This window comes from Capra hircus, chromosome 20 (genome assembly GCF_001704415.2).
Source record: "Capra hircus breed San Clemente chromosome 20, ASM170441v1, whole genome shotgun sequence".
NCBI classification, from domain to species: Eukaryota; Metazoa; Chordata; class Mammalia; order Artiodactyla; family Bovidae; genus Capra; species Capra hircus.
The window spans coordinates 58,424,871-58,494,410 of record NC_030827.1 but is presented as its reverse complement, the minus strand read 5'-3'; the positions used below and the strand labels follow the sequence as shown (position 1 = coordinate 58,494,410).

The 69,540-nt window shown below is 45.3% G+C and overlaps 1 protein-coding gene and 1 long non-coding RNA gene across 3 annotated transcripts; both read left to right on the top strand.

Moving 5' to 3' along the window:
* Positions 14,294–29,740, top strand: LOC108638413. The gene is made up of 4 exons (XR_001919805.1): positions 14,294–14,479; positions 15,833–16,026; positions 16,472–16,641; positions 29,670–29,740. It is a non-coding gene; the product is annotated as an uncharacterized LOC108638413 (long non-coding RNA).
* OTULIN (OTU deubiquitinase with linear linkage specificity) lies at positions 35,088–68,358 on the top strand. 2 transcript variants are annotated; one of them, XM_018065666.1, is made up of 7 exons: positions 35,089–35,413; positions 43,963–44,039; positions 49,568–49,662; positions 52,060–52,203; positions 58,539–58,664; positions 61,558–61,827; positions 66,298–68,150. In XM_018065666.1, the coding sequence occupies exons 1-7, from the start codon at positions 35,262–35,264 to the stop codon at positions 66,490–66,492; spliced, it is 1,059 nt and encodes a 352-aa protein (XP_017921155.1). In that variant the 5' UTR covers positions 35,089–35,261; the 3' UTR covers positions 66,493–68,150. The 2 variants fall into 2 exon arrangements, with proteins under 2 accessions (XP_017921156.1, XP_017921155.1); XM_018065667.1 differs by lacking the exon at positions 58,539–58,664 and having other exon boundaries at positions 35,088–35,413; positions 66,298–68,358.

The window sequence follows — 69,540 nt, the reverse complement described above, 5'->3', positions numbered from 1 at the left end:
ACCCACTCCAGTATTCTCGTCTGGAGAATCCCCACGGACAGAGGAGCCTGGCGGGCTACAGTCCATGCAGTCACACAGAGTCTGACATGACTGAAGCAACTTAACATGGCACAGGCAGCTTATAACTTGTCACGTTATCAGCCCATGATGTTTATCCTTAACCGTGCTGGGGGATGGGGCAGGGTGGGAAAAGGATTCTTTAAATAGAGGGGCAAGACCAAATTGTGAAAACATTTAAATATGATAATAATGAAAGTAAAAAATAAGACTCTTTAGTAGTTACTGTGTTTGGGGGCAAACATCAAACCAGAAGATTTTAGGGGACGAGGTATTGGGTGTTTTTGTTTTTAATTCAGTTGTATGATGAATGTAACAAACTAATTAGAAGGAACTACATATAAATTAGCACCATTTTTAAATGCTAGATCCCTGGGTCAGAAAGATCCCCTGGAGAAGGAAATGGCAAGCCACTCCAGTATTCTTGCCTGGGAAATCCCATGGACAGAGGAGCCTGATGGGCTACAGTCCATGGGGTCACAGAAGAGTCAGACATGACTTAGAGGTTAAACAACAACAGCTTATTTAAACATGGGATGTGTTCTAAGAAGCATTCCTGAAGTACAGAAATATTGTTTCCACTGAAATAGCCTTTTTGTAAACAAAGAATATTTCTTGCTTCTAACTTATAAAACCTCAGATGGAACATCTAGATAGAACCAAATACAGGTTGGTAGTTAAAACTAAGAGTATAGTGTTTTACTGTTCTGTTTTGCTCACCCTTGAGTTTGAAAAGGTAGAGTGAAGGTCAAACCAATAATGCTAGGGGGCTTCATGGACAGCATACAACTTGACTCCATTGCTCCTTAGCATACATCAACACGTCTATATGGACAAACCCAAAAGCTTGAGACTTCGCTGGCCCCATGTTTTGTTATCAGCATCATCCCCAAAGACAGAATCTGGGAAACAACTGGGGAACCACCGCATGTACCTGCCAGTCTCAGCTTGTGTCCACCTCTCAGCATGTCCACGGACTTCCTGTGGGTGCTGGCCTCTCTGTTGGACCGGCTGTGTGGGAAGGGCCCCGGGGCTAGGTGATGAGGAGTTGGTGCAAACTGACAACGGGGTGAAAACCTAAAAAGCTGCACAAATATTCTGGAACTTTCAGTGTGTGAATCTAAGTAGACACATTTATGACTTACTTGAAGATTCCCTGGAGGAGGAGATGGCAACCCACTCCAGTATTCTTGCCTGGAAAATCCCATGGACAGAGGAACCTGGCAGGCTACAATCCATGGGGTCGCAAGAGTTGGACATGACTGAGCACACACACTATATATACCACACTATAAATAAAAACAAGGATGAAGTGATATTTGGTGAAAATGTTATATTCATATCTTATAGCTAAATAAGAAAGATAAATATGTGTTTCTCTCTCATCAGGAGCTAGCCTTAGGTGTAATTAAGCATGATTAAAGGAAAAGCTCAGCACTGGTGTATATTTGACCTATGTTTAATACATTAGTCATAAAATGGTAAACGAGAAATTAACTTTCCCACCTGGTTTATATTTCACGGGGTAAAAGTGGACACTTCAGTCTGCTTGTGAGACCAGGTGTGTTATTAGCTGCGTTTTTGGTTGTCCCTCCTGAGTCCCCGTCTTCATGCAAGCACACTGAAGACACTCCATGCACTGAACAGGAAGAGGAAATGTCACACGATTCTCTTTTTAAAGCAGGAAGTAAAGTGCCTTTTCCCCTTTGAACATTGTGGCAGAGCAGTGCTTGCGAAGCTATCTGTGGTGAGTGTGGTGATGGACCCGGTTTTTGAATTTCCCATTCTTGGCAGATGGGCACTCTTGTAAAAGTAAAATGTTGCACTGAGATCGGATTGCTATAAGAGTTTCTCAACACGTGCTCTCAGTTCCTGTACACATTCTTGAAGACAAGCAGAAAGAGCTTGCAATGTGGCACTCGTCTATAGAGTGCACTGAAACAGGAGTTTCAGGCAAGAATCAATGTATTCTGATGTTATTTCTCTGGGAGTTTGGGATTTTGCCAGCATGAGAGGGTGGTGCTTTTGTTTTGTTTTGCTGTTGGGCCAACCAAGGCCACTGTGTGGAGTTGTCCGGTGTGTGTCTTGCTCAGGACGCCTGACTGAAGAGGTGCGTGGGGGCTGGGGTTTCTCTTCTGAGTTATGACCCTCTGCTTGGCAGAGCTCCTTGGATCAGTCATCAGACAGTCCCAGTTACATTTGCTGCTTTCTGAGAAGGCTTCCATGGGTTTCTACCTTCTCTCAGCAGAAATTAGCAAGAACCTCCTTTTGATTTCAGTCCTTTTTTTTTCTGATTTCAGTTCTTTATGCTTAACAAGAATCTTCACATTTATTTCTTTACTGGATTTCAAGCTCCTGTGGGAAGGAGTGTAGGTCTTACATCACCATGACTAGACCAGTGCTCACATACTAGCAAATGAATTCCAAATCACAAGTTGATAATGAAAGCCATATGCAGCTGTTAATCTTCTTAAAGAAGCAAAGAATCATAGAGTGATGATTTCCTTCCTTCCTTCCTTTTTTATTGATCCCAAACTTGAAGAGACCAAGTTTTTAGATGGAGTCTTGGGGAGAGAAGCTTCCTGAATTTAGTGATACCTCAACATATTCATCAAGTCAGAGTGACCTATGAAATGGCCACAATAGACATAAGAGGTCAAATCAAGTATGGCTAACATTTTATCTGAAGTGAGGTTAAAATTAACCAATGACATCTAGTTCATTGAGAAACAGGTTCTTAAACAAATATGGCTCATGAAAGAACATTATTTATTGGGGTCACGGACTCCTAAGAGCGAGCAGAACCTTAAGATGTCCGGAGAACACACGTCCCATGTTCCCTCTGCTGTAGAAGAGGCCTGACCCCAGCCTGGACTCCGCAGAGCCTCCAGGCAGGTCCTAGGTAGAGGCAGCGGGGTAGGGTGGGGCTGGTGTGGCAAACAGGCACAAGGGCATAGCAGCCTGAATCCACAAAGCCATGGCAGGTACGCCGGAGCCCCGCTCGGGTGTTTATCAAAGTCAGAAGCTGAAGGACTAACCCCTCGGTGTGCATGACTGAAATCAGGAAAAATGAAGGCCTGGAAACTTATCACCGGCACAGAGCAAATAACTTCTGGTGGCAAACAGGATAGGAGAGAGTTCTCAAACATCAGGTGGCTTGTAAGGTCTCTTCTCCACTGGAAACATCCATTTTGCGCCTTGGTTACTGAGGGTCTTCATGCATCTGAAAGACACTGTGCTCAGCCTTCACAGGCCCCGTGGATGGCGGGCTAATGAGGGCACAGGTTCGATGTCTGTAATAGGGAAGAGATTTGAGCACAGCCGTGAATTTCAATTCTGTGTGGGGTTTTAGTGAGAATGACAAAGGTTTATGAGCTTCAGTTGCTGTTTTATGATTAATATGAAATACTGCCCAAGCCTCAGTCAGTCTTGCCAGAAATGCAAGAAATATGTTTCTAACATATTTTGGGTTCTGTTCCAGCTGTTTGGTGGTAAGGACAGAAAACCACTTAAGTCAGTTTGATAAGGAGAATTCCACAGACCAACAGGGCAGGAAGTACAGCCAGACCTCCTGGAAGGCGCGCCTGGGGCCTGAGAGCCAAGAATGAAAGTTTCCAGCTGCATCTCTCGCGAGTCACGGAGAGTTGGTCTCATCGCTCCAGATTTCCCGCCTCTGTAAGTAATTCTCTCTTTCCCTTCTTCTCTTTGTCTCTCTTCACCTCTGTCTCCCGATCTCCACCCTTTGGGCACACAAGGTTGCTCCTGCCACTGAGGGAAGCTGCAGCTTAGTTCATGAGTTAAAAAAGCCCGAGAAGTAGAATCTGATTGGCTCAACCTGCGATGGCCGATGAACCACGTGCATGGCTCTAACCAATCATCTGTGACCTGGGTAGGGGGCCCAGGTGCCTGCAGCATAGATTTGAGGTTTCCTGGGAATTTGGTGTGATCAGGGCATGCCTCAAGCTATTAAATACACATGGGGTTTTTCACAGCTCAGGTGCACAGAAGAATCGGCATTCAGAGCACCTGGTAATTAAGGTTGGTAACAATTAGCATCTCACTAACAGAAATGTTAACGAGCTCTTTGGAGAATAAAGACAAATGTGGTGGTATCAAAGGCTAGGGTGACAATCGCACAAGGTTGGCCTCATGAGGCAGTTTTCTCACTGGTTGGAGGGAAGATAGGAAAAAAAGTTACAGATGTCCAGAGTAATCCTTTCACCGGCAGGTTTGTTGCTATTGATCTGTCTAGATAAATAGCTGAGAAGACACACACGTGCTGCTTTAGAAACATGACCTCACGTCTTCTGAGCTTTTCTGCAGCGTTCTGATGGAGAGAGATTTACCGTTCTTTGTCCTCTAAACCTCACCTATGTGCATTTTCAGCCGAACTTTTGACCTGCGGTTGGCTAGCTCTGTAAAGTCCTCTGGCTCCAGTACTTGAATTCCACGCTGTAAAGGGTGAATTTGACATTGTCTGCTTCCTCCAGGTTCCATGACGACTTCCTTAATTTGTTGTTCTCTTTGTGTCCTGGATAGTAAATTCTTACAGGCAGTGGAAATTGGCTTCTGCACTCTTAAGCATAAGCACCAAGGTTAACTCTGATTGCCTGGCACCCCACGCACAGAATTCCCAACAGCTCTACCACAGGTTAATGTTTACTGTAACGAGATATTGTTTTCCCGATGCTTCTTTAAAAAAAAAAAATTTGTTGTTTATGGTTGACTGGGTGGGTCTCCATAGCAGTGCACAGGCTCTTTGTTGCTGCATGCGGGCTTCCTCTAGTTGGGGAGAACACAGACTTCTCACTGCAGTGCTTTTCTTGTGGAGCACGGGCTCTGGAGCCCACAGGCTTCAGTCGTTGCAGCACATGCGCTCAGTACTTGTGGCATGGGGGCTTAGTAGCTGCAGCACATGAGCTCAGTACTTGTGGCATGGGGGCCTAGTAGCTGCAGCACATGAGCTCAGTACTTGCAGCACGGGGGCCTAGTAGCTGCAGCACATGAGCTCAGTACTTGCGGCATGGGGGCTTAGTAGCTGCAGCACAATGGCTCATTTACAACATGTGGGATCTTCCCAGACCAGGGATCGAACCCATGTCCCCTGCACTGGCAGGAGGATTCTTAACCACTAGACCACCAGGGAAGGTCTCCCCTCCCACCGCCCCCACCTCTCATTGTTTCTACAGGATATTTGTTAAGATACAACCTGGAGCCAGGGGACAGCGCAGAGAACCCAGGACCACAGAAGGGTAAACCTGGTGGTTGTTCTCATTGGGTCAGATCACGTTTGTGGCTTCCTAGACATTAAGTAAATAACAACAATGGGAAATCTTTGAAGAGCCTCATGGTGAATATCAGAAAAGATAGCTTGGTGTAGTGAGTGAATATCCACTAGATCTATTTCCGGACCAACCTGTGCTGGAGGCATTAAACTTATCTACATTTCACAGGTTAACAAAACAACTAAACTAAGCCAAGGTAAGTTGGGCTTAAAAACAGAGAGAATGAAGAGGAAATAGTTTCTATAAGCTTACTCCTTAGAAGAAAAGTTATGACCAACCTAGATAGCATATTCAAAACCAGAGACATTACTTTGCCGACTAAGGTCCATCTAGTCAAGGCTATGGTTTTTCCAGTAGTCATGTATGGATGTGAGAGTTGGACTGTGAAGAAGGCTGAGCACCAAAGAATTGATGCTTTTGAACTGTGTTGTTGGAGAAGACTCTTGAGAGTCCCTTGGACTGCAGGGAGATCCAACCAGTCCATTCTGAAGGAGATCAACCCTGGGATTTCTTTGGAAGGAATGATGCTAAAGCTGAAACTCCAGTACTTTGGCCACCTCATGCGAAGAGTTGACTCACTGGAAAAGACTGATGCTGGGAGGGATTGGGGGCAAGAGGAGAAGGGGACGACCAAGGATGAGATGGCTGGATGGCATCACTGACTCGATGAACACAAGTCTGAGTGAACTCCAGGAGTTGGTGATGGACAGGGAAGCCTGGCGTGCTGCGATTCATGGGGTTGCAAAGAGTTGGACATGACTGAGCGACTGAACTGAACTGAACTGAACGATTGGCAAGACCTAACGGAATGGGTGAATGTGTTGAAGAATGCTGTAAAATTCACAATAACAAGAGCAGTCAGACTTAAAGCTTCATTTTAATAACCTCAGACACCAAGTTGAATATCCATGTGGGAAGAAGCAAGCATCCTATAAGACAGATACTGTTGGTGCTAAACCCATAGTTACTTACCCAGCTCAGGAAGAAGTAAATACATATGGTGACATGATTTGAAATAGTTCCAAGCCGTCTCCCTTACTTTCCTCTTCAATCATCCCCAGATGATGAGATTTTCAAAGTCAGCTACTGTGCTGAACAAAGAGCAATGATGAAACATTGTAACCAAAAGCATTTTCAATGAGTGAAGCAAAATAGGCTTCTTCAAATATGACCTGGAAAGGAGTCTCTCAACATAAAACCATGTAATAACTTCTATACATTTCAGGAATATAAGCAAAGACATGGAATGAGGGATAGCTACCTCAATAAGTGTAGCAATGCTTCAGAGCTGCTATTTGTAGGCTGATGGCCCTAAGAAGACACAGTCGTCAGTGCCATGGTATCCTAACAGGGACCAGGGAGTTCAGCATCATCCATGCGGCAGACCAGAAACCTGTCAAGTCCTTGTCACAGAGAGAATCAGTATCACACTGAATTACTGACTTTGTGATTAATGATCCACTGTCTGACAGCCACTTGTCTTTACAGGAGCATTCTGTTTCTCAGCAGCCAGCCACACGTGTGGTCCCTCCATGAAACTGCAGGCAAACTCAGTTCCATGCCCCTCACAGCAACTCTTTGGCCTCAGAGAGAGAATTTTATGAATCTCTTACCAAGGACTTTTCAGATCAAGGTCAAGCTATGGATCTTTCAGATTATGCCTTCAAGACACCCAGCATCCAAAGTGACTGTTCAGGAGACCCAGAGGTCACATCTATATAACTATATAACCGTTCAGGATAAAACCAACATTTTTTCAAAAGGAGGATAGGGGAGTAAAGATGTTCAATGACCTAGCAACCCGATGTTCAACATCCAAAAAAATTACTAGACATGCCAAAAACCAGGAAATAAGACCACATAACCAGAGAAAGAAAACTAATCAATAGAAAAAGGCCCAGCAATGACAGAGATGGTGTAATTAAGATGCAAAGACATGGAAATAACTATTACAAATATGTGCAACATGTTTAAGGATCTTAAATAATAGGAATATAGTCAGGAGAGACGGTGAAAACATAAAGAACCAAATGGAACTTCTAAAAATGAAAATTAAGATATCTGAAGTGGAAAAATACACTGGATGGGACTAACTGCAGCTTTCTGCTAAGTCACTTCAGTCGTGCCCGACTCTGTGCGACCCCATAGACGACAGCCCACCAGGCACCCCCGTCCCTGGGATTCTCCAGGCAAGAACACTGGAGTTGGTTGCCATTTCCTTCTCCAGTGCATAAAAGTGAAAAGTGAAAGTGAAGTCACTCGTTCGTGTCTGACTCTTCGTGACCCCATGGACTGTAGCCCACCAGGCTCCTCCGTCCATGGGATTTTCCAGGCAAGAGTACTGGAGTGGGGTGCCATCAGTACAACTTGAAGATGTAGCAATGCAAACGACACAATCTGAAACATAAAACAGATAAATAAGATCTCAGTGATCTGGGAATAGTATCAAGTGGTTCATTACATGTTAATTAGAGTCCAAGAAAAGTCTCTGTTGGCAGGAGAGGGAGACAAAAAGATATATGAAGAAATAATGGCTGAAAAACTGCCAAATTTAATTTTAAAAATACCCAAAAAACTATGAACTCACAAATCTAAGAACCTTAAGCAACCCCAGGAAGCATAAACACACATGCACACACACATCAGAGCACATCAAAATTGAGTTTCAGAAAGACAGTGATAAAGAGAAAAATCTTAAAATCAGCCAGAGGAAAAAGGCACATGGGGTACAGGGGAATAAAGAGAAGAATAAGAGCTGCTGCTGCTGCTGCTGCTAAGTTGTTTCAGTTGTGTCCAACTGTGCGACCCCATAGACGGCAGCCCACCAGGCTCCCCCGTCCCTGGGATTCTCCAGGCAAGAACACTGGAGTGAGTTGCCATTTCCTTCTCCAATGCATGAAAGTGAAAGTGAAGTCACTCAGTCATGTTGGACTCTTAGCAACCCCATGGACTGCAGCCTACCAGGCTCCTCCGTCCATGGGATTTTCCAGGCAAGAGTACTGGAGTGGGGTACCATTGCCTTCTCCAAGAATGAGAGCAGATTCCATAAGTGATACAAGTCATAAGACAACAGTTCAGCATCTTTAAATTGTAGAGTAAAAAAATACTGTCAACAGAGACTTCTGTATCCAGCAAGCATGTTCTTTAAAAGTTTTACCTTAAGGTGAAATAAAGACTTACTAAGACAAACAAAAGCTGAGAGGCTTTACCATTTAGCACCACTGTGTAAGTGATGTTAAAGAATATTCTTTAGATAGAAGAAAAATAAAACCAGATGGGAACTTGGATCTGTACAAAGGAATGAGAAGTACAAGAAATGGAAAATATATGGGTAAATACAAAAGTGCTTCTGTTTTAAAGTTTCCTCTGAGAGTAATTAACTAAAGCAAAAATAGCAAACACATTGGGTTCATAGCTTATGCAAAAACGAAATGTATAATAATGACAGCGCAAAGAATGAAAGCGGAAATGGAATTATACTGTTATAAGGGAAATGGGAGGATATATAACATTCAACATAATGGGCTAGATGCAGCACAAGCTGGAATCAAGATCGCCAAAAGAAATACCAATAGCCTCAGATATGCAGATGATACCACTCTTATGTCAGAAAGCAAAGAGGAATTGAAGAGCCTCTTGATGAAAGTGAAAGAGGAGAGGGAAAAAGATGGCTTAAAACTCAACATTCAGAAAACTAAGATCATGGCGTCCAGTCCCATCACTTCCTGGCAAATAGATGGAGAAACAATGGAAACCGTGACAGACTTTCTTTTCTTGGGCTCCAAAATCACTGCAGATGGTGACTGCAGCCATGAAATTAAAAGATGGTTGTTCCTTGGAAGAAAAGCTATGACCAACATAGACAGCATATTAAAAAGCAGAGACATCACTTTGCCAACAAAGGTCCGTCTAGTCAAGGCTATGCTTTTTCCGGTAGTCATGTATGAATGTGAGAGTTGGGCCATAAAGAAAGCTGAGCACCAAAGAATGATGCTTTTGAACTGTGGTGTTGGAGAAGACTCTTGAGAGTCCTTTGGACTGTGAGGAGATCCAACCAGTCAGTCTTAAAGGAAATCAACCCTGAATATTCACTGGAGGGACTGATGCTGAAACTGAAGCTCCAATACTTCGGCCACCTCATGAGAAGAGCCAGCTCAATGGAAAAGACCCTGATGCTGGGAAAGATTGACAGCAGGAGAGAAGGGGATGACAGAGGATGAGATGGTTGGGTGGCATCGCCGATGCAATGGACATAAACTTGGGTAAGCTCCAGAAGTTGGTGAAGGACAGGGAAGCCTGCTGTGCTGCAATCCATTTGATTGGGAAGAGTCAGACATGACTTGGCAACTGAACAACATATATTAATTATTATGGGTTGGGGTTTGTTTTTTTTTTTTTAATATATAAAGGCTCTAAAGGAACCACCAGAAAGAAACCACATTAATACATTTGGAAAAAAGATATTATAAACATAATAAATGTTGCTGGGTGATATGAAATTATACAGCATGTTTAAACCTCAAAGAAGAGTAGAGGCAGGTGGGATGTCATTAAAGAAAAGAAGAATACTGATGAAATTCTGTGTACCACAAAAGAATAGCTGCCTTGCAGATGAGCTTATAGCTGAAGAAAATCACTGAAGAAAAAGGGGTTAAGTAAAGAATCATCATGGAATGTAAATGGGAAGATTTTGCTTTTTAAAATATTTGAACTCAAGATCCATCTCCCAACTTCTCAGAATGACCGGGGCTCCTGTGTGTGACTGCTCAGAGTGATGCAGTTTCCTTGGAAAGAGAAGTAATTCAGTAATAAAAACACCTTTCATGAAAACAAGTCATATGATTTATTACACAAATTGTCTTAGTATATCATGCATGTGTAATTATTCACAAGTGTTAGATAAGAAGTTAACAGAGGCAAGTGACTTGTCTAAGATCTCATGTTGAGTGAGTGCCTGGAACATAACAATCCTTGGTATTCTGGTCAATTGCTCACAAAAATGTAAAAATAAAGGTAAGCATAACTGCCATAATATATGGCAGTGTTGAAAAGAAGAAAAGCAGAGGAGAAATGTCACTGTTAGGAAACTTTTACAGGATTTTGGTAGCCTTTTGTAAGCTACCTTTGAAAAGATGGCACACATAGGGAGCTGTCCCCGGTGCTGAACATATTTGTCATGAGGTGAATAGGTCAGAGGATTGCTGTAGGTTTTAGTTACTAAGTTGTGTCCGACTCTTTGTGATCCCATGGACTGTAGCCTGCAAGGTGCCTCTGTCCATGGGGTTCTCCAGGCAAGAATCCTGGAGTGGGTTGCCAATTCCTTCTCAGGGGGATCTTCCCAACCCAGGGACTGAACATTTGTCTCTTGCACTGGCAGGTGGATTCTTTACTACTGAGCCTCCAGGCAAGCGAGGTCAAAGGATGGTCTTCACCAATTTTGATATATATTTTCTTCTGAAATTCTATTACCAATAATAATACTAACAATAATTTTATAATTTTTTCCCTTTATAAACATTGTAAGGACTATTTTTAAAATTATAGCTTTGTTGTTATTTAAGGCAAATTTAATGTACAAAGTGTTTAATTCAGTAGAGTTTAGTGTAGTCACAAAGTTGTGGAATTATCACCACTATCTAATTCTAGAATATTTTTATTACTGCCAAATAACCCTCACAAAACCCCTCTCTTAAGCCTCTGGAAACCAGGAATTTACTTCTTGTCTGTAAGATTTGCATATCCTAGAATTTTTGAAAAATGGAATTATACAAAATGTGGCCATTTGTAATTGACTTTTCACATAGCATACTGTTTTTGAGGACTCTCCATGTTGTGTATGCATCAATACTTCATTGCTTTTATTGACAAACAATAATCTATTGTTATGAATACACCACATTCTATTAATCAGTTCATGAACATTTAATTTATTTCTCCTCTTTAGCTATGCTGCTGTGAACATCTATGTACAAGTTTTTTGGGTGGATATACGTTTTCAGTTCTCTTGCAAATATTCCTAGAAATGGACTTGCTGGGTTATATGATCTTTTTAATATTTTATCAAGTGCTTTTTCAAAGTAGTTGCTCTATTTTACATTCCCACACAGCAGTGTAGAAGTATTCCAGATTTTCCACATCCTTATCAACAATTGTTATTGTCTGTTTTAAATTTTAGTCACCTAATTGATGTGAAATTATATCTCATTGTGGTTGACTTGCATTTCTGTAAAGATTTATGACACTGAACATCTCTTTTTCATGTACTTATTGGACATTTGTAATCTTCTTTGGAGAAATGGCCATTTGAATCTTTTACATAGTTTTTTTTAAAAGTTGGGTGGTTTTACTTTTTATGTTGAGATGAAAAAGTTGTAATAAATATATCCTGGATACAAATACCTTGTCAAATACATTATTTGGAAATATTTCCTCTCACACCGTGGGTTGCCTTTTCACTTTCTTGATAGTGTAAATGACGATTTTCAACACAGTGATCTTTCTGATTCCCCCCCAATCTTTCCCTCAGCAATTCTCAAGGGTTTGTTAATAGAACTTAATAAAATTCCAAGACTTAAAACATAACATCTTAACACTCCTAGAAGAGAATGTAGGCAAACATTTTCTGCATAAATTGTAGAAATGTTTTCTCAGATCAGTCTCCCAAGCCAATAGAAATAAAAGCAAAATTAAACAAATGTGACCTAATCAAATTTATAAGCTTTTGCACAGCAAAGGAAACCATAAACAAAAATATAACCTACAGACTGGGAAAAATGCAACCAACAAGCAATTAATTTCTAAAATATGCAAGCAACTATACAACTCAGTAACAACAACAGCAACAAAAACAACCCAATAAAAAAATTGGCAGGAAATCTAAACAGACAATTCTGCAAAGAAGACGCAGATGGCCAACAGGCACATGAAAAGATGTTTAACATCACTAATTATTAGATAAGTGGAAATTGAAACTACAATGAGATATCACCTCACACCAGTCAGAATTAGCCATCATTTTAGAAGTCTAAAAATAATTTCTGGAGAGGATATGGAGAAAAGGGAAGCCTTCTACACCATTGTTGGGAATGTAAATTGGTGTAGACACTATGGAAATCAGTATGGAGTTTCCTTTAAAAGCTAAAAAATTTAATTACCATATGATCCAGTAACCCCATTCTTGGGCATAAATCTGGAAAAGAGGAAAAGTCTAATTTGAAAAGATAAATGCACCCCAATGTTCACAGCAGCACTATTTACAATAACCAAGACATGGAAGCAACCTAAGTGTCCACCAACAGAAGAACAGATAAAGATGAATGGAAAAAGAAAACCCAATGGAATATTACTCAGCCAGAAAAAGAAAATAATGCCATTTGCAGCAGTATCGATGGACCTAGAAATTATTGTATTAAGTGAGCAAGCCCAACAGAGAAAGACAAATATCAGTCAGTTCAGTTCAGTCGCTCAGTCGTGTCCAACTCTTTGTGACCCAATGGACTGCAGCACGCCAGGCCTCCCTGTCTGTCACCAACTCCTGGAGTTTACTCAAACTCATGTCCATTGAGTCGGTGATGCCATCCAACCATGTCATCATCTGTCGTCCCCTTCTTCTCCTGCCTTCAATCTTTCCCAGCATCAGGGTCTTTTCAAATGACTCAGTTCTTCGCCAAAGTACTGGAGTTTCAGCTTCAACATCAGTCCTTCCAATGAATATTCAGGACTGATCTCCTTTAGGACGGACTGGTTGGGTCTCCTTGCAGTCCAAGGGACTCTCAAGAGTCTTCTCCAACACCACAGTTCAAAAGCATCAATTCTTCGGCGCTCAGCTTTCTTAATAGTTCAACTCTCACATCCATACATGACTACCAGAAAAATCATAGTCTTGACTAGATGGACCTTTGCTGGCAAAGTAATGTCTCTGCTTTTGAATATGCTATCTAGGTTGGTCATAACTTTTCTTCCAAGGAGTAAGCGTCTTTTAATTTCATGGCTGCGATCACCATCTGCAGTGATTTTGGAGCCCCCCCCCAAAATAAAGTCAGCCACTGTTTCCATTGTTTATCCATGTATTTGCCATGAAGTGATGGGGACCAGATGCCATGATCTTAGTTTTCTGAATGTTGAGCTTTGGATGGATGTTGAGGATGGATGAAACTGTGACTGTCACATCAATAATAGTGAATAAAAACAGCCATCTGAATTTTAAAAGAATGAGTTGGATGGAAGCATGGAAAATGGAATGAGATGGAGGAGAGACAGCAGAGGCAGGGAGATCAATGACTGGCCTTAATGACCAGTTGGATATAGGAGGCAAGGATGAGATAGGAATTTAATAATACTGGGATTTTTCTGATAACTTATATAAAATTGCATATTTTATCATTCACTATCTCTTTACTTCTGCTTTGTTTCCCAGAGAGCTTGCTACTCACACTCTCTGTCTTTCTCTCTCTCTCTCACACACACACACCTGCATATTTTAGCTATAGTCCATTTCACCAACACAAACAAGATTCATAAGGGAAGGGACTTCGCTGTGTTTACTGTTATGTCCCCAGTGCATATCACCAAAACACCTTTGAAAGGATGAATTAAACAGCTAACTTAAAGAGAACAAATGGATTGCAATATCATCAAGAAAGATAGGAAATATGAAGCAATGGTGAGACTTCTGATAGACACAGTTTGAGGCATGACAGTTTTGAGGTGGAATACTTGGTCTGGAACTTGGGAGGGAAGATGGGGCTGTAGACTGATATTTGGAGATCATGGGTGCTTGTTGTTGTTCAGTCGCTAAGTCATATCTAACTCTGCGACTCCATGGGCTGCGGCATGCCAGGCTCCCTTGTCCTTCACCATCTCCCAGAGTTTGCTCAGATTCATGTCCATTGAGTTGGTGATGCTATCTAATCAACTCCTCCTCTGCCACCCTCCTTTTGCCGCAGATCTTTCCCAGCATCAGGCTCTTCTCCAATGAGCTGGCTGTCTCTTCGCATGGGTGCTTGGGTATCAGTAAAAGAACAAATTTCTAATCAAGGAGACATGATGTACTTTGTGTGGGTCTCAGAGTTTTGTGTGACTTCTGGCCATCAGAACCATCATCTTAATTCTCTGCCTCTGGTTCACGGAATTTGCAGGTAATGCTTTATAAGCTGCTGATGCCTTTGGGAATGCTGCCCCCATGGCTACACCATCCTGGTTATCCCTGTTTATTCTGTCAATGACTCCAGTTTGTTTTGGAGGTGACAACTTATATACCTATTTTTCAATCCTTTGGAAGTTTTAATATTGTCAGCTGAGCATGCCTGCTCTTCTATAAGCCACTTGAAATAACCACTCTGCTCCCTAAATACAGAACACACACAAACACACACATGTGCATGACAAGTCACGTGATAAACCTTGACTCTAACAATGAATACAACAGGAATAAGTAACTTTGAAAACTCATAAAAGATTCAATAGCAATGAAGATGTTCCACAGTTCAGTATTTAAGACTATGGTAGGCGATTGTGACTCAATCTTACTATTGAGTGTCAAGTAGTAGAGCTCATATATTTTTGTTCTTTAAAATAGCAAGAGCATAGTGGCCTTGTAATAAGCATAAGCCATGTCATCTTGCAAGGCACTGTCCAATGTCACTTCAATTAAAAATTACCTGGACAGGATAAAACAGCTCTCAATTTGACTGCCATTCTGAATATATCTTGAGTTCTCACACTTTTTTCACAGCCATCTGATAAATTTCACATTTCATGAGAAAAACTATAGTATAACTCACTCCACTGGTTTTTAAACAAGTCTGAAGGATAGAATGTAGTAACCAGTATTAACAGTTGGGTATGGAGGATGTCAAACATAACATATGCTAAAGGCTAAGACTCCTCTGTTCATATTGAATGAATTATACTATTTGGTTATTAAATATTTTCATTGTGCTTAGTCACTCAGTCGTGTCTGACTCTTTGCAACCCCATGGATGTAGCCTGCCAGGCTCCTCTGTCCATGGGGATTCTCCAGGCAAGAATACTGGAGTGGGTTGTCAAGCTCTCCTCTAGGGGATCGTCCCAACCCAGGGATCAAACCCAAGGTCTCCTGCATTGCAGGCAGATTCTTTACCATCTGAGCCACCAGGGAAGCCCTGGTAGAATATTTTTAATACACTTCATTTGCAATGGATCACAGACTCAATAGCCACAAGTTTAAGCAAATTCCGGGAGATAGTGAAGGACAGGGAAGCCTGGTGTGCTGCAATTTGCAAAGAGTTAGACATGACTTAGCAACTGAAGAACAACAGGTTCTTCATCAAAATGCATCAAAATGCACTTTCTCAATGACCGCCAGGGTTGTGGTCCATTCGGGAAATGTGAGTTTAGAATAGCCGCCTCTGTACTTAGAACAGTGTAGTAGTAGTTCTGAATCTTCTGCAAATGTCAATTACTGCATCAGACACCTCTGTCTAAGCTGACACTTTGCTTCTAACTCCTAGACTGCACCCTCTTCACCACCACTTTTGCTGCAGTTGTTGGGCTGGCTGGTCTGACTAAAAGGCCCCAGGCCTGGAGTCTCACAGGCTGTGTCCCTCCCTAACTTCTGGGCTTGGATGAAATGCTACATCACACAGAATGGAATCTAGCCTTCCTGCATGCACCGAAAGGCTTGCTGACACCACCCAGTAATGTGGTGAGTTAGCTTTCCATGGGGGTGAACCTTGACTAATAGGAAATAGGAGATGGGAGTTGGGGCAGGGACTCAGGCAAGTAGCATCTTCCTACCACAGAATAGTCCAAGATGGGATTCTTTCTTGTGGCCCTTCTGGAAGGGTCCAATTTGCCACTCATTGACCAGCCTGTTTTTGTTTTTCTGAAGTTTTATATGAAGTAGTAGCCAGCCTGGTGACACATTATAGCACGTTGCTTCACCTCTTTCTCTACCTTTGTTGTTTTTCCCCTCGCTATCCCGGTTTTCAATTTTCACCTCCTGTTATGGACTGAATTGCATTCTGCACCCCAGTCTAAAATTCATAGGTTGAAGTCCTATGCCCAATGTGACTATATTTAGAGATAGGGCCTTGAGGGAGATGATTAAGGTTAGATGAGGTTGTAAGTGTGGGTCCCTAATCCTTTAGGACTGGTGGCCTTTTAAGATGCAGAAGAGGAGAGCAGCCAAGACGGTGGAACAGAAAGACCTTGAGCTCACCTCCTCTCACAAGCACACCACAATCACAACTATCTGAGAACAACCACTGATGAAGGGCCTACAATTTAAAGACGTACAGAAGGAGCCACAGTGAGACAGGTAGGAGGGATGGACTCGTAATGTAATTAAATCCCATGCCCCGCCTGCCGCCCGGGTGTGCGTGTGTGCTCACTTGCTCAGTCATGTCTGACCCTTTGCGATCCCATGGACTACAGCCTGCAAGGCTCCTTGGTCCATGGGATATTCCAGGAAAGAATACCGGAGTGGGTTGCCATTTCCTCCTCCAGGGGATCTTCCTGCCTCAGGGATGGAACCCAGATCTCCTGCGTTGGCAGGGGAATTCTTTACCACTGGCCCACCAAGGAAGACTGACACCTAACACTGGGTGGGCAACTCACAAACTGGATAATAATTATATTGCAGAGGTCCTTCAGTGGGAATGAGAGTTCTGAGCCCCATGTCAGGCTTTGCAGCCTGGGCAGGGCTGGGAGGCAGGGGGAGGCCAGCATCAGGAATTCTAAAGAACTTGTTTGTATTAGTTAATATTGTCTAGGTTAGCATTCTCAGAGTGTGGTCTGGGGACCTTTTCAGCAGGTCTCTAAGGTCAATTTCAAAATAGATGATTAAATGCTAAAATATTATTTGCCTTTTTTATTTTCAGTCTCTAATGAATATATGATGGAATTTTCTACAATGTGATCATGCTGGTCTTTGAATGCAGAAGCAGGCCCCCAAATCCAGCTGCACCCACTCCAGTACTCTTGCCTGGCAAATCCCATAGACAGAGGAGCCCAGTAGGCTGCAGTCCATGGGGTCGCTAGTAGTCAGACACGACTGAGTGGCTTCACTTTCACTTTTCCCTTTCATGCACTGGAGAAGGAAATGGCAACCCACTCCAGTGTTCTTGCCTGGAGAATCCCAGGGACGGGGGAGCCTGGTGGGCTGCCGTCTATGGGGTCGTACAGAGTTGGACACGACTGAAGCTACTTACCAGCAGCAGCAGCATGCTAAAGTAAAATGGATTCATTTACGTGTTTTTGCATTTTCTCAGATTTAATATCTAAAACAGTAAATATCAACATACAGAACCCACATAAACAAAGGTCAACTGGGGTCCTGTTTCAAAATGTAGACTTTATTGTTACTCAGGTATGGTTAGTTCAGTAGATGACTGTCATTTAAAGGGAGGTCTGTTCCTAAGAGTAGGAGGCCTGCACTGTCATACAGGGCCACACAGGGAAGAACTAGTCAGTCAGACGTTCGAAGGAGTGAGGGGAAATCATTGCTGAGAGTCTCATGGTGGTTTTTGTAGAAAGGAACAGGCAAGGCAGGGTAAGCAGGTTTAGGGTTGGCTAATTTGAGTAATTTCCCTGTTCTAGGGTGTAGGCATGGTCCTAGGGTTTCCTGTATCTTGCCCTGGGGTGATTAGGAAAGGTGAATATAGGCAGATTTCAGCGATACTGTAGGTTTGGTTCCAGACTGCTACAATAAAGCGAATGTGGCCATAAGGTGAGTCACATGAATTTTTTGGTTTCCAGTGCATACAGAAGTTATGTTTACACTATACTGTGTAGAGTAGACTGTGTAGTCTATTAAAGTGTACAATAGTGTTATATTTTAAAAAGTAGTCTTTTTTTTGAAAAGTAACACTGCTGGGAAAATGGCACCAACAGACTTTCTCAATGCAGGTTTGTCACAAGCCTTCCATTTGTTTAAAAAAAAGAGAAGCAGTATATGTGAAGTGCAATAAAACAGTGTATCCCTGTACGGCCCAAAGAATAAGAGCGCTATGGGCTGGATAAAGGGCATGGTTGGGGGTGGTGGGCTTGGGATATGGCTTTGGATGGGTTGCTTTGCACATAAAAGGCATATTCTCAAAGGGAGAGTTTGTTATCCCTGGAATCAGCTCGTCCTCAAAGGGGCGGTCTCTCCTGGGCCAGCAAGCTCCCAGGTACCGGAGCATTGTGCATGCTCAGTCACTGAGCCATGTCTGACTCTTTCTGATCCCATGGACTGTAGCCCATTAGGCTCCTCTGTCTATGGAACACTGGAGAGGGTAGCCATTTCCTCCTCCAGGGGATTTTCCAGACTCAAGAACTCGTATCTCTTGTGTCTTCTGCATTGGGAGGGGGATTCTTTACCCAGAAAGCCACACCAGAGCATTAAAAGTACAGAAAGTAAGGAAACATAGTCAATACAGGTCCTTCATTGTTTTATAAGAGTGTGAAGAGGGTAGAGATGTTCAGAGACCAAAAAGCTTGAGGACTTCTGGGCTAGGTTATGCACAATAATAAAGATGCCCCAAATCTCGGTGTCTTAACATAGGAAAAGGGTTCCTTCATTGCTCAAGCCAAGTCTTCCCACTTCTGATAGATGGTATACCATCATCCCTGGGACCCTTGGGGGATTCGTTCCAGGATATTCATTAAAGGATAGCAAACTCTACAGGTGCTCAAGTCCCTTATACAAAATGGCACAGCACAGTCAGCCCTCTGCATCCGAGGATATGGACCCACAGAGGGTGTCCTATACAGAGAATATCAGAACAGTAAAAAATAAAAGTCATAACATTAGAACAAAAGAAAGTCATTTAAATTTAATTACTTTAGCTTAATGAGAAACTCCCTATATTATCCTCATTTTCTCAATTTGTTTTTCATGAATTAGTGAAGTTTCTTCACTACTTAGGAAGAGTTTAGGAACTGGTGGCTGGAAAATTCTGATGTCTGGGACAATTATGGGTAGAGACAATGTGAAGGAGAGGGAGGACCTTACTTGGTTTATATGCTGAAAGGACGTAGCAGAGAGGGGGAAGTTTGAAGAAGATGGAAAAAGAGACACAAGAGAAATCCTGGAGGAGGCAAAATGGTGAAGGAGAAGAGGGACTAAAAGAGGAAGATAGAGACATCTCTTCCTGGAAAACTGGTGGCCAAGGGGGAGGAGAGGGTGCCCTTGAAGATCAAGTTAGCTGAGGGAAGGAGAGAAGCTGGGAGGGCCCACCCCTGGTGGCACTGATTATCTCCATGAACCACAGGCAAGTCTATTGATGCAGGTGAGCACGGCAGAGAATGATGAAGGTTTAGGTCCATGGCGGGGTTTGGGGAAGGGAGAAGAAACAACTGGTGATGAACCACACCTGAAGATCCTGCAGAGTGTAGACCATAAATAGTAACAGCGTGGAACACGTGGCAGCCTAGCTTCTGCAACCCAACCTCTTAAGCCCGGCACTGAAATAGAGATGGGGTGGGGTGAGTGTAGGGCACTGACGTTACCGAAAGGCTGTGTGATGTGATGGTTAAGAAGAGCATGGCCTTGGAAGCCAGATGGCCTGAACTAAAATCCTGTCACTTTCCTATTCAGTAAAATGGGGCCAATGATAGTTATGTGTAGTTGCCTTACTGTGGGCAATAGTGGTATGGTAGGGTTGTTTTGAGGACCAACTGACTAAATATATTAATACGCTGTGGACTTTTTCTACCACCCTGATTTTGGGGTTAAGGAATGCACCCAGGTTTTGGGCTTCACGCTTAGGTGAGTATTGGACTCTTGAGGGGACTGTCACACCCCACAGGCCTGCAAGCCCAGTACTGGCCAGCTCAGAGACTGAAGAAAGAGGACTTCCCTGGTGGCTCAGTGCATAAGAATCTTCCTGCCAGTGCAGGGGACACCACCTTGATCCCTGGGCTGGGAAGATTTCACGTGCCCTGGAGCATAAGCCCACGCGCCGCAGCTACTGAGCCTGTGTGCCGAAACGACCGAAGCCCGCATGCCTAGAGGCTGTGCTCTGTGACAGGCGCTGCAATGAGAGGCCTGCGTACCACAAGGAAGAGTAGCCCCTGCCCTCTGCAACTAGACAGAAGCCCATGTGCAGCAAAGAAGACCCAGCGCAACCAAAAAGAAAATTAAACCACCAAAAAAGGACTGAAGAAAGCCCCTGGGAGTCAGCGACAGAGACATCAGTGGTGTTAAGGGAAACGAGGGCCTGACCTGTGTGAAGCAAGGTCCTGGAGTGACTCCCGCCGTGTGTGTGCGGCAGCCTGCAGGCTGGGCATGACAGCTGTCTTCACTACCGGGGGGAGGGGAAGTCACTAGTGAATGGGGGAATTGATGTCAGGTTGGCTCATGGGTTACCAGGGAAACCAGAAGAGGAGCACCTCCTTACCACTCCCTTCATGAGCCAGCAAGGTGGAGATACTGTGAAAAGTGCAAGTTGCTCGGTTGTGTCCAACTCTTTGCGACCCCAGGGACTATACAGTCCATGGAACTCTCCAGGCCAGAATACTGGAGTGGGTAGCCTTTCCCTTCTCCAGGGGATCTTCCCACCCCAGGGATCGAACCCAGGTCTCCAGCATGGCAGGTGGATTCTTTACTCTAAGAATTAAAATAATCACTAGCTCGCACCTGGGGCAAGTATGTAGACATTTACTGAAGAGGGATGGTCAGTCAGGTGAGTGGGTGGAGGCGGCGCAAGGATGGGTCAAGCAGGGGATGTACAGAGAGCAAGAGGACAGCCATCTTGGGTGGCCTGACCACGCAGGGACAACCCAGCTCCTCTGCCCTCCCGGCCCGCTTCCTCTGAGGCTCCTCCTCTGTGATCCTCTCGACCCTCTGTGGTTGTGGTGGGGCAACAGGAGGTGGGTATACATGGGTCTCCCCTGTTTTATTTCCAAACTTATATTTTGGCATAATCACTAAGCCCTACTTTCCTCAAGCCTTTAATTTTATCTCTCAATTACATTGGAAAGACTGATGCTGAAGCTGAAACGCCAATACTTTGGCCACCTGATGTGAAGAATTGACTCATTGGAAAAGACTGGGAAAGATTGAAGGTGGGAGGAGACAGAGGATGAGCTGGTTGGATGGCATCACAGACTCAATGGACGTGAGTTTGGGTAAGCTCCGGGAGTTGGTGATGGACAGGGAGGCCTGGTGTGCTGCAGTCCATGGGGTCGCAAAGAGTCAGACACAACTGAGCGATTGAACTGACTGAACTGAACTACCTGTTTTAGAAGTAAACTACACCATGCCTCTTATGAGTGTTTTACTCTAATAATCTTAGTCTACCCATTCATCCACTTGCCCTTCAGAGAAGTACCTCTGGGTCACAGGGAGAGGTCACATATGTGGAAGATGCAAAAGATAAAAGCATAAAAATATGTCTTTATAAAAAATCTCTTCTGATCTACTTCCTCTCTTAATTCTCCTGTGGGCAGATATTTTCATCCCCTAGAATACTGATGCTCAGAGGGATAAATGATGTGCTCAGGGTTACACAGCTGTTTATTTTATATTTTTGTTTTTTGAAATATTTTACCAATTTCAGTAAAAGTTTTTCTGGGCCAGTAGAATTTTTTGTTAATTTATTTATTTAATTGGAGGCTAATTACTTTACAATATTGTAGTGGTTTTGCCATACATTGACATGAACCAGCCACGGGTGTATATGTGTCCCCCGTCCGAACCCTCCTCCCACCTCCCTCCCCCATCCCATCCCTTAGGGTCGTTCCAGACCAGCTTTGAGTGCCCTGTTTCATGCATAGAACCTGGACTGGCGATCTATTTCACATATGGTAATATACATGTTTCAATGCTATTCTCTCAAATCATCCCACCCTCGCCTTCTCCCACAGAGTCCAAAAGTTTGTTCTTTACATCTACACAGCTGTTTACTAACAGGGTGATAGTACACGTCTATGCTTGTGTTCTTCCACTGGGTACTCTGCACCATAAGGTTATTTTAGAGAAGCTGGACACCACTGGTGTGAGGGACACTAAGAAGCGCAAGTTTCAGCTGTTTGAGTGAAAGCTGAAAAATAAATCTGATGCCAGAGTCCTTTTAAATGTTTAAAGGGATCGTGCAGTTGAGAAAAGAGTAGGCAGGGGTCAGGACAGCAGGTGCGAGGCGGGAGCCTCCCCAGGAAGAAGAGGGCTGCAGAGGCAGAAAAGAACCTTGGTTTCTAATTGAAGCACAAGGCAGTTCTCGTACGTGACTCTGTCTGGTCCTCCCAGCAATCTGATGAGAGGCATATACAGGGCAGGAAAGAGACTTTCTCATGGAAAACCAGATGCTAAGCATCAGCACTGGGATTCAGATCTAGTCTGCTCACTAGATTCACACTGGCTGTAGTTTGCCCTGAGAGCCTTGTTCCTCTCTGTATGATTCAAACTAGGAGATTAACTTCTTAAAAAGAAAACGTATAGACTCTACACAGAAAAGGAAGAACATTTCCCTAAGTTTCACCCTAGCTTCTGTGCTAAAAATCTTTAGCCTGTTTTCAGGCTGTACATGGTGAGAAAGGGCTGCTGGAGTGTCAGGAACTGGTGCCGGTGAGGCTCTTATTGCGCCACCTAGTGTCTTGACTGGACTTACAAGGCTATGCGTGTTCTGAACAACTATTCAAGGAAAATAGCAAGTAACTGATTAATTTTGCGAAAGAATAGACATTAAAACACCTGGTAATTTCTTCTCCTTGCCAGCAGACTTATTAACCCAGTCTCTTGATTACCCCAAGAGCTAGACCAATGCACTGAATTACTTCGCTGCATAAAACAAATGATGACCTAGTGAAGTCCAAGGTTATCTTAAAATAATCACTTTCTTTTCACTATACCAGTTGATTTAAGACCTTAAAGATCATGAAGCTTGGAGCCAGAAGTGTCTGAGGCATTCAGGTCTTCATTCAGCAGGATGATGTAGACAATGGTGTTTCATAAGCTACAAAATGTTAAAAGGGTTAGATTTAGCTATTATTTCATGAATATGATTCCATACCCTTGACACACCTCCCTTCTGAGCCTCATAACATCATGTATGGATGTGAGAGTTGGACTGTGAAGAAGGCTGAGCGCTGAAGAATTGATGCTTTTGAACTGTGTTGTTGGAGAAGACTCTTGAGAGTCCCTTGGACCGCAAGGAGATCCAACCAGTCCACTCTGAAGGAGATCAGCCCTGGGATTTCTTTGGAAGGAATGATGCTAAAGCTGAAACTCCAGTACTTTGGCCACCTCATGGGAAGAGTTGACTCATTGGAAAAGACTCTGATGCTGGGAGGGATTGGGGGCAGGAGATGAAGGGGACGACAGAGGATGAGATGGCTGGAGGGCATCACTGACTCGATGGACATGAGTCCGAGTGAACTCCGGGAGTTGGTGATGGTCAGGGAGGCCTGGTGTGCTGCGATTCATGGGGTTGCAAAGAGTTGGACACGACTGAACTGAACTGAACTGAACTGAAGAGTTGCTATCTAGACTTTACATCTGAAGAGGCTGAAGCTCACAGAGGTCACATGACCAACTCAAGGCCTTAGAGCTGAATTTTTCTCTGCTATATTGTTAATACAGGGGATGAGATGGTTGGGTGGCATCACCAGCTTGATGGACATGAGTCTGAGTAAGCTCTGGGAGTTGGTAATGGACAGAGAAGCCTGGCGTGCTGCAGTCCATGGGGTCGCAGAGTCGGACATGACTGAGCAACTGAACAGAACAGATACTATTAATACATTGCCACATGATATTGATATAAGGATTTAATCTAGAAATTTATTATTCTATTGGATTAGGAACAAGGTGTATAAAGATTTATGAGTGTTGGGAAATGAGTGTTTGTGTCCAGTTAAAATTTGTAGGTTGAAGCCCTAACCCCTAATGTGACATATTGGATGTGGGGCCTTACCGAAGTAAAATTAAATGAGGTTGTAAGGGTACAGTCCTGATCTGATAGGATTACATCCTGAAGAAGAGGAAGAGAGACCAGGGCTTGCTTTCTCTCAGCCAGAGCTGTGAACAGAACCCGACCATGTTGGCACTCTCATCTCACTTTCAGCTCCAGAACTGTGATAAAAATTAATTTTCTCACAGTTGTTTAAGCCATTCAGTGTAGGGTACTGTATTTTGTCATGGCAGGGCATCCCTGGTAGCTCAGCTGATAAAGAATCCACCTGCAGTGCAGGAGACCCCAGTTCAATTCCTGGGTCGGAAAGATCCCTAGAGAAGGGATAGATTACTCACTCCAGTATTCTTGGGCTCCCCTGGTGGCTCAGACAGTAAAGAATCTGCCTGCAATGTGAGAGACCTGGGTTCCACCCCTGGGTCGGGAAGATCCCCTGGAGGAGGGGATGGCAACTCACTCCATTATTCTTGCCTGGAGAATCCCCATGGACAGAGGAGCCTGGCAGGCTACAGTCCATGGAGTCACAAGGAGTCAGGCCCAACTGAGCCACCAAGCACACGGCAGCCCAGCTCAAGCCAACTAAGGCATGGAAATCTACTCCCCCAGGCAACTTCCAGCTTTGCTAGGCCAGTTGGTTGTGAAATATTAATGAACCACAATCTAGCTTGCCGAGATAGGCATATGGACACTTCATATTTCTAAATGACTGTTTTAGGGAATTTCCTGGTGGTCCTGTGGTTAGGACTCAGTGCTTTCACTGCCAGAGCCTGGGTTCAATCCCTGGTTGGGGAACTAAGAACCCACAAGCCAGATGGTATGGCCTCAAAAAGAAAGATTGCTTTAGAAAGAATCCTGATGACGGGTGGTGACAGGCTAACACAGATGTCAGACAGCTCTATACTCAAATACATCTCAGCGATGACCTCTTCCTTAGAGGTACCTCATCATTAACAAACATGGACTTTCTCACAGAACCCTGTGTGTCTTCTGTGGGTAAGAGATGGAATGGAGCTGCAGAGCCAAGGACTGAATGTGGCTTTGGGTTCTGGCTCAAGAACAGAACCTGTTGCCCCCAGCTGCCACACTGATAAAACAACAGGGTTTTGACTAGTTATTCTGAGGTAGTCGTCTGAATATTTTTGCCCACTTTATGTGAAATGCTAGACTGGATGCAGAACAAGCTGGAATCAAGATTGCTGGGAGAATTATCAATAACCTGAGATGTGCAGATGACACCACCCTTATGGCAGATGGTGAAGAGGAACTAAAGAGCCTCTTGATGAAGGTCAAAGAGGACAGTGAAAAAGATGGCTTAAAACTCAACAGTCAAAAAACTAAGATCATGGCATCCGGTCCCATCACTTCATGGCAAATAGATGGGAAAACAATGGAAACAGTGACAGGCTTTATTTCCCTGGGCTCTAAAATCACTGCAGATGGTGACTGCAAGCCGTGAAATTAAAAGATGCTAGATCCTTGGAAGAAAAGCTATGCCAAACCTAGGCAGCATATTAAAAGCAGAGACATTAATTTACTGACAAAGTTCTGTCTAGTCAAAGCTATGGTTTTTCCAATAGTCATGTATGGATGTGAGAATTGAACCATAAGAATTGATGCTTTTGAACTGTGGTGTTGGAGAAGACCCTGGGGAGTCCCTTGGACAGCAAGATCAAACCAGTCAATCCTAAAGGAAATCAGTTCTGAATATTCATTGGAAGGACTGATGCTGAAGCTGAAGCTCCAAGACTTAGGCCACCTGATTTGAAGAACTGACTCATTGGGAAAGACCCTGATGCTGGGAAAGTTTGAAGGCAGGAGGAGAAGGGGATAACAGAGGAAGAAATGGTTGGATGGCATCACCGACTCAATGGACATGAGTTTGAGTAAGCTCTAGGAGTTGGTGATGGACAGGGAAGCCTGGTGTGCTGCAGTCCATGGGGTCGTAAAGAGTTGGACAAAACTGAGCAACTGAACTGACTGAACTGACTTGTCCCTAAAAGAGTTTTGAAAGACTTTGAAACTATTACCATGTTTGGAAGCTGACATCTAAAATTTTCCATTAGAAATTTAGTTTTAAAGAATGTAATTTCCACTGTATTATAAATGTTGACATTTAAAAATAATCGTGACTCTTATTTCTAATACCATCTAAATATTAGAAATTCATATCATTCTTATAAAAACATGCATTTCACATCATTCATTTTTCTCACTGAAATACTATTTTTACTCCATTCTCCATTCCCAGAATTGAATTTTATATAACGCAGAACCCATATTTTTATGTTTGAAGGTCTTTTATTACTTCAAATTACCTGCAAGTTTTATTATTATAATTATTAGTAGTTAAATTTTAAAACATTTAATTGGAGGGTAATTGCTTTACAATGCTATGCTGGTGTCTGCTGTACAACATAAATCAGCTGTAAGTATATGCGTGCGCCCTCCCTCCCCCCGCAATGCCCCCTCCAGGCCACTGCAGGGCGCAGAGCTGCGCTCCCTGAGTTATGCAGCAGCTTCCCACTAGCTGCCTGTTTCACACGTGGTGGTGTATGCATGTCAATGCTACCCTCACAGTTCGGTTCACCCTCTCCTTCTCCCACCGTGTCCCCAAGTTTGTTCTCTACATCTGCGTCTCCATTCCTACCCTGCAAATAGGTTCATCAGTACCATTTTTCTAGATGCCATTTATACGCGTTAATATACGACATTTGTTTTTCTGACTTACTTCATTCTGTATGGACAGAGTCTAGTGACTCTTCCTTTTCTTATAAGGACACCAACCCTGTCAGATTAGGGCCCCACTCTTAGGACTTTGCTTCCCTTGTGGCTCAGCTAGCAGAGAATCCACCTGCAATGCGGGAGACGTGGGTTTGATCCCTGGGAGACCTGGGAAGATCCCTTGGAGAAGGGAAAGGCTACCCACTCCAGTATTCTTGCTGGGAGAATTCCATGAACTGTAGAGTCTGTGGGGTCACAGAGTTGGACATGATGACTGACTTTCAGTTTTACTTTCTTAGGACTTCATTTAACCTTCATCACCTTCTCACAGTCCCTATTTCCAAATGTCTTAGTTCAAGCCGTTTAACAAACTACCATACACTGGATGGTTTAAACAATAAAAATTTATTTCTTACAATTCTGGAGCCTGCAAGTGCCACTGTGGTGGAGTTCTGGGGAGGAATATTTTCTGATTTGTAGACTGCTGACTTCTTACACCCCAACCTGGCAGAGAGGAAGAGCAAACTTCTTTGTGACTTTTTAAAAAAGTAATCAATTATTTTGGTTTTTATAATTTTTATTGAAGTGTAATACAATTACAATGTTTCAGGTGTACAACAAAAATGATTCACTTATAAATATGTCCATTCTTTTTCAGATTCATTTCCATTATAGGGAACTGTGGTTCAGATGGTAAAGAATCCACCTGCAATCTGGAAGACCTGGGTTCAAATCCCTGGGCTGGGAAAATTCTCTAGAGGAGGGTGTGGCAACCCACTCCAGTATTCTTGCCTGGAGAATCCCATGGACAGAGGAGCCTGGTGGGCTACAGTCCATGGGGTTGCACAGAGTTGGACACGACTGAGCGACTAAGCACACACACAAAATATTGAATATATTTCCCTGTGCTATACAGTAGGTCTTTCTTGCTTATCTATTCTATAGATAGTAGTGTATATCTTTTAATCCTCAAGTCCTAATTTATCCCTCCTCCTCCTCCTCTCTCCTTTGGTATCTATAATTTTGTTTTCTGTGTCAGTGAGTCTGTTTATGTTTTGTTAAAAACTTCATTTATATCATTTTTTTAGATTCCACATATAAATGGAATTCATTAAATGTGATAATCTCTAGGTTCCTCCATGTTGCTCCAAAAGCATCATTTCATTCTTTTTTTATAGCCAAATAATATTCCGTTGTATAAATATACCACATCTTCTTCATCCATTCATCTGTCAGTGGACATTTTGGTTGCTTCTATGTCTTGGGTATTGTAAATAGTGCTGTTATGAATACTGGGGTGCATTCTCTTTTTGAATTAGAGTTTTCATCTTAATGCCCAGGAGTGGAATTGCTGGATCATATGATAGCTCTATTTTTAGTTTTTTTAAGGAACCTCCATACTGTTCTCCATCGTGGTTGTACCAATTTACATTCCTACCAAGAGTACATGTGCTAAGTCGCTTCAGTTGTGTCCAACTCTTTGTAACCTTATGGGCTGAAGCCCAGCAGGCTCCTCTGTCCATGGGGGATTCTCCAGGCAAGAAGACTAGAGTGCGTTGCCATGCCCTCCTCCAGCGAATCTTCCCAAGCTAGGGATTGAACTGGCGCTTCCAGCATTACAGGCAGATTCTTTATCACTGAGGCACCTGGGAAGCCACCAAGAGTGCATGGGAGTTTCCTTCTCCTCACACCCTCTCCAGAATTTATTATTTGTAGACTTTTTGATGATAGCCATTCTGACTGGTGTGTAGTGATACCTCACTGTAGTTTTGATTTGCATTTCTCTAATAATTAGTGATGTTGAACATGTATTCTTGTGTCTTTTCGTCATCCATATGTCTTCTTTGGAGAAATGTCTAGATATTCTGCCCATTTTTTGATTGGGTTGTTGGATTTTTGATATTGAGCTATGTGGTGGTGTTCAGACACTCAGTCATGTCTCTTTGTGACCCTGTGGACTGCAGCATGCCAGGCCTCCCTGTCCTTCACCATTTCTCGGAGTTTGCTCAAACTCATGTCTATTGAGTCAGAAATGCCATCCATTTCATCCCCTGTCATCCCCTTCTCCTCCTGCCTTCAATCTTTCCCAGCATCAGGGTCTTTTCCAATGAGTCGTTCTTCTCATCAGGTGACCAAAGTATTGGAACCTCAGCTTCAGCATCAGTCCTTCCAATGAATATTCAGGGTTCATTTCCTTTCAGATTGACTAGTTTTATTTCCTTGCTGTCCAAGGGACTCTTAAGAGTCTTCTCCAACACCATTGTGTTTGAAGACGTCAATTCTTTAGCACTCAGCCTTTTCAGCTTGATTTCAGCTTGTGATTTACATAGCCATCATTTCACATGATGTACTCGGCACAGAAATTAAATAAGCGGGGTCACAATGTACAGCCTTGACACACTCCTTTCCCAATTTTGAACGAGTCTGTTGTTTCATGTCTTCTTTTAACTGTTGCTTCTTGACCTGCCTACAGGTTTCTCAGGAGGTGAGTTATATGAGCTGTTTGTATATCTGGAAAATCAATCACTTGTTGGTTACATTGTTTTCAAGTATTTTCTCCCAATCTGTAGGCTGTCTTTTCATTTTGTTTATGATTTCCTTTGCTGTGAAAAAGCTTTTAAATTTAATGAGACCTCATTTGTTTATTTTTGTTTCTATTTCCATTACTCTAGGAGATGAATCAAAAAATATCACTGTGATTTGTGTTAAAGAGTGTTCTGCTTATATTTTCCTTTAGCAGTTTCTGTATTCCAAAAATTATAAGATGCTGGTGAAAGAAATTGAAGACAACACAAACAAATGGAAAGATTCACCATGTCCTTGCATTAGAAGAATCAATACTGTTGAAATGACCATACTACCCAAGGTAATCTACAGATTCAATGCAAACCTGTCAAATTACCAATGGCAATTTTCACAGAACTAGAGCAAAAACTTTTAAAATTTGTATGAAACACAAAATAACCAAACAATCTTGAGAAAGAAGGACAGAACTGGAGGAATCATGTGCCCTGACTTTAGACAAGACCGCAAAACTGTAGTAATCAAAACAGAATGGTACTGGCACAAAAACAGATACTAGATCAATGGAACAGGACAGAAAACGGAGAAAGAAACCCACACACTTAATGATCAATCAATCTATGACAAAGGAGGCAAGAAAACACAATGAAGAAAAGACAATCTCTTTAATAAGTGGCTCTGGGAAAACTGGACAGTTTCATGTAAAAGAATGAAATTAGAACATTCTCTAACATCATATACAAAAATAAACTGAAAGTGATTAAAGGCCTAAGTGTAAGACCATATACTCTTGTGACCCTTATAAGGGTACTTACTAATCTCATTCATGAGGGCTCCACCCTCCTGACGTCAGCTCAGTTCAGTCTCTCAGTCGTGTCCGACTCTTTGCGACCCCATGGACTGCAGCACGCCAGGCCTCCCTGTCCATCACCAACTTCCAGAGTTTACTCAAACTCATGTCCATTGAGTTGGTGATGCCATCCAACCATCTCATCCTCTGTTGCCCCCTTCTCCTCCTGCCTTCAATCTTTCCCAGCATCAGGGTCTTTTCCAATGAGTCAGCTCTTTGCATCAGGTGGCCAAAGTACTGGAGTTTCAGCTTCAACATCAGTCCTTCAGTCCTGCCCTCCTTCGATCCTAGTTACTTCCCAATGGCCCACCTCCTAAAACCATCTCATTGGAGATGAGGGTTTCAACACATGAATTTTGGGATGACACAAATATTCAGCTCATATCACCAAATACAGTCATAGTTGGCAGGTATGGCTTCAACATATGAATTTGGAGGAGCCATGATTCAGTACATAGGAGATATTAAGGTTCTGAGGGTATGGAATTCCATTAGAAGCTCTTCAAATAATTTAAAATTATCAGCTGCCTGAATTACTTGTTTAGGATGAAGTTCTATTTAGCTGGAGGCAAAAGACTGGTTTAATATTTTCCAGAATTCCAAGTATTTGTATAACATCATTCTCTGTCATATCCTTATGTATGAAATTGTTTCAATTTCATGATAAAATTTCATGATGACACACTCTTCTCCCAAGAAAAACTCTTGGGGACAATTTTGGGGGTTTCCAGGTAAACTATTACTAGTACAAGATATTTTTAATGAACTATTTCCCCCATTTTTCTCTGTAAAGTTATTTATTCTAGTCTTTTGAACTGCAAAGACATAGCATCCCCCTGCCCCAAAGTCCCATTTATAGATAATGAACATTCCACAATCAAGAAGCATATTGGGTCTTCCCCAGTGGTCAAGTGGTTGAGACTTCACCTTGCAATGCAGGGGTACAGGTTCAATCCTTGGTCAGGGACCAAAACATAAAGCAGAAGCAAGGTAGTGGTAGATTTTATAAAGACTTAAAAAAAAAGGTCCGCGTTTAAAAAAAAAAAAAACCACTGGAAAAAAAAAAGCATGCTAAAAGTAGAGGGTCTTCCAAATAAATACTCAGGTATTCCTCGAGTTGTTAATTTCTAAATGAAACTAGAGATACTTGTGGCTACTTTAGAAACTGATCTATAGAATATACTTTAGTCTATTTTTGATAGCTGAGATATTGGGGAATTCCATAGAGTAAAAATATAGGGTGTTTTCACTTTACTGTAAAATATGAGCTTTTGGTATCAAAGAGGAAGATATGCATCCAACTGTACTAAGCTCCTTATAGAGAATTTAAGAAATCAGTTACTCCAACAAACAAACAAAAACTACAATAGCTCAGTAATATTCTTCATGAACAGTAACTGTAAATAAGGGCTGAAGTATTGAAAGAAAAGGAACTCAGAATCTTCCATGCGTTAACTATTCTAGGCAAGGCAATGAAGAAGCAATGTTAGTTGGAGATGGTTCAAAATCTACATTACCAAGTCAAATTATAATGTCATCATTTTAGTTACCTAATTTAGGAATGTTTGATTCTAAGAGAAAGCTGGAAACTAACTGGAATTGTCTCTAGCCAAGTGATTATACAGGCTTTCACTTAGCTTATAGATTTTTCTGTTATTATTTATTCATCTTGACATAAGAATAGGCTAACTGTAATTATATCACAGTTCATGGGCTTACTTCTCACAACTCCAAGAAAGTCTGATTTAGTTTTTGAGTGTAGTTTAACACACTTGCTCTCTAATAATTTAGTTCTGTAAATGTTAGTAAAAAAAAAAATTTGTGAGACATTATACACATATACATTGAAAATACACAAAGAATCTATTTCCAAATAAAGAGGATGACTTTTAGGGGATACTAATCACCCCACTACAATCCCTTAATATCCACACAGAACTTAACTGTATATTCTTTTGTATGCTACGCATTTTTTAGCATGTATATTTGTTACTTTTCTATATAAAATTAAAAGGGGTTACCTAAAAGTGCAAGTATTCTTTCCATCTAGTTTCTCCCTTTGATGCTGACTACTATTCAGACTCCCTGTCCTGCCTTTTCCCAATTTTTCTCTAACTGCAGACCACAAGATTTTTCAAAATAATCTCTTCCTTCCAATCTTTCGATGAGGCTCAAACACAAGCACCCTAGTAAGTCGAAGGAGGCTTTTTCAAGATCTGGTCTCTCTCTCCAGCGCCCTATTGGAGGGAACAGTGGAGCTGCCACTACATATTATTGGAGGTTGGTCTTTCAATAAAACCCCATTATGAACCCGTTCTGCCCTAGAACTACTTGGGTTTTGGAACTGCCCAGGCCATTCTCTTTGTCCATACTTCGGCCCAGCATTCTTTGCCCCTTGCGTCCTTAGCGGCTGCCCCACTATTCCCTCCCCACCGATGAAACATTTCTGTTTTCTTATCTGTGAAGTTTGTTAATATTTTCCCCTTGCTCCTCGTAAATAAAATCTCTGATTGAAAGGATGTCGTCTGAGAAGAGACGCTGTGCTGTGCTGGCTCACCAGTCGGGTTCAACCACTTCCCACTTGTTGCCCTCACGGAGGAAGAGATGGTAACTGCCAGCCCTGGAGCCACAAGCCCAACCCCCTAAGGGCCGCGGGGCTCGGGGCTCAGGTCTCCGGGCTTGTCGGGCTGGTGGTGACGAAATTGTCACCGGGGTAGGCCAGCTGCACATTACCCACGTGGCCCCCATCCCTCGCTCTTCAGTCAAAGGAAACCCTGACAGCGGAGGGCAAAGCTCCAAAGCCCAGGGCGACATCGGCTCCCAAACAGGATAGTGCCCTGTCACAGTTGAGCTATTTCAAATCCTGAAAGATGATGCTGTGAAAGTGCTGCACTCAATATGCCAGCAAATTTGGAAAACTCAGCAGTGGCCACAGGACTGGAAAAGGTCAGTTTTCATTCCAATCCCAAAGAAAGGCAATGCCAAAGAATGCTCAAACTACCACACAATTGCACTCATCTCACACGCTAGTAAAGTAATGCTCAAAATTCTCCAAGCCAGGCTTCAGCAGTACGTGAACCATGAACTTCCAGATGTTCAATCTGGTTTTAAAAAGGCAGAGGAACCAGAGATCAAATTGCCAACATCCGCTGGATCATGGAAAAAGCAAGGGAGTTCCAGAAAAACATCTATTTCTGCTTTATTGACTATGTCAAAGCCTTTGACTGTGTGGATCACAATAAACTGTGGAAAATTCTGGAGATGGGACTACCAGACCACCTGACCTATCTCTTGAGAAACCGGTACGGAGGTCAGGAAGCAACAGTTAGAACTGGACATGGAACAACAGACTGGTTACAAATAGGAAAAGGAGTACGTCAAGGCTGTATATTGTCAGCCTGCTTATTTAACTTATATGCAGAGTACATCATGAGAAACACTGGGCTGGAGGAAGCACAAGCTGGAATCAAGATTGCCCGGAGAAATATCAATAACCTCAGATATGCAGATGACACCACCCTTATGGCAGAAAGTGAAGAACTAAAGAGCCTCTTGATGAAAGTGAAAGAGGAGAGTGAAAAAGTTGGCTTAAAACTCAACATTCAGAAAACGAAGATCATAGCATCCAGTCCCATCACTTCATTGCAAATAGATGGGGAAACAGTAGAAAGAGTGTCAGACTTTATTTTTTGGGCTCCAAAATCACTGCAGATGGTGATTGCAGCCATGAAATTAAAAGACGCTTACTCCTTGGAAGGAAAGTTATGACCAACCTAGACAGCTTCCCTGGTGGCTCAGACGGTAAAGCGTCTGCCCACAACGCGGGAGAGCCAGGTTCTGTCCCTGGGTTGGGAAGATTCCTTGGAGAAGGAAATGGCAACCCACTCCAGTACTCTTGCCTGGAGAATCCCAGGGACAGAGAAGCCTGGTAGGCTACAGTCCGCGGGTCGGAAAGAGTCGTGCACGACTGAGCAACTTCCCTTCAGACAGCATAGTAAAAAGCAGAGACATTACTTTGCCAGCAAAGGTCCGCCTACTCAAGACTATGGTTTTTCCAGTGATCATGTATGGATGTGAGTTGGACTATAAGGAAAGCTGAGCGCCGAAGAATTGATACTTTTGAACTGTGGTGTTGGAGAAGACTCTTGAGAGTCCCTTGGACTGCAAGGAGATCCAACCAGTCCATCCTAAAGGAGATCAGGACTGGGTGTTCATTGGAAGGACTGATGCTGAAGCTGAAGCTCCAGTACTTTGGCCACCTGATGCGAAGAGCTGACTCATTGGAAAAGACCCTGATGCTGGGAAAGATTGAGGGCAGGAGAAAGGGACGACAGAGGATGAGATGGTTGGATGGCATCACCGACTCAATGGACATGGGTTTGGGTGGACTCTGGAAGTTGGTGATGGACAGAGAGACCTGGCGTGCTGCGTCATGGGATCGCAGAGAGTCGGACACGACTGAGCGACTGAACTGAACTGAACGCTTTCTCCTCACGGAGGATGCATCCCGCCACTGGTCCAGGGCTTTTTCGCCCTCACTCCGCGAGACGCGACACCGAGGCGCAGTCAGCGACTTGAAAAACTCTCTCAGGGCTGTTCCGGGGCGGGGCGCCAGCGCGCAGGGGCGGAGCACGCGCAGTAGCGTCTCGCGTGGGCGGGCCTCTAGTCTCCCGCCGCTCCACCCCCGCGCGGGCGCATGCGCAGGCTGGGCGTCGCAGGACTCCCGGCCGGCGCCGGCCGCCCCCCCCCCCCCCACCGCCGCCTTCTTCTCGGGTGAGAGGTCAGGGGGCGGGCGGCGGTGACGCGCGCGGAAGCGTCCTGGGCACGGTCGCTAGCTGGCGGGCAAGCGGCGCGGCTGAGGAAACGGCCGCGGCCCGGGCGCCCCGACGGGAGGGGCTCCGGATCACTGGGAGGCGGCCGAAGCCCTGCGGCGCCGCCGCCGCCAGCTGTGGCCCCATGAGTCGGGGGACGATGCCTCAGCCCGGAGCGTGGCCAGGAGCTAGCTGTGCCGAGAAGCCGGCATGGGAGGCGGGGGCCGCGGCGCCGGAGGGCGGGAAGTCTGCGGCCGGCGGGCCACCGCGGGTTGCGGTGCGGTGCCCGTCCCAGCAGTGAGTGCGAGGCGCGGTGCGCGGGACCAGGGGCGGGGAGGGGGCTCCGGGCTTGGCCCCCTGAGGGGACGGTGCGGGGAGTATTGGGGGGATGGGGTGGGCCGGGGAGTAGCCGGCGGAGGGCCCTTCGCATCTAAGTATGATCGTCGGAAATAGAGGAATTCGTAAGACCCTTGTATCCAGTGTCCCAATTACAAAAGTTTTTTCCGGAAGGCGCATCTCAAAAGTTCTGGTTATCCAGTGTCCCCACCCCCACCCCCTTTTTTTTGTATCTCCATAGCTCTAAAGCTAAAGAAAGCTCCAGAAACCTGGGAAACAAACTCCAGCAGCATATACTCTTATAAACCTCACTCCCATCAGATCTTTCCTCCGATCTGTGGGCGGAAGGAAAATAAGGTTGTCCCTTGTCCCCCACCACAACACCGCACCACGCGACGTGTTGTTCTTGGAAGGCAAGTCTCTGCTTGATGAGCGTCCCACCTGTTAGACAGACTTTGGACGGAGTTTGACCTAGTTGTTTTGGCCGCCAGCTGCTTATCTAGTTGTCCCCAACCACCCCCCCCCCCCTTTATTTTTAAATACGGAAGGCAGTGCTGGTTAAAGTGTCTGTCGCTCAGTCGTGTCCGACTCTTTGCGACCCCATGGACTGTAGCCCACCTGGCTTCTCTGTCCATGGGGATTCTCCAGGCAAGAATACTGGGGTGGGTTGCCAGTCCTTTCTCCAAGAGATCTTCCTAACCCAGGGGTTGAACCCAGATCTCCTGCACTGCAGATAGATTCTTTACCGTCTGAGCCATCAGGGAAGCCTGATCAATTCTTTATTGAAGGTGGTGTAAATCGCAAGAGTCTGGGGGCAGGGGTGGAAGCAGAATATAAACTTGAAGGCTGAAACTTTTCTGCATTTGCAAATGCTGCTGCTGCTGCTGCTGCTAAGTCGCTTCAGTGTGTCTGACTCTGTGACCTCATAGACGGCAGCCCACCAGGCTCCCCCGTCCCTGGGATTCTCCAGGAAAGAACACCGGAGTGGGTTGCCATTTCCTTCTCCATGCAAATGGTAGTCACATACAAATGCCTTTGGGATTCCACTCAGAAAACCAGTTTGACAGATTAGCGGGAAAGTGCCCTGCGCTTCCCACTCTCCCCCCACCCCCATTTCCTAAAAAAGGGGTTCTGGGTGGGAACTGTTATTACAGATAATATATTATAATCATCTGGCTTGCATGGTCCTTTATTATGGACTGTGATATTCTTATTGAGCACCCAGACCCCTTGGGAGAGTGTTCAGTTCAAGCTGCACTTAATGGTCACTGGGAAAGATTGAGAGCAGGAGGTTTCAAACTCCTGACTCCAGGAGCCAGCCAAATGTAGACCATGGGTTCCTGGAGAGCTGAGTCTGATGGAGGTAGAATCCACTAAGTTCCAACCTGTGTGTGTTAGTCACTCAGTCATGTCTGACTTTGTGATGCCAAGGACTACAGCCCGCCAGGCTCTGCTGTCCATGGGATTCTACAGGCAAGAATACTGGAGTGGGTTGCCATTTCTTTCTCTAGGGAATCTTCCCGACCCAGGGATCGAATCTGGGTCTCCTGCATTGCAGTCAGATTCTTTACCATCTGAGCCACCAGGGAAGCCCAGCCAATAGTTGCTGGATTTTCTGTAAAGAATCCAAAGATTCTGACTTTTGTTTGAAATGTTCTTTTTTAAAAAATTTTACTTTATTTAAAAGATTTGTTTACTTATTTATTGGTTTTGTTTTGGCTGGACGGAACAGCATGGCATGTGGGATCTTAGTTCCCTGACCAGGGATGGAACCTGTGTTCTCTGCAGTGGCTGCTTAGAATCTTAACCACTGGACTGACAGGGAAGTCCCCTATTTTATTTTTTCAAAACTTCATCTACGTGCTTTATTTTTATTTTCTATTTTTATTTATTTACTTATTTATTTTTGGCCATGCCACAGCACTGGTGGGATCTTAGTTCCCTAACCGGGGATTGAATCCTGGGCCCTGGCCCACCTAGTCCTAACCGCTGGACTGCCAGGGAATTCCCTTGATTTTTAAATAGTAGCCTTTTATTTTTAAATTGAAACCACTGTGCAGGCCCATGTGTGAGCAGCTGTGACCTGTGGTTGCAGTTTTGCTCTGTACCTCTGAGCCCTACTTTAGACTCAGCAACTGATAAAGTGGGCGTGGTCTTTTGCTTCTGCCCCTTCGAGGCTCATGCTGGTTCCTACCTGCTGCTGCCAGGCTAACTGCTGTTCCCTCACTTATGCCCAGGTGGTCTGAGCTGTGCCCCCACCTACTGGCCCTGGCCCTCAAATGCTGCTTCTCAGCCTCAACCATTTCATGGCCTCCCCTGGGAGATGCAGAAACTTTGAACCAGGGTCCCCAAAATACACAGAGTTATTTGGCAAGTTTTTCTGCTGGATGTGGTTCCCAGAGTCTGAGCGCCTGAGGAAGTGGGTCATGGTGCAAAAGGAGCACTCTTTGCTGATGCACAGATTCTGTGGCGCAGGTATCTCTTCTGTCTGCTGTCAGCAGAGCTATAGGCGTGGAGCTGAAAGGCATCTGAAAACCCCAGTCCAGGTTTGTCACTTGGTGCGTCAGGAAGCTGAGCTGCGGATCTGATCTGTATAGCTTGGCCAGGGAGGTGCAGGGAGTAGGTTCCAGGGCTACGTCCCCTGATGCCTGAGTGCCGGGGACTGCCCCCCCCCCCCCCCCCCCCCGTCGCCGCCCACCCCCCCCCCCACCCCCAGGTCTTTTTGGCTTCATCAGCAAAACTGGGCAGAGAGGCATGACTTATAATGACTGCAAACTTCACTTTTTTTTTTTTCTGGAATAGATGTTCCAGTTTGCCTTTTAAGTAGTAGCTTAATTTCTTTTTCTTGCTATTTTTGTTGTCTTTGATGACCTCATTCTCTTTTAACTGGTAAGAGAACAAAGGGAAGCAAGGGAAAGGAGGTGAAAAGAATTTCAGATGGCAGCTTCTGAACATTACATCCCACGTTTTGGGCTTTCCTGTTTGTTGTATGGGCAGTGGGGCTGCTTATTCTGTGTTGTGATACTTTCTTAAGGGCCAGAGAAACTGTTGCGTCACATTGTCCATTGTATCGTTTGCAGTGTCGCGTGTGCCGTTCTTCCACGTTGATGCGTGCAGCCTAATAGTTGAGTGCAGATGTAGGGACATAGTGGAATGCCTGAACTAGGTCCTAAAATGGTTTTTTAACCTTGTGTTTTTCTGTGACTGAAGCCAAGTCCCTTCTTCCCACCCAGAGAGTTAAGTTTGATCTGCACAGAAATTGAGTATTGCACCTGCCAATACGAAACACCATAAGATACAGATGTTTGGGGACATCCCGCAGAGTCATTTTAATTCATTCAGTGGGTAGAAATTATGAATACAAACCCAACTTTGGCAGCCTTTATACATTCAGAATATGACTCTGAGGGGATTAGCGATGAGTCGACAGAGGGATGGCTCATTTCCTAGGCTTTCCATAGGATACAGATTCCTTGTGACTGGGCTCACTGTGATTTCCCCCCAGAGAAATCGTGGGGGAGACAAACACACAGATCTTGTGGATAAGCTGCATTCTGAATTGCCTTCCTTCAAAACTTCCTTCATTTGAGAACTGTGGTTGGCTGGCATCCCTTGGACAAGCCCCAAGGATGGCTCACACGACGACGCAGGGTCCTTTTTGAGGAAGGGTTAGGTCAGACCCGATTTAGTTGGCTTCTTTGGAAACTTCCTCACTCCTCCTGTGAGCAGGTCTCCTATCCTCCATCCCCTGCTCACCTGACCCATAAAATCGAAACTTAGGGTGGGTCCACTTCTTCCTTTCAGCTAAGCTAAGACTCCAGCCCCCGAGGACCAGGGTGGCCCTGGATGTGGTTTGTGGCCAGGCTAGACATGCTTTGGGAATTGAGAAGCGAGCCTACTCCATGGTCTTCTCTGTCTGCCTGAGGAGGGGACAGGGTTTAAATCTGGGGTCCACAGGCTCGCGGTGTGGAGAGGGCAGCATGATGTGTCTGTGTACCCTTCTGAAATCGAAAGCAAAATTGTATGCATATTTATGTCTTTCTGGACTGAGGTTCAGAGGAAAGCTGTGGATTCTCAGAAGGGCTGTAACTAACAACTTGTGAAGCCCTTGCTCTTGGGTGTTGCTAAGTGTACTGTCGAGCGAATGTTTTTTCCCACCCACCTCACACCTTAGTGGCTCCAGGGGTGCTGTCTTTGATGGGGTAACAGCTACTCCCTTCTGGTCCTTTCTCCACCTGGGAGTAGAACCTGCTTCAGAGCTGGGGTGCCCCTGAGAAACCTTAGGTTGCAGGGGTCCAGGTTGTCCCCAGACCCCTCTGGGAGTCACTGAGCCAGTCATGGAAAGTCCACTTGGAGAACGGAGGCGGAATTTTGGCCTGGGCGCCGGTACTTTCCTACATTTGATGTGCGGCTCACTCATTTTAGGCAACCGCTGAGAGGTGGAGGAAGGCTGAGTAGAGTGATCTTTGCTTTTCCTGTGCCTGTGTGGGACGGTGCCCGGTGTCACAGGTGGTTGCCACTGTCTCACCGACACTGCCCGGGCTGTTAGTCTTCTAGGACAGGCCAAAGTAAGCATGAGCTGCAAGTCCAGAGAGCTGAACAGTCATATTCAGTTTAGCTTTTTTTAGATAGCTAAGGGGAACTTGGTGCAAATGTCCACAACAGTGAGTGATTGAGATGCTGTCTTGTTAGCTTTGCATATATGCTAGAGTTTACTTTTTTCGTATTATGTGTTTACTTGTATCAGAAATCGAAAAATTGGCTTCACAGAAATATCTTCTGCTTCGCTGAGCTCTGTGTTTTTAGCTTATATTATAGCTTTTGTTTGGGGAATAGTATAATTTTGTCTAAATGTAGTCAGCATTTTAAAATTAAGTTTCATTTATTATTATCCAGGTCTTTGAACAGAGCAAGAGGAAGGTTATAAGTTAACAGACAGTGTCATGTAACCTGCTCAATGAAGTATATTGCCTTAACATTAAGAGTAAAGTATTTCATTTCTAAGAGAAAATGGGAGCTTGAAAATACACACTTTAAAATAACATTATGGTGCTAAACTAATAATTTTCTAAGGAGGAATTATTAACATTTTGGTTTTAAAATTTTAACTGAGTACGGCTCACATGCCATGGTCCCCAAGAAATCAGGTCACATTTAAGACTTTTACTTCACTACTTTTCTAGTGATCTGTATGTTTTCTGGAAGGAAATTTTTTGCTGTAGTGATCATTTTGAGCCTATGGATTTCAATGGACTCTTTGTGCCAAATGAGCACCTCTCATCCCAACCCCAGCTTGACACACACACAAGATTGCCACATTTCTGAAACTGGTCAGCACGGGGGATCTGATCTTATCAAATAGCCCCTTTCCTTTCATTGTTTCCCTGTCTTCCTTTCCCAAACAAAAATTTAAACCTCCAGCTATTTCAGATTCCTGATTTTAAATATAATTTCTTTTTGCTGTTAAAAATATCATTTCCTTTTTGATATTTAAAAAAAGTTAAAGGTTTATTGAGTGAAGTATCTTCTTAAATAAAATTATTTTAATTTTTCTTGTTTTCCCACATCTCTCTCTCTAGTTGGTGGTCCTCGTGTTGGAGGAATATTTCATTTTGGCTGTTAAATGTCTCGTTTTCTGACCGTACTGATTGAACTTTATTGTTTGAACTTATAGCTTCTCTCCAAGTAAATACAGTGGCCTTTAAAAGCCGTATTACAGTTTCCCTGGTGGCCTTGGCAAGTTAGCAGATATCTTTGGTGGCCATGGAGGCGTTTGTGAACATCTGAATGAAATAGTGTGGCTAAAGTGATTTGGTTACACTCTGGGCCTCCCATTCATCAATTTGTGCCGTGCTTCTTCTGTATGTCTTGAATCACCGCATTTCTGTTTCCAGTAGCTTCCCTTTCTGTTCTGTCTTCCCGTTGCACTTCATTCTCCTGTAGGCTTCTCTTCGTTTCTCTGCTGTTGGTCTTTGTGGGAGTTTGTATTTGCGGCTGTTCAGAGAGATGCTCGTTTAGAGAACCTCCTCTGGGCCCTGGTGTTGCCACGCACTTTGGTTATCCTGTAGATAAGAAAGGCAGGAGACAAGAGTGGAGGCAGAGACGCCTGCCTGTAGCCACAGAATTCGCATGAAGTGAGAATAGCTTCATAGTCCGTTAGAACCAAGAACTGGAAGAGGAACTGCATAGATCACTTAGATCTGTCTGGGCATCTTGTTTTGAAGATGAGAAAACTGAGGCCAAGATTAGGGAAGTGGCTTCCACAAAGACATGCTCCTGATAATGGTATTACGAAAACGATTCACTTAAATGCCGGTTTTATACGATCAGAATTTCTCCTATTTGATAAAGCTAGGAAGGAGGGCGAAAGATAACATTAAACTATTGAAAGAAGAACTAACACGTTTAGTCACTTTTTATTCTAAGTGTTTGATGTATAGTCCCTGCGAATCTGGTTTCTGTTTGCTTTTAACCCTGGCCCGGGCTGCATGGGTGACATCACACCTTTTACTTGAAATCTCACTGGGGTTAGAGCACACAGAGAGTACCTGTTCCCTAGTATGTCCCCCTCAGTCCCACAACAGCAAAAGACAGGCGCACACACACCGTCACTTTTGAGAAGAGAGAAGAAAAGGAGAACGGGTAAGAAATGATCATTGGGTGAATCATCCATCCCTCCTCTTCCCAGATGGATAGGTACGAGAATTAATGAGACTAGCTAACTTTTTTGACTGTCGAGTGCCTGCGTGTCTTATTTTCAGAGCAGTCTCTTGTGAGTACTCTCAATGTTATTTTTACAGGTGGAAACATTTAGGTGCTGAGAAGTGTGGTCCCTTGAGTTCCACGGGTGATGCACGTGGTTGACAAGGGCTGGAGTGAGGAGTGGTCACACCCTGGCGGTCTCACTGCAGCCTGTGGCATGCTCCAGCGAGGCCGCCCGCACAGCCTGTGCCATGTTGGGGTGGACAGTGAGCCATGCATGCAGGGGCGCCAGCAGAGCCAGTCACAGGAGTACAAGCACACCTGGGCCCATCAAGTGTTTGGACTGAAGTGTGTGTGTGTGTGTGTGTGTGTGTGTGTGTGTGTGTGTGTGTGTATATTTTGGACTTCCCCGCTTATTTGGACTGAAGTGTGTGTGTGTGTGTATTTTGGACTTCCCCGCTTATTTGGACTGAAGTGTGAGAGTGTGTGTGTGTGTGTGTGTGTGTGTGTGTGTGTGGCTAGCATGGTGGGGCGCGTCCAGATTTAGACTTCCCCGCTTATTTGGGAGCCATTGAAGGGTTTCAGGGGTGGAGGGTGTGTTGGTCCCCACCTCAGTCTGTTTCTCTCAGCAGCACCCCCTTCCTCTTTCCTCTGGCTTCTGAGCCGTGCATGAGGCACTGGGGAGCTCCCGGAGTCGGGCACGCGGGGGCCATCCCCTTAGTTCCTGAGTAACTCCTCTTTCCTCTGTGGCCTGGTGCCTGGAGCCTCCTGTCCTGCGTGAGGAGCAGGGGTGTGCTGTTGTGGGGAGTACCGGGAACTGGGGGTCTGTTGCTTGCAGCTCTGGAGTTCTCCCATGCTCCCCGCAAAGTACTCAGTGTGCCTGTAGTTCCTGGTCTTTCTGGGCCTTGCAGGGTGTCCTGGTCTCGCCTTCCAGCAGACATCGATCCACGGGCCTCCAGGCTTCTCCCATCCTCTGTGCCTTACCTCCCCGTCTTCCACTTTTGGGCGATTTGCGCTTTCACCTGTCTTGTGTTCCAGCAAAAACAGAATGGCATCTCTGCTGCCCATCACCGTGGTGCATCTTGAGGGGAACAGGAGTGGTCTTAGAATCTGAAAGTTCTGTTTGCCCTCCTTGTCTAGCAGCCAGTGGGGTTTTCTCCTTTCCAGGACTTAGTAGGTTCTTGTTGGCTCACTGAAGGAGCCGGGAAACTCTTTGGGGAGCTGCTGTGTAAGACCCAATGAAAGTGTGGGGGTTGGTGGGCATATGCCCAGCACAAGGTCGGGGGGCTGCTTTCCTGTGGGCATCGGAGCAGGAGCGCCTCAGGGAGCTGGTGTGGCCCAGGGGATCTTGTGGATCTCCTGTCCTCCTTCTTCGAGGAGTTCTTGGAAAACTTGCCTGTGATGTCCCAAAGTCGGCAGTTGGCCTGCCCTCCTCAGTGCTTTTATTGGCACCATCTCCATGCTTGAAACCTGAAGAGTCATGAACAGCTTCGCTGATGAGCATAGATGAGTGTGCTAAGATGCTTACATGTGTGGTTGAGGCATTAAAGACATCACAGTTGAAATGGCCCCAGAGCCGCGTAGCCAGTGGAGAGCTGTAAAATGTCTCACTTCAAAAAGTCTGAGTGAGTAATGCTAGAAACACAAGTCTAAGACGAAAGACCCATATTTTATCAGACTGTCATCATGTAATGTAAAAACGTTAAACTTTGCGTGTCTTATAAATTCGTAGAGCAGCTGCATGTTGTGATAAGAAGGACATGTCAGTGCCACAAATTTTTGAAATGTCTGATTTGGTGTGATTTCAGCGAGGAGGACATGTATCGTGCGGCGGATGAAATAGAAAAGGAGAAAGAATTACTTATACATGAAAGAGGGTCATCAGGTATGTTTGGAATTGTTTTCTTTATAAAGAGTTCTTACTGTTTATAGTAGAAAATGCAGTTAAATCAGTATATCCATTTTCATAAAATATTGAGATACACTTTCCTAGGAAGATGGACTTCCTAGGAAGCATTCTTAGGCATTTGGTCTTACCTCTGCTGGGTTATTCATTTTGCTGGGTAAAAATATTTTGGATTTGTTTGGGGACTACTGTTTCCTGAGGCTTTAAAATTTCAGTGCAAGTACTTTGCTTGCGTTCCTTACATTCATAGCATTTTTGCACCCGTGAGAATTTGTCTAACCTCTTGACACCACTCTCTCTTAAGTTCTTGACTTCCTTATTTTCAGAGGGAGAGTTGGGGTTTGAAGTGCGTTTTTCGTTTTCAAGTGGAAGGATTTACTGAGAAGCTGGCCCTCTGGGTCTTTGTGTGCAGAAGGCCGTGTGAATTTGATTTGACTTATAAGAAACAACGGTGGTGGACTTGATAGCTGTTAATTCTCCCGTCATGTTGTGACTTCCTGTCCACACTTGTGCTCAGCCGCATGCGCTCTGTTCATCCGTCAGCATCCATCGACCCCTGGCTGCTAGGGTGAGCCTGCTTCGACCATGGCCGGCGGGGCCGGGTGTGGGGAAGTACCTCCTTCCTCCCCAACTCGCCCCGGGCAGGAGGCCAGGGAGGGGGCTCCATTAGGGGATACCCCACAGACCATTCAGGCTGAGGGAAGGAGGAGAAGGGGCTGACAGAATGAGACTGTTGGATGGCATCACTGAATCAGTAACGTGAGTTTGAGCAAACTTTAAGAATTGGTCGCAAAGAGTCAGACACGACTGAGCCACTGAACGATTCACAAGCAGCGTTTTCCTGCGCGCCACTTGTGTAATGTTCTGGTTTAAGAACCAGCTCTCATTTACCGTGCGAGTGACAAAGTGTTAAGATGTGTCATTAGGAGCAGAAGATACCGGGTGGGGTCTCCGGAGACAGTTCTCGAGCCTTCCTCACAGGGAGTGGGCGGAACTCCTCCCTGTGGTAACCGGGGAAGATGATGTGCTCTGTTGTGGTCCAGCCCCGCGGCTTCCCAGCCCCCACAGCCTTCAGAGGCGTCTCAGGGCCCCAATGGCAGTTGCACACGGTTCAGCTCAGTGGCAGGACTCAGCAGTCCCGTCCTGAGGAGAAGACGCTTCCTCAGCCCTCGTCTGTTCCTGCCCTTGTCTGTTCTGCAGGGGCCTCTGGCCTCCTCGCTTGCTCTGCAGGCTCTGTTGGGGTTCCCTTCTGTCCCCAGGGGAGCCCCACACAGGTGCTCTTGCTTTTCAGGGGGTCTTGTCGCTTCAGCTCTGGTCTGAGGCAACATGGGTCCCCTCACACCCTGCATCTCAGTCCTTCTGGCTTCGTTGCCCTTCCTGATGTAATATCCTGTGGATGGGCCTCTGGTGAGCAGCTCCGTTTTGTGCGAAAATGTCTTGATTTCACTGTTTCTTGAATAACCCCAGGTGAATAATATGTTTTCTCTAATTTTTCTTGAAGATTTCATTCCACTCTGTTGTCGTTTCTCTCGTAGTTGAGAATACTGCAGTCAGTCGGGCTCTTGGCAGTCTGTCTTTCCCTATCTTCTCTCTGTCTTTGGTGTCCTACAGTTTCTCCTCAGGGTCTCTTAAGTATGGATTTTTTTTTTAGTACTTTGTTAGGGATCGTTTTTACCTTTTAAAATCTGCAGATGCTTCGTTTTCATCAGTTCAGAATTCTCAGCCATTATCTCTCTAAATACTGCCTTTTTCCTATTCTGTTTACCGCTTTCAGAGCTCCAAACCAGGTGTTTGCTAGCTCCCATTCAGTTATCCAGGGCCCTGAGTCACACACCCTTTCACGTATTTTCTGACTTTTAGCCTCTGTTGCATTCTGGTTAGTTCCTTTAGAAAGGTATTCTTTTTCTCTTTTGGAAAAGATCTGTTTTCCTTCCCAATTTGCTTGGTCTTTTTTGACAGTGTATTGCTCTTTGCTCAAGTTTTTGTTTCTTCTTTTATTCCTTTCGGCATTTTACACCTTCCCTTCTGGACCTGGTAACTCCATTAGCTGAGAATCCTGTTTTTGCTTACTTCTTGTTTCTTCAGAGTTTGGTTCTACATTCAGCTATTGTGTGTCTGTGGAGAGATTGTGCAGCCTGTCTTGAGTGTGAGGGAGTTTGGCCTTGTTTCTGCCATGCACTCGGGAGTCACCTGCCTTGGGCCACGTCAGGTGAATTTCTGGGTTTGTGTTCCCAGGGTCTTGCAGTTGGTGTGAAGTCACACCCTGTCCCTGTGTGAGAGCTGGCCTGTGGTTATGAGATCTTAGGTCCTTTCTCCCCAAGTGAGAGCCCAGGTCAAGGCAGAAAGTTTTCTCATGCTCTCTGTTAGTCACCTAGTCCGTGCGTGCAAAGTTGCCTGAGTCGTGTCCTATTCTTTGCGACCCCATAGACTAGCCCACCAGACTCCTCTGTCCATGGGATTCTCCAGGCAAGGAACAGGTTGCCATTTCCTTCTCCAGGGGATCTTCCCGACCCAGGGATTGAACCCATGTCTCTCAACATCTCCTGCATTGGCAGTCGGGTTCTTTACCACTTGCGCCACCTGGGAAGCTGACCCCACCTAGTCCAGGGGTCAGCAAACACTAGCTGCCTGGCCGAAGCTGAGATGCCACCTGGTTTTGTAAATAAAGTTTTATTGGAACTCCTTAGTTTACACATCGCACGTGGTGATTTTCGTGCATAGTAAGTTGAGTAGTTGTGACAGAAACCTTATAGCCTTAAAGCCTACGTTATTTACACTCTGACCCATTAGAGAAAAAGTTTTCAATTCTTGCCCTAGCCTGTTGATTGAGAGTCCCAGCGTTCTGGAGGGGTTCAGTTTTAACTTCCCATCCTCCAAGGGTCTGAATCCTTGTCCTGGTCATCATATGGTGGTTAAGGAACAAAACCTCTTGGTTATTTCAGCTTCTGGTGACCACTGTTGATTTTCAGCTTCCCCTTTGTGTTTTTTGAGTTTGTTTTCGGTGGAGTTTATTTGGCCATTAGAAACGTGCATTCCCGGGGCAGTAAGCAGCCTGTGTAGCATGCGGATGACCAGAGCAGGCGCTGACTTAGACTGTAAGCTGCTTGGGGTGGCGGCTGGGGCGCACTTTCGATGCTGGCAGCTGCTCAGGCGCCCATTTTCCCACCCTCACTGCCTCACGCAGACCTGTGATTCATCAGAGGACTGCGGCCTGTGGCCTGGCCTCTGAGCCCAGCCAGCCTCCTGCCTCCTCCACTAGATCCTGAGATGGGGCCCTGCCGGCCTGTGGAGGGCCCGGGTGTCCTACCCACAGGAAAGAGCACCGCGGGCGAGGAGAGCGCCAGGGCTGGGCTTTCTCCCGGGGGCCCTTCCCGAGCTAGCAGCTGCTCTGCTCGTGCCAGGACGTGTCCTAGTGGATGTCCTCACCTCAGGACACGTGTGGTTCCTCGGGCTTTCTGAGGAGGTGAGTCGGAAAGCCATTGAAGGGAACTCTTCCTTCCACTAATAAGACACTCACAAGGTGTTTTTGACTTTAAACAGTGGCTGCTCTTTATTTGAGGGTTGGCTGTGTAGCTTTGGTATTTGTGGTCTCTGTGGATTAGGCTCCAGGACTGGTTCACCTCTAAGCCAGTCCTGACTTAAGCGCGCATAAATGTATCTGTTACCTGTGTGTGTGTTGTTTTCCCTTTTGTATAGAAGGTTTATTTTCCTTATGAAAGGATTTATCAATGAGATTTTAAAAATAGGCAATTCTGACATTTTATGTCTTAAAAAATTGTTTTACTTATTAAAGTGCAGGAAGGGCTTAACGCTCTTCTTGTGCTCCTCCATCCGTCATCCCACATCCATCACATCTTGCACGGTCAGGGCCTGTGGTCCTTTCTTCTTAAGTAGTCTCTAAACCCGTTCAGGACCAAACCTGGGCCTTTATCATCTTCATATCCCCTTGCTCCTAGCTCAGTACTTGGCATATATTAGACACACAGTGTTTGTTGGATTGAGTTGACTATACCATCTATATTTTATGTACAACTTCCTCTTGAGTAAATATGCCATGAGGTACTTCTGTGTTTATATCCTGATTTCTTTGCTAACATTTACTTCTTCAATATTTTAAAAAGGAAGTCAAGATATGCCTGGGAATTTAGCTCTCTTTCTTCCTAAACCATACAAAGACCCACACATGTGCGTGCATATGCCTAGGCCACAAAATCCAACCCCAGGCCTCATGTGTTAAACAAGGAAAGTCTGAAGGCCATTTTATTTTTTACTGTAATATTTGTCTGATCATCAGTTGTGTCTTTAATTTTGGGGGGGGGGGTAATGTGTTATTAGAATCAAACAGGCCTGTGTTTCAGCTCACATTGAGAGCTCCGTTAGTTTTTGGCTGATTATCAACAGTTTACAGCCCTTTGGGATCAAAACAGGATATAACGAAATAAAGATTATTAAATATACATCTGTAATAGAAGTGTTATCTCTTTGTATAATGGATGTGAAAAAATTACAAATCACTAGCTATATGGTCTCATGGCTTAGACTACTGCATGTTTGAATGAACATTATTCGAGGATACCTAGGTCAGTGTGGTTGCCGGTGCTGAGGGCACAGCTGGGAAACAGACCAAGCCCCTGCCCTCAGGGAGCTCATGTTTTGCTGTGTGTGTCTATGTGTGTGTATGTGTGTGTGTTTTGTGTGTGTGTGTGTTTTATGTGTATGTGTGTGTCTGTGTGTAGGGATGGGAGAGGCAGCGTACAGAAGAAGAAATAGGTTAGGTGTTGATCAGTGCCAAGAAGAAAAGCAGAACCATGTAAGGGGAACAGAGTGAAAGTGTGTGTGAGTGTGTGTGTGTGCACGTGTGAATGTGTAGGGATGAGAGAGGCAGGGTACAGAGAAAGAAATACGTCAGGTGTAGATCACTGCCAAGAAGAAAAGCAGAACCATGTAAGGGGAACAGAATGAAAGTGTGTGTGTGTGAGAGAGAGAGAATGTGGGTGTGTGAGATGTTTTGACACTGGGTGTCAGTGTCAGAGGTAAGCAGAGACCTGCAGAGCCTGAGGAGCAGGTACCTCACAGATAGGGCAGGAGCTGTTGGTGTGTGTAGTGAGAGGCACTGCGACCCGGGAGGCAGTGGGGGCCAGGGCAGGGGGCCCTCTGGTAGGGAGGAAGGGAGTGGACCCCTAGGTGTGGCAGGCGGCCCTGGAGCCCAGCTGTGATGGGTAGCGTCTCACCTAGGTTTTGAATGCACTGCTCTGGCTGCTGTGTGGGGCATGGCCGCTAGGGTCTGGTGACAGGGAGCCTCAGCGGGAGACCTCTGTGGTCATCTGGGAGCGAGGTGGTGGTGGTCTGCACTGGGTGGTCAGCAGTCTTGGGCTTCTAGACGTGGGAAGGACTGCAGTGAGTGAGAAAGGAATTCTCAGGCGAAGCCGTGCTGTTATTCTGATCATACTTTGTCTCCTTATTCCCCCTCCCCCACCCCACCCCTTTTTTTTTGGATCCTTTCACAGAACCTAGATTAAGCATAGCTCCTGAAATGGATATCATGGACTACTGCAAAAAAGAATGGAGGGGAAATACGCAAAAAGCAACATGTATGAAAAAGGTATGATACCTGGATGCATGGACTTTGAGTTTTTCCAGTAGTCTACCATAGGTAATTATTTAATATGTCCTTTTGTATGCTGCTAAGTCGCTTCAGTCGTGTCTGACTCTGTGCGACCCCATAGACGGCAGCCCACCAGGATTCTCTGTCCCTGGGATTCTCCAGGCAAGAATACTGGAGTGGGTTGCCATTTCCTTCTCCTATGCATGCATGCATGCTAAGTTGCTTCAGTCGTGTCCGATTCTGTGCGACCCCGTGAACAGCAGCCCACCAGGCTCCCCTGTCCCTGGCATTCTCTAGGCAAGAATACTGGAGTGGCTTGCCGTTATGTTTAGATGTTATAGTTATGACAACTGCCATTAGACTGTGTTACTATTGGGGCTCTAATTTTAGAGATGAGGAAACAGACTGCAAAGATAAGGGCCGTCTCAGTATTAATACAGAATCATTATCAGTTAGTCAGCAACTTGATTTCTTTGAAAAACGCATAAATGACTGTGTGCTGTTCCGAGCTACGCCAGCCACGGGTTGGCCCCTTGGGGGCATTTGGCTGTAATGTCCTTCTGGCCTGATGAGGTCACAGCCTTGGGTGACCTACGTCTGCTGTCCCCAACTGGATTTATCTTCACATCCTCCAGTCCTTGAGGCCTGGACTCTCCCGTACTCCCTTAGCAGTGGAACCTGGAGCTCCTACCTTTATTTAGGGCACTCCAGGAGCTGCCCCCTCTCAGTCCCTTTGCATAACTGGGTGACCCGAAGGTAGTCCTTCCAAGGCTGTGGGATGTTGGGGATTCCCATGACGAGGCCTCGCTGGGGCTGTGGCCGGGCTGGATCACCACTCCCGCTGCACAGTAGTCAGGCAGCCCCACTCTTGGTTCCCCATCAGATAGATCCTGAACCCAGCATTCCTCCATAGGTGGAGATTGCTCCTGCAGTTGACCCTTGTACACCACAGGTTTGGACTGCTGGGGCCCGCTTCTCTGGATTTTTTCACTGACTATGGACTACAGTGTACTGCACAATCCCATGAGTGATTTATGCATTTGGAAAGGTGCAGTTGCTGTTGAGCTAGTATTTGGGACAGCTGGGGGTTCACCATAGGGAAGAGGTGCATTTAGTAGGCATGAGTCTCCCTGATGGGCCTTCTATTGCAGTAGTTGGGCCACTGAACAGAAATGCAGCTCTCAGAATTTTATTATTGGAAAGAAATACTTTCATATCCACTTCAAACATCATCCTGTGACTTGAATCTTGAAAACAACTTACGACAGGGTCCAGTGCTTGGACACAGGATGACTGTCTACGGGGTCCCCACCCCAGGACGGTGCCACTTCTTCCTTTGCGTACGTGTGTGTTGAGGGGGAAACATGGTTTTAAGTGGCTGTTGAGGAAGAGCAGGGCAAGCGACAGATCCACGTGGTCAAGGGGGAGTGAGATGGGAAAGCCTGGAAGTTGATGCCGAGGCCTGAGCAGCGTCCAGCGGAGAACTCAGTCAGCCAGGTGCCTAGACCAGCTCCGTGGAATTTCATGGTGTCCTTTTAAGGGGAGTGTGCTCAAAACGGTCCGTTTGGATGGCTGTGTTTGAGTGACTGAGCATGTCACCGAGAATTTTCATTTCCTTGTTTCACTTCCAGGCTGAATAATAGTGACAGTTCAATCCACTTTTTAAAAAACAGAATTGATCCAGGCACCTCCAAGACGATACATATAATCTTTATGTATTTAATGGAAATGTGGGGTACAGGGTGTTATCTTTAATATGGAGACATAAGCCAGGTAGAGAATCCGCCTGTCAACACTGGGAGATACAAAAGATGAGGGTTCGAGCCTTGGGCCAGGAAGATTCCCCTTGCGTAGGAAGTGGCAACCCACTCCTGTGTTCTTGTTTGGAAAATCCCATGGATAGAGGAGCCTGTTGGGCTATAGTCCATAGGGTTGCAAAAAGTCAGACACGACTGGGGAATTGGGCACATAAGCTGGGTGCATCTCTTTTCTTTCCTGTCTCCTCATTAAAGAGTTTAGGGTCAACTTAAACACAGACCAAAGCCTTCAGATTACTGGTTATTAATAAGTGAGTGTTACAGCAGTTGCTTAGAAAGGGACATACGACTTCAACTTTGGGGGTAACTAGCATTTTAATAATACTTAGTGTCCCAGTCTATATGTTCTGTAAGTTGTGTCTGCTGCATAGGCTGATATTTTGTATGATACTAACGTTTGTTAATTTCTTTTGATGAATAAAAAGGGAATTAAAATATCCTGCAGGAAAGACTTGGCCATTCTTCCTCTGATCAGGGTAGGGGGCGTAGGGGGCATATTTCTTCCACATGAATAAAATTCTCCCCACTCTCCGAAGTCAGTAACGACCATTTGAATTTTTTGATGCTTTTTGCGCAGGGCTACGAGAAGGTGTCTCAGAAATTCACCTCCATTAGGCGAGTCCGTGGAGATAACTACTGTGCACTGAGGGCCACACTGTTCCAGGCCATGAGTCAGCCAGCGGCGCTGCCCTCCTGGCTGCAGGACCCGGAGCTCACGCTGGTACGCTGCCGCCGCAGGTTTGAGTCTGCACTGTTTCCCATCGTTTCTGCAGCAAAGACTTCCCTTGTCTGCCCCGGGCTGTGTGCTGGTGCTTGCCTGCAGTGCTATGTCAGCGTGCAGGTTTCTGCAGCTTTCTGTGGCTGGGATGACTTTGCATAGTAAAGCGACCAAAAACGATAATTTCCTGGAGGAGTAAGATGATAAAATTTATTTAGCGCCTCAGCTGAACTAGAGAGCAGGGGTTTGTTTAGGGCTTGCCCAGAGCACTGAGGGCAGTTTGACTTCCGAGTCGGAGTCTCCACCAAGTGGGCTTTGTATTGTACTCTCTGAGAACCTGCTGGGGTTTCCAAAGGCACGTTTCTGGGCTTCCGTCTCCAATTCAGGGAATTAGCACCGTCTGGAGAGTGTTAGGAGGGTCATAGGCTTGGTACGTGACAGGCACCGGCAGAGAGATGGTTGCTGTCAACTGGGGGAGGCTTCCTGGGGAGGTGAGGGTTGGGGGCTCTGTCCCATGCCTGGCCCTCATTAGTTGTTCTGAATCTGCAGCCTGACAGTGACACCCCAAGAAGTCACATTATCCCTGTGTCGTGTATCCATGATGGACATCAGCTGAGGTCACAATAGGTTAGATGATAGACCATTCCTCAAGAGCTTGGTGGGCAGTCATGATTGAGCAGAGCTCACACTATAACGTTAATTGGAAGAAAATGGGAAATCTTGGACTTGTCTTAACCCCCCAAAACCAAAACCCAAAGTGTCAGCTCTGGGAGATGTGCCTCCCCAGCAACTTAGAGGAAAAAAGTAGGGATTTTAGTGGGTCACAGGCTCAGTAGCAGCCCACAGGTATGTGATGGCCTCAGTGATGAGGAAGCCTGTTTTATAATGAAAGGGATAGGTAGGGAGTTTGGGGTGGACATGGACACACTGCTATATTTAAAATGGATAACCAGCAAGGACCCACTGTTCAGCACAGGGAACTCTGCTCATTGTTATGTGGCAGCCTGAATGGGAAGGGAGTCTGGGGGAGAATGGATACATGTATATGCATGGCTGAGTCCCTTCACTGTTCACCTGAAACTCACAGCATTCATTGTTAATTGGGTATACGCCAATACAAAATAAAAAGTTTAAAAACACCAAATGCTTCTAAACACAGGCTGTGACAACCTGTCTTGAACTGGGCTGGTCGAATCCCATTTTAGGAACTGAGGGCAGCTCTGTGCCTGTTCCCTTGGGACAGAAGGGCGTGTGCCCGAGGCAATCTGTCTCCTTCTGGGAACAGTTGAAGGAGCTGGGGTATTTCCCTGGAATAGAGACTTGTAGAGGATACTGGCTGGCAGCTCAGCTAATTGCAGATCTGTTAGGTGGTCGGGGTGTCACATAGCCTCCGAGCATAGCCAGGCCCAGAAGGTGGAGGATACCACCTGTCTGCCTGGTGAGTACCCACTCTATAAAGCAGTATGAAAGCGGCACCCTTGTGTAAGCTGTCTAGATGACATCTGTGAAAGATTCTTCTAATCAGAGATGCGTCATCTCAAGCAGATTTCTCAGTATTAGCTTATTTCTTTTTTCAATAAAGAAGCAAAAAAAAATTGATACAGTAGGCTGTTTTTAGCTTTGCAGGTTATGCTAAGTATTAGTACTGAAATATTTTGGAAATGTTGGTCAGCCTGTCTGTGGATCTGAGCCGCTGCTGGGGAAGCAGACACGAGCGACCTCACTTGGTTTTGCTTAACTTCTGTTCGCTAACCGTAGCTTAAATTACAGCTTGTGACACAAAGTGCTCCTCAAGTGTAGGCTCTTTTCCTTTGAACTTTTTACTTTAAGGAGCTGCTTAGATTTATGAATTTAATTGATGTAATGAATTAGAATTCTTTTACTCTCCAAGAAACTCTGGTGCAAGTTACTTTCCAAGTAACTCTGGTCCACGTAGTTAAGCATATACAGTACTCCCCATAAAAGTAAAGCACAGTCTCCCTTTTGTTTTACTGACAGGATCCACCTGGGTAGGGTCATCTGTCATACTGGAAACAGCCTCGGTGGACTGTGCGTGGTTTCTGATGGCTATGAGAACACGTTGTGTGTGAGTTATGGGGCTGTAAGGTGGTTTTCCTGGCTGAATTTGAGTCATGTGGAAATTCTCAAGCATTCTAATTTCTTCCCTTTTCTGTATGTATCAGCCAACCAGTAGAGTTTTTCTCTTGGGAGCATAATCTAATTAGTTAGTCACAGTGGTATTATTTTTGTCATCTAACCTTTACTGAATGCCAGGAGGCCTTTGTCAGAAAAAAGTTCATACCTGCCAGGGGTGTCATATGAAAGTCTATGAAACTATTCTTGCTCTCCTGCAGGTAGAAGACTTGTCCCTGTGTTAACTTTTTGGCCCCCAGCATCTTGCCTTGATTTGAGCCTTTTCTTGGGAGGGTCTGTTTTGTGATGTGTCTGGAGCAGGTGGCACGTGCACCTCATGCTTCTTATTCGAGGTGCCAGCACAGGAGGGGCGCGTAGACTGGGTGCTGCCCTTGCCCAGCGCAGTAGGGGCGCGTAGACTGGGTGCTGCCCTTGCCCAGCGCAGGAGGGGCACGTAGACTGGGTGCTGCCCTTGCCCAGCACAGGAGGCGCACGTAGACTGGGTTTCTTCCCTTGCCCAGCGCAGGAGGGGCACGTAGACTGGGTGCTGCCCTTGCCCGGCGCAGGAGGGGTGCGTAGACTGGATGCTGCCTTTGCCCAGCGCAGGAGGGGCGCATAGACTGGGTTTCTGCCCTTGCCCAGCGCAGGAGGGGCACGTAGACTGGGTGCTGCCCTTGCCCGGCGCAGGAGGGGTGCGTAGACTGGATGCTGCCTTTGCCCAGCGCAGGAGGGGCACGTAGACTGGGTTTCTGCCCTTGCCCAGCGCAAGAGGGGTGCATAGACTGGGTTGCTACCCTTGCCCAGCGCAGGAGGGGTGTGTAGACTGGGTGCTGCCCTTGCCCAGACTAGTCTCTCACCCCTCCCAGCTGTCACGTGCTCTCGCCTGTGGCCGCCATCCCATCCCTGTTCTCATCCCGGCCCCTCCACTTGGTCCTTCCTCAGGAAGTCCGCCCTGATAGGGGTCTTGCTGAGTGAGCAAGAGAGTGGTGTGGCGTGACCAGAACAAGTCAAGGTGGAACCAAGTGTGAGCGCACATGGGTGGAGAGACCCACAGAGACTGGCGGTGTGCACCCGTGGAGGGGGGTGCCTGGACCACCTCCCCTGGAAGTGGGGTCTCTCCATCACCAGATAGCACTGCGAAACTGTAGTAAGGACACATCTCAATACGTGTTAACACACGTGCCTAAGACAAGCAGATCAGCTGATACCAAACTGTCTACCAAACACGAAACTCTTACAGGAGTTTGGCTATGAAAGTCTCTTGAGTATTTCCTGTCCATCTTCCCACTAAATTAGAATAATTTATATCCGATCATATGAATTAAACCATGCTTGCTGTTAGAACTTGGTATAAATGATCTGAGTTTAAAATGGGGTGGGCTTGCTGTTAGATGCACAGTAACCATCTGGCAGCAAGTCAGTCTCAGTTTCCCCTGATGCTTGAATCTCTGAATTGCTGAGGAGACCATGACCACCCCGACACCCCTCCTCAGCACTGCGAGTCAGACAGGTCCTGGGACACCCAAGCTTGTACGTGAATCTGTAGACCTAGAGCCAGCCTCAGCCCCAGCCTGCAGGCCACCTGCTGTGCTAAACATCCCTTGACCTCAGCATTCATTTATATCATCAGGAGATCAGTGCGGTGAGCCCAGAGAAGCCCCACGCTCTGTAGCTGGCAGTATCTGCTTGCATTCACATCTGGGGAGAGGCTGTCCACAGCCCTTGGCATCGTCCCTTGCTCTTGGAACACACTTGGTTTCAGGACATGACGGGGCGACAGGAAGCGCAGGACTGAGACCCTCCCTTGGTGTGAGGTCGGTGGAGGAGGGCCAGGCCATGCTTCCTGCACTGCTCAGCTGCTCTGGCCTTGCTGTCACAGCCCATCTCACAGTCTGGCCACTCCGCACCGCCTGTCTTCAGGTCTGGGCTCCCTGTATGCTGTGTCTGCCTCTGTCCAGACCCCGGTCTCTGTAGTGTTGACTGTAGTCAGATCATCTGACCCTGACCTTGGATGTGGCTTGCTCTGGCTCTTCTTAAACTTGGACAGCACCTGGGTCCCCCAAGAGGTGGTGTCCTTCGGGACAGGGGCTCGGTTAAGTTTCAGAATGTCTCTGAATGGGTGGGACCTGTGACAGTGTTTGCTTAGAGTACGATAGACTGTATCAAAACTCATATTATGAGTTTGGGGAAGGACACGTTTTTGTTATATGCTGTCCCTTTAGTCATAGTACTGATTTCAAGGATTATGGACATTTGCTACAGAAAATAGGCTTTTAAAAAATATTTCAGTCACAAATGAAATTATACCAAAGCTGACTGCCTACTTTGTTAAGCATGTCCCATCATTGTTTTCTGTTTTTAATTTTGTTTCTTCCTTAAATCTCCTTTACTCTAAGAGAAGTCCAGTCTCTGAGTGTGCAGTGTAAAAGAATAGCCTTGTATGTGTGATGTGTGTCTCATGACTCCCGAAAGCATTTAAAGTTATACTCTTTCTTTTTTTAAAAAAAATCTGAGTAAAGGATTTCAAGTCCCATTATTCTTTTCTCATAGTTTCTTTTCACACCTCAATTTTGGGGCTTTTTCCAGGATCTTCACATCTCCTGGAAGTATACAACCCTGGAGAATTACTCTAGTGACAGTTTGGTCCATGCATGGAAGGAGCGAGGGAATGGACTTCTATTTGGGTCCTCTGTGGAGTTAGGTCTTTGGGGTCTCTTGAGTACTTCAGTGCTGTGCCTGCTTTTTGGGTCCCGACCTGTGATGCTCATGTGCTCTCCCAGGCTTCCCCCCGCCCCGTCTGCCAGCTCGCATCTGCGCAGCCAGTACTTTCTGCTCATTGCGCTTCTTTGTGCTCAGTTGGGATTTCAGCATGTTGCCACTTGAGGGCATTTTAGGTTCTGGTGACAAACCAGAGGACCTAACAGAAGGTTTGCAGGAGAACCGCCCACATGTTGCTGAAACGCAGGACAGTGTGGGTGCAGCGCTGGGCTCCTGTTGGGTGGGAAGGGGGGTCGTTTGTCATCGTGGTAAGTGAGAATGCAACCCCCCACCCCCCACGAACGAGTAAGTGTAGATGGCCTCACTGTGGTAACTAGCTGAAGAGGAGTTCAGTCCCTGTTGTGGTTTTGTCTCTTTGGAGAGATGAAACCACCTTAGTTTCTCATGATTGCTGTAGATAGAGAAGGTGAAACTGAGTTAACGTTCACGAAGGGTCTTCAGTGTCTTAGATTCAGGAGAACAGAACATATGGCCTCATTTAAAACTGTCTTTATGATTGTTAAGCTCCGGTTCCAGGGAAGGACTCATCATTCTCTAAGATCTTTTGACTTGGAAGTGAACTGCTTCCCTTTCTGCGTTTTCTAGCGCTGAGGTGGCATGCCTGTGCCCAGCCCGATAACGTGGGCTCCTGGCACACCCTAGACTCCTGGGAGAGTCTGCGTTCCCGTGCTGGCGTCGATTGAGCTTTGTCCCAGCTTGCCTCTCAGACTCCAGATTCTACTGATGATGAGGGGAAAACAAAATAACAGACACTCCAGGAAAAAAGGCCGAGTGATTGTGTCCTTTCTTTGATGAGCCAGGCCAGCCTGGCTCCTTTAACCCTTGCTCCTTATTCTCAGTTGTAGTTTTTTATCTTACTTACACTGATTAGGTACTTAAACTGGAGACCATCCTGTTTCTTTTTAATCTTAAAACTATGATGATAGTGTAAAAATTAGAAATTAGGTTTTGTTTTCCTAGTCAGGAAAGGAGCAGGTTTTTGCTGTTTCCAGACCATCTCATTAGACCCAAAGTGCCTTCCTGAGTCAGGCATCAGGGAGTGGCAGGGTGGGGGCTAGTGAGCCCAGCTGGTGCCCAGGTGGTTTATGCCAAGACCTGTGTGGACACTGCCCTCACACACCCTTACATAAAGCTCGGGAGTGTTCGTGGCTGTGGCGGGAGCCCAGCAAGGTAGACCGTGCCTTTGGGCTGCAACCAGAACCGCCTTGTCACTCTCTCAGCCCTCTGCAGGGTGGCTGTTTCTGACCTCCTGACTTCTAGATTTAGGTCCCCTGACCCAAACCCAGACAGATGTGCAGAAATTGATTCTGGAAACAAAGGCCACAAAGATCGGTCTTCTAGGTTACATTGTTTCTTACAGCTTGGTTCATGTGATGGAGTGTTTGGAACCTTAACCTTTTTTCTCTCCTGTTTCTTGATAACTCTAGTTACCAGAAAAGCTCATAAGCAAATACAGCTGGATCAAGCAGTGGAAGCTGGGACTGAAATTTGAGGGGAAGAGCCAGGACCTGGTGGATAAAATTAAGGAGTCCCTCGCTTTACTGAGGAAGAAGGTTTGGAACATATAGTTTTCTTTGATAAGTATAGAGCTCTGACTCCCAATTGCCTCAGCATGCTTCTTAGTCCTCACTTAGTGGGTTACAGGCTGCCCAGGTCGCTCATCGGTAAAGAATCCGCCTGCCAATGCAGGAGATGTGAGTTCGATCCCTGGGTCGGGAAGATTCCCCTGGAGAAGGAAATAGCAGCCCACTCCAATATTCTTGCCTGGAGAATCGCATGGATGGAGGAGCCTGGCAGGCTACAGTCCATGGGGTTGCCATGAATCAGACATGCCTGAGCGACTAAGCAACAACGGTGGGTTACCACTTGCTCTTGGCTGGATTTTACGCAAAGTAATTCTAAACAAACGCAAACTCTTCCTCTGAGGTATTTGGTAAAATGAAGCGGTATCAATGTCATACATTCTCAGAGGAGATGACATGTTACATGAAATGTTTAATTTTGTTTAAAGCAAACCTTACAGTTGTAGTCTTGTCTTCTAAGTCATGCTGACAAGTTTCAGGGATGTCATTTGGTCCGTATCTCGTACAGTATCATCAGTGATATGAATGCTCATTTATTAAATTCTTCCCAATTATGTTCATGTTTTAAGATTCTGTCCATATTTATTAGGCATGTTTTCTTTTAGAATGATTGTCCAGGGCAGTAGATTTAGTAACTTGTCTTTTGAAAACAATCCTCAGGATTTCTCTGAAGCAGAATTGTGAGAAGGCACTTGGTCAGCTGAGCCCCAGTGATTTGGTCGTTAAACCCTCCCTCTCCATGGCTCTCTGCTGTCTTACACGGGTGGGGTATCCTGCTTGCACGCCAGCCCACTTGGACCTCTCGGTTGCTGGCCTCTGAACAGCCTGGATGCTCTCCTCTCCAGGAATCCCAGACAGAGGGCCTGTTAGTTGTTCCGGGCTTAGTAGATGGAGTAGGGAGGGCTGTAAGGCGGTGTCAGGCATCGTCTTTCAAGACTTCCTAGCACACACCCCAGTCGTCAGCCTCTTAACTGTGGCCTGCTGCCCCCATGAGACTTGCAGCCTCACGACAGACTTCATACACTTCATATGTGCCAGGCTGTACCCTGATTTCTAGTATGTAATTGTCACGTGATAAGTGTTCAGCAGGGTGTTGTCACTGTGGTCGTCCTCACTTTACAGACGAGGAGACAGTCCTGTTCATTCCTTTACAGCCAGTGCTGGGCACTGGGCCTGACACACAGCAGGAATTTGGGAAATACTTCGTTGAATGAGTGGAGGACCCTGACTTCCTGGAGCCTGGTTTTTATTTATAAAAATGAGAAATGTGTGCTGGAAAATAATACTGTTGAAGAAGGACTAGTGATAAAGACGTGGGAGCAAGAGAAGGACAGAGGGAGTCTGTTCGTGTTGCCTGTTGAAGCAAAACACAGGATTAGAAGGGCTGGAGCCCCACGCTGCCCCAGGCAGGCCCTGGGTTAGCAGCGGGTGGAGCTTGGGAGAGTGAACAGGAAGGCTTCAGCATAGCCACTAGTGACCGTCCATTTTAACTCAAATTTTTCAGTTCTTGAGAAGTCACTTTATATATCTAGTAAAGACATACCTAGTCTGCTGTAACTGATCTTGATTTGGGGGAATTTAAAGTGATTCCAATTTATAATTATTCCATTAAAATTATTCCTTAATAATCTGAGTCAGCACTGCTGACACCTCATAGGTGCAAGGCTGTACACTAAAGTTCTCTGTATTACATAATTCTCACCAGAAGGGTGTCATGGTTGTGGTTGTGCCCACTTTACAGGTGATGAGACTAAGGCCCTGCAGGGGCCAGCAGCTGCTCGGTGGTGAGGCCCTTGTTCCATCCTGACTCTGACTCCAGAGCTGTGCTCTCACCTGCCAGCCTGGTCTACTCCTGGAAAATATGAGATGTTGTAGCTTTCAGAGTCCTGTGGCACAGTTATCACCATTAAAATGTACTCTTGAATTAAAAAATTTAATGGTTTTACAGAGGAGCAGTAGTTACTGATTATACACAAGAATTAGTTTTGTGCTGGCATCTCTTATTCCCAAGGAGATTCTTGACTTATAACAAAATATATTTATAGGGTTTTCTTCTTCACCTAAGGAGTTAGCATTTGTTAGCTGAATACCTGATTGTTGTTGTTCAGTTGCTACGTTGTATCTGACTCCTTGTGACCCCATGGACTGCAGCTTGCTAGGCTTCCCTGTCCTTCACTACCTCCCAGAGTTTGCTCGGAGTCCTGTTCACTGAGTTGGTGATACTGTCTAACCATCTCATCCTGTGCTGCCCCCTTCTCCTTGAATACCAGATTCTGTCCTTTGTTTTTAATCAGAAGTCAGTACGAATTTCCTGAGTAGATTTACTCATCTGAAACTCAAGTAAACTTTTAATAAGAGGTTAGAAGGGTAAGTTTAGTAAACAGGTATTCAGGAGATGTCACAGTCTTCCTTGCCTGTCTTCACGTTCTAAGGTTGGCTTGGTGTTTCTGGGTGGTATCGGCTGCCATAAGCCCCTTCAAGGAGAGGGGTGATTTCAGCTGTGCTCCAGGGCATCATCACATCGGGTCTCTCAAAAGCGTGTTCGCTCTCCTTCAAATATTTGTTTATTGACCTGTCCCGTTTCTTTGCTTGGGAAGATACGAGAGTTGAAATTTCCATTCCGTGATCCTAGAGCTTGTCCTTAGTGCAGTATACTTTTGTTTCAGATTACCAGGGGAAGAGCTGAATAAGGAAAGCGTGTGGTACAGTTGTTGCTCAAGTGCTGGAAAATTGAATGCTGAGCGTTGGTACATGACCTGTGGTCGCCTACCTATTCTGAAAATAATTTTGTGCTCATAGTGTGGGGTTTTACCAGGGACTTTCAGAACAACAATTTAATTATTACGTAATTTTCTTATTATAGTGGGCAAGCCTGGCTGAACTGAGAACTGCGGAAGCAAGGCAGATGGCTTGTGATGAACTGTTCACAAATGAAGAAGAGGAGTACAGCCTCTATGAAGCTGTAAAGTTCCTAATGCTGAACAGAGCCATCGAACTCTATGATGATAAAGAGAAGGGAGAGGAAGTGCCGTTTTTCTCTGTGCTTCTCTTCGCTCGGGATACGTCGAGTGACCCTGGGCAGCTGCTGCGGAACCATCTGAACCAGGTGGGGCACACTGGCGGCCTGGAACAGGTGAGTCGTGCCTTTGGGAGTTCGTTAGCCCAGAGCAGCAGCATCAGCCTTCAACCACTGCTTCAGTTTTTGTGGGTCCGGAGCTCGGGAGCCGTGCCATTGTGTGGTTCTGGCTCAGGGTCGCAGGAGGTTGCGTTGAATCTTGATCAGGGCTGCAGTCTCCGGAGGGCTCGACTGCGGCTGGAGGGTCCACTTGCAGCCTGGTGCACACTCACCTGGCTGTTGATGGGAGGGCTCAGTCCTTCACTGGGGGTCAGTGGGAAGGCTCAGTGCCTCGCTATGTGGGGCTTTCCATAGGGCTGCTCAAATGTCCTCCTGACCTGGCAGCTGGCTTCTCTCAGAAGGTGGTCCAAGGAGACAGCCAGGACGCTCAAGTGCCTTCTGTGGTCTAATCTTGGAAGTCACTCACTGGCACTTACACTAGGCTCTGTTTGTTAGAAGCAGATCACGTCATTCTTCCCACACTCAAGTCAGGCATGCTGAAGAATTGTGAGCCTATTATTTATTTATTTATTTATTTTTAATTGGAGGATAATTGCTTTGGAATACTGCATTGGTTTCTGCCATGCATCAACATGAATCAGCCGAGGGTATATATATGTCCCTTCCCCTTTGAACCTCCCTCCACCTCCCAGCCCTCGAGGGTGAACCTGTTTTATATCCCCCATGGTTGTCTCAGCCTGGGCTTTCTCCTGTTGTGTGGTGGATGGGACCAGAACCTTTGGCTCCAGAAAGAAACCAAGCCCTGGGAAGGAGTCCTCTGAAGGGTCTTGATTAATCTTGGCTGCTGTCGCTGTATTAGGTAACATCCTTTAAAAATAGAAGTGGAGTCACTTTGGCCAGGAGAGCCAGCCTGCTCTTGGATCTTCAACAGATAGGCTAAGTTTGGAGTTTCACCCAGAGACCCAGTGTGGCACTGTCCTGTGGGTCACCCGTTGACCCACCACACTCTGCTCTCTGTTTTTGTTGGGTCATTACATTGCTCTGAACAGCCTAAGTCCTTCTTTAGTCAAATAGCCAACCACTTGAGAAGCATGGTTGGTGACATTGTACAGGAGACAGGGATCAAGACCATCCCCAAGAAAAAGAAATGCAAAAAAAACAAAATGGCTGTCTGAGGAGGCCTTACAAATAGCTGTGAAAAGAAGAGAAGTGAAAAGCAAAGGAATAAAGGAAAGATATACCCATTTGAATGCAGAGTTCCAAAGAATAGCAAGGAGAGATAAAAAGCCTTCCTCAGCGATTAATGCAAAGAAATAGAGGAAAACAATAGAATGGGAAAGACTAGAGATCTCTTCTAGAAAATTAGAGATACCAAGGGAACTTTTCATGCAAAGATGGGCTCAATAAAGGACAGAAATGGTATGGATCTAACAGAGGCAGACGATATTAAGAGGAGGTGGCAAGAATACACAGAAGAACTGTACAAAAAAGGTCTTCATGATCCAGATAATCATGATGGTGTGATCACTCACCTAGAGCCAGACATCCTGGAATGTGAAGTCAAGTGGGCCTTAGGAAGCATCACTACGAACAAAGCTAGTGGAGGTGATGGAATTCTAGTTGAGCTATTTCAAATCCCAAAAGATGATGCTGTGAAAGTGCTGCACTCAATATACCAGCAAATTTGGAAAGCTCAGCAGTGGCCACAGAACTGGAAAAGGTCAGTTTTCATTCCAATCCCAAAGAAAGGCAATGCCAAAGAATGCTCAAACTACTGCACAGTTGCACTCATCTCACACGCTAGTAAAGTAATGCTCAAAATTCTCCAAGCCAGGCTTCAGCAATATGTGAACCATGAACTTCCAGATGTTCAAGGTGGTTTTAGAAAAGGCAGAAGAACCAGAGATAAAATTGCCAACATCCGCTGGATCATCAAAAAAGCAAGAGTTCCAGAAAAATGTCTATTTCTGCTTTATTGACTATGCCAAAGCTTTTGTGTGGATCAAAATAAACTGTGGAACATTCTGAAAGAGATGGGAATATCAGACCACCTGACCTGCCTCTTGAGAAACCGGTACGGAGGTCAGGAAGCAACAGTTAAAACTGGACATGGAACAACAGACTGGTTCCAAATAGGAAAAGGAGTACGTCAAGGCTGTATATTGTCAGCCTGCTTATTTAACTGATATGCAGAGTACATTATGAGAAATGCTGGGCTGGAGGAAGCACAAGCTGGAATTAAGATTGCCCAGAGAAATATCAATAACCTCAGATATGCAGATGACACCACCCTTATGGCAGAAAGTGAAGAACTAAAGAGCCTCTTGATGAAAGTGAAAGAGGAGAGTAAAAATGTTGGCTTAAAGCTCAACATTCAGAAAACTAAGATCATGGCATCTTGTCCCATCACTTCATGGCAAATAGATGGAGAAACAGTGGCTGACTTTATTTTTGGGGGCTCCAGAATCACTACAGATGGTGATTGCAGCCATGAAATTAAAAGATGCTTACTCTTTGGAAGGAAAGTTATGATCAACCTAGACAGCATATTAAAAAGCAGAGACATTACTTTGCCAACAAAGGTCCATCTCGTCAAGGCTATGGTTTTTCCAATGGTCATGTATGGATGTGAGAGTTGGACTATAAAGAAAGCTGAGTGCCGAAGAATTGATCTTTTGAACTGTTTTGTTGGAGAAGACTCTTGAGAGTCCCTTGGACTGCAAGGAGATCCAACCAGTCCATCCTAAAGGAGATCAGTCCTGGGTGTTCATTGCAAGGACTGCTGTTGAAGCTGAAACTCCAATACTTTGGCCACCTGATGCGAAGATCTGACTCATTGGAAAGGACCCTGATGCTGGGAAAGATTGAGGGCAGGAGGAGAAGGGGACGACAAGATGAGATGGCTGGATGGCATCACCGACTCAATGGACATGAGTTTGGGTAAACTCTAGGAGTTAGTGATGGACAGGGAGGCCTGGCACACTGTGGTCATTGGGTCGCAGAGTTGGACACGACTGAGCGACTGAACTGAGCTGAACTGAGAAGCATTGAGGCTTTCCATTCAGAGTGCTGCTTTCCTGCGTGCAGGGCTGACTTGGAGCTTGCCATTTACTGGTTACAGAGGAAAGAGCAAAGATGGTGGTCACTGCTAAGTCAGCCAGGGTCGAAGATAAACTGTTTTTAAAAAGTTGTTTGTACTCAAAAGGTAAGTTACTTAGGTGTCTTGAACCGCTGCAGATAGCTTGCACTAACAAGCCTGGTAGAGCATAGTTTGTGTATTAGGCTTCTGTTAGTCCTTCCTGAGTCCCCACAAGTCTGCTGTAACATGTTTAAATAGTAGTTTTGTTGAAATATGATGTACATACCAGTTTACTCCTTTGAAATGTGTAACTCAGTGGATTTTAGTATGTTTATAGAGCTTTGCAGCCATCGCAGAGTCTAATTTTAGACTGTTTTATCACTCCTAAAGGAAACCTCATACCCTCATTCTCCTTTCTCCAGCCCTAGGCAACCACTAACTTACTTTCTATTTTTACAGACTTGTCTATCCTGAGCATTTCATGTAAATGGAATTTTATAATATGTGGTCCTTTATGACTGGCTTCTTGGAGCCTAATGCCTTCCAGATCCATCAGTATTGCAGCATGTATCAATAGCGCATTCCTTTTTATTGACAAATAGTATTCCATTGTATGGATGTATCACATTTTATGCATCCACTTCGGTTGTTTCCACTTTTTGGTGATTGTGGATAATCCTGATGTGAACATCATGTACAAGTTTTTTGCAGGACATATGTTTTTAATTCTCCTGGGTATATGTTAATCTAGGAGTGGAACTGCTGGGCTACATGGCAATGCTTTGTTTAAAACTTTGAGGAACTGCCAAACTTTTTAAAAGCAGCTGCACTCTTTTATATCCCTACCAGCAATGTTTCAGAGTTCCATTTCTTTACATCCTTACCACACTTTTTAAAAAAATCGAGGTAAAGTTCATATAACACCAAAGTAACCATTTTAAAGTGTGCAGTTCACTCACTTTCTGTGCATTTGCAGCCTAGTGTGACCTTTACCTGTGCCAAGTTCTGAAACAGTTTCCTTCCCCTGAGAGAAAGAAAACCTGGTGCCCGTGAGGCAGTCTTTCCCCGTGATCATCTGTCCATTTGATTGTAGCCGTTCGAGTGGGTGGGAAGTGGCATCTCATTGTGGGTTTGATTTGTGTTCCCCCGATGACTTTGTATGTACTTAGTGGTATTTGCATGTCATCTTCGGAGAAAAATCTATTCAAGTCCTTTGGGCAGTTTTTAGACTGGTTTTGGCTCTTTTTTTATTGTCGAGTTGAGATGTTCTTAATGTATTCAAACCACAAGTCCCTTATGAGACATATGACCACTTCTTGATGATGTGTTTGATTATAATGACCCAGACATAACGGCAGGACCCATGCAAGTGGCAGGACTGGGGCTAGGCTGCAGGAGGAAGACGGGCTCGGACCAGCCGCATCCTTCAGCCTTTGTTCTCCCTGCAGGTTGAGATGTTCCTCCTGGCCTATGCTGTGCGCCACACCATCCAGGTGTATCGGCTCTCCAAGTATGGCACTGAGGAGTTCGTCACGGTCTACCCCACCGACCCCCCCCGGGACTGGCCGGTGGTGACCCTGATCGCCGAGGACGACCGGCACTACAACATCCCTGTCCGAGTGTGCGAGGAGACCAGCCTATGAGCTGCGCTTAGCCCGCCTGGCCACGTGGCTGAGGGGCGCAGGCAGCCCCTCGCTGGGGCCTTGGGCCTGCAGGTCCCTGAGCCTTTAGCCTCACCAGACTGGAATGTTCTGGGGACTAGCTTTGGCAAATCATAAGTAACCACGATTTTTAACCCCTCATCTGTGACACAGTACGTTCCCATGGGGGCCTTCAGAGCACACCTGTTAAAAGGTGCAAACTACACCTCCTCCATAAAACAGATACTTTTATATCAGAGGAGTCGCATCCTGGACAGAAAAGTGTCCAAAGCGCGCTCTCATAGTAAACTGGCTTTCAATTTTTTTTTTTTTAAAGGTGGTAACTTTTGTTCTGGTGGTCACGGCGTCTGCGGTGCCCTTTCTCTACATCTATGCAATCGGTTCACGCGGTGGAAGTCAGGGGCAGAGCCTGCCAACAGCCCAGCATCCTCTGCTAGTCTCACCCAGCAATGGTGTGAATCCACATGTTAATTAAAGCTCTTGTAAGCTGAGTGTCTAATAGAAGAATCAACTGGTCCAAAAGCGAGCTGCTTAAAGGCTGGAGATGGGGTTGTAGGAGGAAGCAGCGGCCCCAGGACTCTTGCTCTGCCAGGACGTGCCAGGTGCCTGTGGTTTCGGACACCCTGGCTTGGGAGCCTGGTATGGGGGTGGGTGGTCGGCAGGAAAGCCCCTGGGATCAGGGGCTGTTCCTTCATCTCCAGTTCCACAGATTCACCATCATCTAGTCAGAGTCAAGCTTAGACCCGTGTGCGTTTTTAGCGGAAGCCAAGGCCAGTTGATGAGTTTCTGGAGAGTGCTTTCATTGCCAGGTTCCTGTCCCGCATCTGTTAGGGGGGATGAGTTAGCAGCAGAGGGTCTCTGGTTTTCATGAGTAAGTTTTCAGGTACAAGAACATGCTTAACGCTGACTGCAGAAGCATGGCCGAGCTGCACCCTTGGTTGAGTTTGGGATGCCCAGGGGAGGCAGCATTCTGGCCACGAATGGTGGCCTTGCCTAGTCAGTCACAGGCTAGGGTGGTGGCTGAGAGGTGGGGGTGGGCTCGGGCAGCCCACCTGAGCCTTGTCTGCATCAGGGCCCAAATCCCTGTGGTGTGTGGACACCTCACTGTTTCAGACTATCAGCAGCACCTGGATCGGCTCAGTATTTGTGGAGATGGTGTTACCCTTGAAGTACTGAGCTTTATTCTATAATAATTATAATCTTTATGTGGTTTAATGCAATATAGTTGATAAGCTATCTAATCTGTTCTCCCTCCCCCCACCCCACCCCCAGGGACAGAACTTTTGTGAAAATGTAAGTTTTGCTTTTATTTAAAAATCAAAATTTTCGGTTGAGAAAAAACTCAGAGGACACAGAAGACTATGCAGACTGTTAGGCGAGTATCCCTCCCATTACCTCATCAGTAGTATTCACATTGTGGTAGATGCTTAACTCATTAGGGCGGTTGAATTGAATTTTACTCTAGATGTGTGTGAATGTGTTGGAGAGGCTTTGTCTTTCACTGTGAAATGCAATGGTGCCTCGAATATGAATAAGAAGGTATCTGGAAACCAAATGAAAATAATGACTTCCTGTTGGCTTGGATGCTTCATTTTATGTTACATGATTTTCATGCAACTTACAAGAGGAAATGCTTACCAGTTCATTCTTGAACATGTTTAAAAGCACAACTTCAAACACTTCAGTTGTACAAGGGAGTTGGTGTCTGTGTCCATCAAACCGCTGGCAGATCTCCTCTGTTGAGTTTAGTGATACTCATGATCTCTGCATTTTTGAGAATGTTCTAGTCTTAGTGAACTTGATCTGGGCTTCTGGGTAGCTCAATTACATCTCATATTTTTTTCTTGTTCCTGTGTATGATATTGTTAGAGTGTGTGCAAAAATTGTGGTCTTAACCACCCCATTGATAAAAACTTAAAAGTGTGCATTTAAGTTGCTTTCTGTCCCAAGGCCATATTAGACTCTACTCTCAGACTGTCATGCAGGTTTAGAAGGATCACAGCATCAGAGAAGTCAAGCTTTCAAAGAAACAGTACTTCAGGAAATGTAGACGACTGGCGAACTTTAAAAATACATTTTTTTTGTTGCAACATGCAACTGTAGTTGCCCAGAACTTTAATTCCATTTTTCATTCTTGCTCTTGGCCTGGTTGGGTGATATCAGTAGAATTGAAATTGAGTTGAGACCAAAATGGATTCAGGAGGATAACTTACTTAGAGGGGATCTCTAAAATGGTATGAGTGTTTCCAAAAAAGGAAGGTAGTGGGAACTACACTTTGCTTACTTTCTATCCCAGGATTTATTGCAAAAGTTCAGTCATTTCGGAGCCCTCTGGTCTTAGCAGAAAGAAGATATCTGCCTTGAACAGGTGTGACTTATACCTATTTAAAGTGCATTAAACCTAAGAAAAATTTCCCTGTAACAAGTTCCATGGAATTACCTCTTGGCATGTGGGATTTGATCTGAAATGTCAGTTCCTCTTCCTTGGAGTTCAGCATATCTGAAAATGCCTTAAAGGCACAGAACAGGATTGACCCTGCTCTCTACATAGAGCCGTTTACACTTCCATTATAGGTTCGATTAACGTCTGAAGTTTTCTTTGATTGTGGGAACAGACATCCCTTTGGTATTCTTTCATTATTTTTCCCTCCAGTTCTGGGGCTTGTCAAGTAAAATCTCAGACCCCTTGAATCTCACCCCTCTGTCAGAAAAAACACTTTTGCTGGGTCTTGTGTGCTTCTTTTTTCCTCTATTTTTTCCGAGGCTGTGTTATCCTTCTGCCCGCTTCACCTCAGGGTGCTCTTTTCTCTAAGAGTTTGTTGTCTCCTTTTTGAAGAGCTTCCAGGTGGTGACTATTAGGTGCTGTCTCATCTTTGATAATCCAGCTTCCTACATTGCAGCAGAGAAGTCAAACATACCTCCTGGTTTTGTCTCCTATGTGGTGTTAAAGTTTGATCGTGTTCCTGTCTCTCTTTCCAAAGCAAAACTTTGCAGGTACTCCCCCTTTGAAAGCCAGAAAGTTATTTTCAG

Coding starts and splice junctions, on each gene's coding strand:
- OTULIN (XM_018065666.1), top strand. CDS start 35,262: ATGAGTCGGGGGACGATGCCTCAGCCCGGAGCGTGGCCAGGAGCTAGC. Junction 35,414..43,962: donor GTGCGGTGCCCGTCCCAGCA/GTGAGTGCGAGG, acceptor GTGTGATTTCAG/CGAGGAGGACATGTATCGTG. Junction 49,663..52,059: donor AAGCAACATGTATGAAAAAG/GTATGATACCTG, acceptor CTTTTTGCGCAG/GGCTACGAGAAGGTGTCTCA.